This window comes from Mytilus edulis, chromosome 1, assembly GCF_963676685.1.
Source record: "Mytilus edulis chromosome 1, xbMytEdul2.2, whole genome shotgun sequence".
Taxonomy (NCBI): Eukaryota; Metazoa; Mollusca; class Bivalvia; order Mytilida; family Mytilidae; genus Mytilus; species Mytilus edulis.
The window spans coordinates 7,271,398-7,327,725 of NC_092344.1; the positions used below are offsets into that span (position 1 = coordinate 7,271,398).

At 32.0% G+C, this 56,328-nt stretch overlaps 1 protein-coding gene across 1 annotated transcript; it reads right to left on the bottom strand.

Moving 5' to 3' along the window:
• Positions 1 to 736: 736 nt before the first annotated feature.
• Positions 737 to 50,791, bottom strand: LOC139522907 (von Willebrand factor D and EGF domain-containing protein-like). Its single transcript, XM_071316538.1, has 22 exons — positions 50,663 to 50,791; positions 48,474 to 48,642; positions 44,113 to 44,340; positions 37,906 to 38,015; positions 30,802 to 31,053; positions 26,739 to 26,942; positions 21,879 to 22,040; positions 19,688 to 19,753; positions 17,893 to 18,173; positions 17,616 to 17,702; positions 16,606 to 16,989; positions 15,852 to 16,001; positions 15,192 to 15,404; positions 13,375 to 13,586; positions 11,297 to 11,693; positions 9,592 to 9,741; positions 8,574 to 8,760; positions 4,063 to 4,247; positions 2,947 to 3,198; positions 2,434 to 2,473; positions 1,853 to 1,961; positions 737 to 1,070 (listed from the first exon to the last, which is right to left on the bottom strand). The coding sequence occupies exons 1-22, from the start codon at positions 50,739 to 50,741 to the stop codon at positions 878 to 880; spliced, it is 4,110 nt and encodes a 1,369-aa protein (XP_071172639.1). The 5' UTR covers positions 50,742 to 50,791; the 3' UTR covers positions 737 to 877.
• Between the last annotated feature and the right edge of the window lie 5,537 nt (positions 50,792 to 56,328).

Genomic DNA, 56,328 nt, shown 5'->3' on the forward strand with positions numbered 1-56,328 from the left:
TTGTCGCCCAATTTTCAAATTAGGTAACAAAAGTCAAGTCTGTGTAACAAAAATGAATTTTGTCATGACAAAAGTGACTTTTGTCCACTGAAAGATCATTTTGTATGACAAAATTTTAAATTTGTATTATGCTACAAAAGTTGTTAAACTGAACTCATTTTTGTTGAACAAAAGTCACTTTTGTCCGTACAAAATTGTATTTCGAGTACAAAACCACAAGAGTCCCATTCGGCACCCTGTACTTTAAGCAAACATATATTTTACTAAAATGTATCTGAATAATCAAATGTATGTAGAAAATGCAGATTTTAGATGAAATATCCTAATTTCGACATAAAAATAAACATATATTTATGGTTTTAAAGGTTATAACAGTCAATTTTACTTTACTGTTTTTGCTATATAAGGAACCAATGGCTTCTATCAAATCTTCCGTTATGAACATTGTTATGAGACAAGTTCTAAAATATCATTAACGACAATAACAGTTTAACAGTTATGAATAGTATACATTAAATCGGTTTTATCTAAGTATGGACAGACAAAAAAAAAACCGAAAACAAAGACAAGTAAACAGTATCTGAAGAATGAAAAATCCATTAAAAGAAACAACAACACACACCCCAAATAAAATAATGAAATCGCAGGTACAAAGTCAAAGTCAGTTCGAGGCAACACTAGTTTTCTGGTGCTCAAAATTCTTTCAGCTCTTAATATTTCTTATTGACAATACATGTAAATTAAAACAACAACCTTCACTTTATTAAATGATATATTTTACATGTGTCATTTACAAATTGTTACTCTTTTTGTAGACACAAACTATAACAAAATTAAAGAAATCTTCACTGCAATATTCTTCCTAACATGATCTATTCTATATGTTGTGTTTGTAGTGACTCAGTGGCGGCAACTGTTTTTCAAACATCTCAAAAGGTGTTTCACCTCTACTGTCATCGAATTCAAGTTCCAGATCGCTGATAGATTTATCGGTTGACATCCAAATATGGCTTCCGGTGCTATGTTCAAGATGAAGGTTTCGTTCTTTTTGATCTGGAATGATTTTTGTTCTACAAGCAGACACAATATTAATACACGTTTGTTCCTTCATTTGGTTACATAAAAATGTATCTTTAGCATGTCGTCCTTCTTATGTTCCAGAAATGAGGAACACTTATGAACCATCACATTAACAAACGGTAACCACTAAATAAACTCAGGGGTCATCATAGAAACCAGGATTTAAATTTTGCACCTACGCCAGACGCGCGTTTCGTCTACAAAAAACTCATCTATGACGCTCGAATAAAAAAAAATGTTGAAGAGACCAAATAAAGTACGAAGAGCATTGATGACCAAAATTCATAAAAGTTTTGCGAAATACACCTAAGGTAATCTATTCCTGAGGTAGAAAAGCCTTAGTATTTAAAAAATAACATCAGGTACCTGACTGGTGCATGGGTCACAAGCGTTTCCGCCGTTACTCGTTTTTTTATATAGATTAGACCGTTGGTTTCCTGTTTGTAATGTTTTACAGTTATCATTGTGGGGCCCTTTAAAGCTTGTTGTTCGGTATGATGCTAGGCTCCGTGTTGAAGGCCGTACTTTGACCTAAAATTGTTTACTTGTTGTTCATTTTGACTTGTCTCATTGGCACTCATACCACATCTTCTTATGAATAGTACACATTTTTGTTTAAGAGGTCAGCTTAAACCTGCCTCCGTGTGCGGTACTTTCTCGTCGTGTTGAAGAACCTTTTGTTTTCAGCTCTTTGGTTGGATTGTTGTCTATTGACACATTCCCCATACCATTCCCAATTTTTACTATTAGTATCATTGTTGAAGTTACTAACCTTGTGTTGTTTGATTTGACTTTGTAATATATAAATCCAATGACCAGAATTATGACGAGAAAAAAACTTCCCAAAGCAGCAGCCATCACCACAAATGATTTCTTGTCATCTGAAATACACATGATAAATAAAATCAATAGTATTGTTGATTTTATACAGGACTGTAATTAATGACAATACAGGGGCAAGTCTGGGGACGAAATCAGTGTCAACAGGCATTTTACATAACCAATTTAACGTGATATTAACGTCATAATACCACAAGCGTGTACACAATTCTTTAACTAAACTTGTCTAACATTCCACCAAATAGCCGAAATCATTTGTGAACTTGCTGTTCGTTAGATATTAAAATTCATCGAAATCTTATGGGGTTTCAACCTCAGGTATAAATAGCTTTCATATAATTTGGCACAGACCTATGAAACTTTGTTTTTTAAGTGCTCTCCAACTTCATAATTAATTTGACCTTGTAACAGTTTTGATTCAAATGACACAGATAAATTAAACGTAGACGAAACCCATCTTTGTCATACCAAATTAATAAGTTTTATCAATATTGAATCTAGTATAAGTCTTACCATTCTCTGTTATAGGAACTACAGTTGGATTGCACGTATCCTGTAAGAGCAAAGTTAAGCATCTGATTGAATCATTAAGAAATAATAAACATAGGCTTTCTGTGAGAACGAGTGTGGACACATTTTGATTGTTATTGGTACAGTGTTTTTAAACAAGGATATACAACCAAGCGCGTGTACATTGTATATTCATACGGTATGCACAAAGAATTGTTATGTTTATTAAACTAACATTGGCTATGACTAGAAAAATAATACAGTTACTCGTTTAGAAAATACAGATTTAACGAATAAGCTCAACACAATAACATTAAGAATATCAATTAGAAAACTGCTATTGTATTGGGAATTTGAACTTCTACAAATACATAAATTCCAAAAATCAGCAAAAGAGGCTTACATTACGAAAAAGACAACGAACATTAGAAGAAACGATCAGATAACGAATAATCAAAATTGAGGGATAACTAGAACCAGCTTTTTGATTAACTTCAAATACAAATTTAAACATACCAGTTCAACACATTCGATAGATGTGGAATTACATGAATAACAAGTTTCTTCATAAATAATTATTCTGGTAGATTCTCCGAAACTTGTACCATCATATGAAAGACTGATTTCATATCCTTCCGCCATAAATGTTTCGGATGCTTCTCTCTTTCTCCTGGAGGACTCAAAATCTACTGATACCATGAACATATTCCTAAAATTTGCCTCGAAGACAGCGTCTTCCGATATATATGTAACGGAATCTGTGACAATCTGCAATCAGTTGAAAGTTAAAATGTGATATGTATTACAAACTGATTAAATATTTTAGAGTATAAAAAGTTGAAGATGCATAGAATGAATTTTTGATATAAGTTAGTTAATTAGTTTGCACCAAGCTGATCCTGACTACTTTTATGCTGAAGAACACCAGTCAACAAATACATAATCAAATAGAATTCAATGAAATATTTTAAAATTGAAAATGCACATGAAGCATATTTCTAAATTCGTTAACATGATTTCGTCCTCTCACACAATGAATTTGACACAAACATAGACTACCGAATTTATCCTTCACGAGCAACACGACGAATGCCACACGACGAGCAGGATTTGCGTACACTCTACACTCCAAAGCACAATAGATCGCCAAGTTTTTTTTTAATAGGTACGTATTGCTCACTCTTTAGTTTAATATGTTATGTTTTGTAAACTGCTTTTTTTCGTTTTTTTCGTGTTTTTTTACATGACTTTGTCGGCTGATCCTCGACTTCCTTGAGTTTAGTTATCAAATACTTATCTCCCATCTTTCTATAACTGTGTTCGAAACTCTCTTCCCAGACTTACCATTAAACTATAACAGTTAGATAAACTGATAATTTACAACTACAATGCATGTATCAAAATATTGTAGTCGGTGTTTTCTTGAAGCAAAATATCTGTGGGAGATTAACAGTCCAGTTCTTTAACCAATGATAATAATGAAGATAAAAAAAAATACAACATTCAAAAGCATTCAAATATTGACAATCTTTTAGGAAACCCTTGTTCTTAAATCTTAAATACCGCGGAAATATAAAACAAATGTTTGCAACAACAACACCGTTTTTTTTATATACAAAAACTTGATTTTACCTGAAAATATTTTAGTTTGTACCAGACAATCTTGGAGATAAAATTACCATACACATTTGTGCTCCTGCAGTTACGTGTTCCAAGTGTACAAAGCCCGTCAAAGGGAATACTGGTATTTGATGGTGGGATTGAAATTGACTGAGAGCAGTCATCTCCAACGTATTTTCCATTACACAGACAAACACCTAAATGAAAAATATAATTTTCTCTATAATTACATTTCAAGGAATTTATTGTTAAAGATAAGTAGTTTCCACTTTCAAAATGTTATCAAAAGTATGACAATTAAATCTTTCCATCTTGCATCATAGGACGAGTTGATAATTTGTGTAATTATAGTGTAGTAGGTTATTATCAAGTTATCAAACGTATATTCGTTTATTAACAACTTAAAACCTGACTTGTATGTTTTAGTAACGTATTTGTCGGTCTGTAAATTCAGTACATCTATTGATACTCGATTCGCAAAAGATTTTGTCTTTTTACCGTTCGGTTTACAACCTACTTCAAAGAATGACAGGATTTTCAAGAACTCGAAAGCATGATTTCTCTTTCAACAGGTTAAGAAACGACATGAGCTAGCATTCAGCAAAAGCTAGAAATCTATTATATTGTACTGTAAATATTGTTTTACTTTTACCCATGCGTTTGTCGTATTTAATACGCGAATAGTCTTCCCGAACTTTGATTTTCTTTTTGTTTCCAATGGGGTGTATTTGGTACTAAGAGATTGAATGTTCTATGCGAAAATCTAGAAACTCGTGTTTGCCTTTTTTAATCTTAGTCTTCGTGTTTATTATATATTTCCTTGTTTTTTAGGGTTGCTGTAAAAAAATTATAACAAAAATACAGAGCTCAAAGGTAAATTCAAAAAGGGCAAGTCCTTAACAACATACAAAATCGTTATCGATCAACGGAAGAAGTGAAAAAGTATACAGGCATTTTCTGAAGAAATGGATATATTGAAGTATCGATATGTCCGGCTATTCATGTTGTAAAATATTTGCTACCTCTTATGTACGTGTAAAATATGTGAAACAAGTGCGGACACACACTACATGTGCTGCCTACGAAGTTCCATCTCAGTTTGAGACCAATTGTTTATAAAAATATTCAATCAAATAAGCGATAGAAACAGTCTATCGAAGAAGCGATTCGATAAAAGCTTTTCTTATATCAACGAGCGATATTGTCTTATATCAACGAGTTGCATTGACGGAAATTTCAGACGAATGTTAGCATTTGTACGAAGAAAGGCATATTTCTCGGTATAAAGTAATGACTCTGTTCTTAAAACAGGGTGACATTTAATATGACATACGTCTGGTGTATAATTTTCATGAGTTATCTTATGTAATAACAAGCAAGGTGTATTTAAACGAGAAAATTGAATTATTGAATAAATGAAACATAAATGCACGATTTACCATTTGTAGATGTACACATTCTATAAATATCATGTAGCAAATTCAGTGGAATGCAATTGAGATGAATTCAATTGTTTGCTACGTCAAAATCACCTATAAGTCAACGATACTGCTATATTTTAAAATATCAATGCGATATTTGTCTTATAACATAGCGATGATTTTTTAATATCAAAAATTTATGAATGCGATACTTTTCTAATATAACTGCTATAGTTTTCTAATATAGAATTAATACGATGACACGTCACAATGCATGTCAAGAAAACTGCAAACATAATTCATTAGATCATGACCAGTTCAATGTTTTAGGATCAACATCACTAAAATTTCGTAACTGTAACACAATTAACGCTTACATGAACTTATCATTCCGAAAATGTTGCTTGACCCTATTAATAGTTGAAAGTGTTAACAAACTGTTCAGTCTATTGTTTTCAATCACATGGATTAACCAACTAACTAACATGTTTAACCCCGCCACATTATTTATGTATGTGCCTTTCCCAAGTCAGGAGCCTGTAATTCAGTGGTTGTCGTTTGGTTATGTGTTACATATTTGTTTTTCGTTCATTTTTCTTTTATATAATAAGGCCGTTATTTTCTCGTTTGAATTGTTTTACATTGTCTTATCGGGGCCTTTTATAGCTGACTATACGGTATGGGCTTCGCTCATTGTTGAAGGCCGTACGGCGACCTATAATTGTCAATGTCTGCGTTATTTTGGTCTCTTGTGGACAGTTGTCTCATTGGCAATCTTACCACATCTTCTTTTTTATAATTCTATTTGAAGTGATGATGCAATGGCGGAATTTAAAAGCGGTTGCAAATACGTCTACCGACCTATTAGATTCTAATTTACTGGTCACACTGCTATAGTCTACCCACCTTGGTAATATCGAAATAGACAAAAAATATCATTACTTAAAAGAAACATTCATTCAAACAATCCAATCCGATACAGCTCCAAAATACAATGAATATTCAAATGGTAAAATCAATAATCCAAACAAATTAAAATGTACAAATGCTGGTGTCCCGCTCTTTGAAGATACCAACTGAGTAGCCTCAGACTATAAATTGGACAACTTCAGATACAACGAAAATCAAAAATCTTGTCAAACAGAAAATATATTTATTATTAACATAGCAAAAGGTATTGAGAAGGAAGACAGTTCTTTTTGGATATCAAAGACTTTTCCCCTTTGGTAAATCGATATCTCTATGAACATAATCAGCTCGCCGCGTGGACGCTCTTTTACATCGCGATGACCGTGAGGGTATTCCAATGTATTGTTGCCACAGAGATTTGACTTTCGTTTTTGGCTAGTAACCGATCGTATAAATACGCGAACTTTTCTTAGTGCAAAATAACAATCCGTATCGCTTGTTATAAATTCATTTCTTCAATGAGTACTAAAAAAAATGTTTAGAACACAAATAAATAAGATGTAAATGTCTTTTCACGTTAGAAATGTGTATATTCGTTCATTCGTTCATTGTGTATTAATTTACGTTTTTTGATTGAGTTAAGTCTGCCAATTGATATTTTATCGTGTGTTTTTCTATGTTGTGATGTTATGCTATTGTTTCAGAAAAAGGGAAAAGCTTTCGATCCATTAAAACGTTTAATCTCGCTGCAAATGTTTGCACCTGTTCAAAGTCAGGAATCTGATGTACAGTAGTTGTCGTTTGTTTATGTAATATATACATGTTTCTCGATTCTCGTTTTTTTATATAGATTAGACCGTTGGTTTTCCCGTTTGAATGGTTTTACACTAGTAATTTTGGGGCCCTTTATAGCTTGTTGTTCGGTGTGAGCCAAGGCTCCGTGTTGAAGGCCGTACATTGACCTATAATCATGGTTTACTTTTTTTTTAAATTGTTATTTGGATGGATAGTTGTCTCATTGGCACTCACACCACATCTTCCTATATATATATTTCTTTTCTATATTCATAAATTTAGATTGTTCAGTTGGAGGACTGGAAAGCAGTTATTTATAAGGGGAAATTTTAAAGATTTATAGATATAAGAAGGTGGTCCATGAGTTCGAATGAGACAACTTTCCATCAAAGTAATAATTTGTTTAAAGTAAACCATTATAGATCAAAGTAGGTCCTTAAACACGGAGCCTTGGCTTACAGCGAACACCACGCTATATAGGAACAAAAACATTGCTAGTGTTAAACCATTCAAACAGGAAAACCAACGGTCTAATTTAAAAAAAAAAAGAAAAAAAAAAGGAGATTCAAAAATACAGGTCAATCATTTTGATACTTAGCTATTTGATTATTTGATTACGGCATTGTTTATTAAACTCTTATTTGATTAGATTTGCTTCCAAAACCAATCGAGAAATTTGTAACATGTATCAAAAACAATTTGAATTAAAGCAATGGTCTTAAAACTGCTTATTTACATACAATACTACTAAGAAGTAAAATTTAAAAAATACTGAACTCCGAGGAAAATTCAAATCAGAAAGTCCCTTATCAAATGGTATAATCAAATGATAAAACACACCAAACTAATGGATAACAACTGTCATATTTCTGACTCGGTACTGGCATTTTCAAATTTTGAAAATGGTGGATTGAACCTGGTTTTATAGCACTTCACCTCTCACGTGTATGACAGTCTCATCAAATTCTGTCATATTTACAACGATGCGTGAAAAAAAACAGACATACTAGGTAAAATTGTCAAAATATTGGTACAACAGTCTAATATTAATACTAATCGGTACTAAAATTGATATAACAAAAACACCGCTATGATATTTTAAAAGTATCGCATTGTTTATTTATGTATATAAGAAAAACACAGCACTTCAAATTTTACACTGACACAAACTTAAGCTTCTAACTAACTTCTGCATGTATATTTAGACTCAATTATTGTTTATATTTGAACAATAAGTTTTAAAATTAGTATTTTCTTAATTTTTCGTTGCCGAAAACAACATTTTCCGCCTGGAATGTCTGAATATTTACAATTGATATTAGACAATATCGCTATGTGATATAAGAAAAGTTCTTATCGATACGCTTCTTCCATAGACTGAGAAAGAACAAAAATTACCCATTGTACAGTTTCCATTATCACTACAGTTGTTAGGACACATCAAGCTGGTGAAATATTCTACTAAAGTCTGTGATCCGTCTGTTGTATTAAGTATGTACAAGGATTCATTCCTCAGCACTTCTGTCATGATGTAGGTCAGCATTGTACCAATAGTATCAGGGAGGAAAGTGGTATCTCCGACAAGCTATAAAAAATAAAATTAAATTCGTCCATTAAAGATATCCAACTATTTATAAGTTTGGTTGATCATATTTTGTGCTATATCAAAAGCCTCAGTTATGTATTTCCAAATACTAGTAGTCAAATGTCATATTAAACAACAAATACAAGTCCTGAACACATTCTGTTGTTAATGATGCTCCAAACATGTTATAATGGTGTTACATATTTGAAGAAGTTTACTTTAAGTTAAACCTTGTAAATAGAAGACAATAACAATTAAAACCAAGGAGTTAACAAAGACTCACAAAACCAAAGGACATTCACATCAACAAGTATAAATAATAAATAAGAAACACGAACTCCACTAAAAACTGGAGTGAAATCAGGTGCTCCGGAAGGGTAAACATTTAGAATGTTCAGCCAATTTGAAGTTTGTAAAAAAAAACAATTTTATAATTTGTTGCGTCCAATTTCACAATTAATTTGTGCTAGAGATTTCATCTATGAAATATGGTTTGGATCATGTCATCGGAAGTCATAGACTCTCAAAAGTTTGATGTTTTTGAGTTAATAATTAGCCTTTTTGAAGGAAAATTTCAAAAACATATAATAATACCAAAAGACCGACACAAAAATGTATTACATATTGATAAATGGTGAAGTTGAAAACACCCTCTTTAATAAATAAAGCGGTTTCGTCACTGGCTTATAATTAAAAAAGCTACATATCAAAGGAAATGGTATAGTTGAAATGCGTGGAGAAGAACTATAAGAACATTTTAAAATGGTCTATCAAATATCATGTCATATATAAGTACGTATTCATGACTCCGTTTTTATGAATCATGATTACCTTTATATCCAATACACATGATTCAACAAATTCCGTTACCGATACATCTACCAAATTGGTCAACTCTGTTGGAAGAGCATTGTTTATTTTTTCCATGCACGTCTGCAATGCTGTCTCCTCCGTCCAACCATTTTTAAATGTTTCAGGGACCTGCAAATTAAATGACAGAGATAAGTATTTGACATGCATATATTATTTTACTGTCTGTAAATACTACTTATATAGTTATCAAAGGTACCAGGATTATAATTAAATACGCCAGACGCGCGTTTCGTATAAATAAGACTCATCAGTGACGCTCGGATCAAAATAGTTATGAAGCCAAACAAGTACAAAGTTGAAGAGCGTTGAGGACCAAAATTCCAAATACGGCTAAGGTAATCTATTCCTGGGATTGGTAATCCTTAGTTTTTCGAAAAATTCAAAGTTTTGTAACAGGAAATTTATGTTATACTGATCTTTTAACATTTAGCTATCAATCAAATTTTAAAGACTTAAAAAGGAAAACATTATATAGAACCGTCGTTTCGTCGCAATATTCAACATTCCAGCAGCTCCTGCGTATTGAGTATAATTTTATACGCATAATATTTATATAAATGTGTTAGCTTTTTTATATCATGATTTCCTTAATGGAGGGTTAATGCTTACAATATAAAAAGAAGATGTGGTAAGATTGTCAATGAGATAACTCTTCTCAAGAGACAAAATGACAAAGAAATAAAAAAACAGCTATTAGTCACCGAACGACATTCAACAATGAGCAAAGCCCATGCTGCATAATCAGCTATGAGAGACCATAAAATCACAAATGTAAAACAATTCAAACGGGAAAACTAACAGCATAATTAATGTACAAAAAAAAAATGAACGAAAAATAAATATGTAACACAGCAACATACCAATTCATAGATAATGTGGCGGGCTTCATCATGAAAGCGGAACCCTAACCCTCCCCATACCTGGGACAGTGGTGTAACAGTACAACATAAGTACATAAGCTTTTGACGCAAGTGTTCCAAGAAATGAATTAAATGTCCCTCTATCGCAAAGTTAACAAACAGAAGTCATCATGTGTTGGTTGACCGTTATTGAATATCTTTGTCACAGATGATCGAATATATGTTCCAATTGCTGTAGCTACAATCCCGTGTTCTTTTTTTTTCGATTTTGACATCGCCGAATGATACTTGTCACAAGACGTGAACTTGCATAAGCAACACGACGGCTCCCACATATAGAGCAGGACAAACATACCCCCTTTGAGCACTGGAGTTCAACCCCTAGGTCTTGGTGGATTTTTATCGTTTTTTGTTTGTTTGTCTCTTTTGTATTTTGCCATGGCGTTATCGTTTATGTTCGAATTGTGAGCTTTGTTAATGTTTTAATGTCAAACATTTTCTTAAATAGATTCCTTGTAGTCAAATTCGTCTTAGGTAAACTTTGCCTGGGCAAAATGGAACCTCAGTATTATTAAGTTAGATTTTGATTTTTACTATAGGGGATTCAGAAAATACTTAGTGAGTATGTGAACACTGACTACTAATCAGATGATATCGTAACAAACATACAGCCAACAAGCAGTGATATCTACCCAGTGCCAGATAATTTAAAACACACTTATAATTTTGTGCGTCCGATATATAAGATATACTGTTTTCAATATACATTTTGATAGTGTCTTGTTCGACAAACGAAAACATACCGTAACTTCTGAACTGTATACACTCTCGTCGTATGTTAATGGAGGAGCATCAATTACGTCATCGTCAGCGTCATCACCTATGCTGCGGCGTATAATTTTGTCCGACGAGTTTACAGATCGCTTTTTTCTTTTCGATATTGAACATGAAGTATAAAAGGAAGAAACAGTGTCTTCTTCAGTTTTGAAGGATTCTGAACAAAATTCTGTACTTTCGGTTAAATTGCAGTGCACAGTATTAAAATCCTCTAGTTTGTCTGTGCTGCCAGCTTGTCGCTCACAAGTACAGTAATGTGAAGAATTTTCCTCTGTAACACTGTTGTCATTCTCGTCATCTGAGTAACTAAGAAAAGCTGGTTCATTGCTGAACAATTGCTCCTCCAGCATTGATGGAGTTATTCTACAAGAAAAGGAAACAACTGCATAATGTTGCACAATGTACAATAAACTATGAGGAAACAGATCTTCCACACCCAAGAATAATACTCATCGTCTTGTGTTTAAATTAAAATTGGTCAGTAAATTGATATTAAATTATTTGGACTAATCTGGCAGTTGAATGAAGCATCGCATTAAACTAGCATTTAATGAGATATAAAACCAGGTTTAATTCACTCTTTTCTACATAAGGAAAAGCCTGTACAAAGTAAAGAATATAACAGTTGTTTGTTTTCCATTACTTTGATGTGTTTGAGCTCTCGATTTTGCCATTTGATAAAAGACTTTCCGTTTTCAAAATTTCCTTGGAGCTCGTTTTTTTTTGCTATTTTTTCAATTTTTTTGAAAAGTCTTATAAAAAATTTGTTTTAAATTGTTTGATTCCGAACAATTTTGTGGAAATTATGTCATTATCGGCCTGATTATTGGTAATAATATTTGGTGTATAATGATAACAAAGAAATAGAATGTAATTGAACAAAAGCTTTGGCTTTTCCTGTGTAACATTTCAAATCTACCACAAAAGATATCCTTTCTGTAACGACAATTTTTTAATTGATTTCAGCTGAACATAAAATAGATTGAGGATGGAAATTGGGAATATGTCAAAGAGACAACAACCCGACCGAGAGCAGATAACAGCCGAAGGAAACCAATGTGTCTTCAACACATCGAGAAAATCCCGCACCAGGAAGTGGGCCTCACCTGGTCCCAGTTGACCCCTAAATAGGCCCGAGACCACAATTAATTCCTCTATCATTTCTTTATAACGTTTTGTCGCATTAAAAAAAATTTGCCTATTCTTTTTGTCTAATTTTTTGTGTGTGTAATGTACAGTACAAGTCCAAAAATATGTCCAAGTTTCAGAAAAATTGCACGTATAAAACTTACAAATTTAGCCAATACACATCCATACCCCTATGGACAAGTCAAGAGATGTTCCGAAAACTGTAAATATCACCTTTTTGCACCTGACCTAATCACTCTTTCCATATCAAAATCAGTTAAAATTAAACATCTAAAAATTTATTTCACCTCTCTTCTTTCATTTCCACCTTATAAAAGCTAAGAAATGTTTGAGAAAAGGAAAGAAAAAAATTTAAGAAGAAATACACTATAATTAAAGGGAACTATATTCGTGAACAACGAAAAGCGGGGTCATTAATTGTGGTCTTGGGCCAATAGGAATGTGTACTAGTTCAGAAAAAATGGCCGTCATACTAAACTCCAAAACATATAAATGAACTATTGAAACTCATTCAAGACTAACAAAAGCTTCCGACCTAGGACGATTTATTTTAAATTCTTCTATAGATTTGACCCACTGGTTGACATGTTTACGTTATTTACCAAATTGATGTAAATCGTAAAAGAAAAATATTAGGATTACTCAGATGTGGATTCAGAAAGTGGTATAGATATATATTCGGAAATATGAAATAACCGACTTTTGAAATAGCTTATTTTCTTAGCATTTTTTTTATTAGGGAACATCCCGTTCAAATTTCTGATTGCGGGATCGAATAAAGTTTGATGAACAATATATCTTAAAATATCGCATTATATTTTAAATAAAATAATAGAAGTTACTAAGAAAGCGGGGTGTTTACTCGTGTTTCTATGAATGCATAGCTGAATTGTACCTCCAGGAATCTGCAAAATCTTGGTCATTGTCGACAGGTCCATTTTGACGATGAGTAAAATCGTCCGACTGGTCCTTTGTTGTACTTGGAATACCACATAGACCTCTTGCCTCGTTAATATCAAATACAGATGGCTTTATTGCAATCATTGTAATAAACTTTGACCATCTTGATATCGTAAATTTAATTTCTGTTCCGATAGGTAATGTTATCTACAAAGTAGAAATAAATACAGTAATTTTAGCATTCGATCAGCAGTATTATAGAAAAAATAATTACAGGGTGTTATTCAAATACTTGATATGAAATTTTATACATTAATGTGCAAATCTTTTTCAAGCACTCTGCTTTTCAGTGAAATAAATGTTGCTGTCTAAAAGTTCATGTCATAGAAGTTTATTTGAAATTATTGGTTAAATATAGACTTGAGTATGGAAATATATATGTTCCAGACCATATGAGTATTTGGACCATACGCGTACGGTCGGACCGTATGAGTATACGCGTACGGTCCAGCTGATCATACATGTTTTGGCCGGGATCATATGGGTTAAATTTAAACAAATATTTATCAAAATCTTTATTTTTGATTATACAAATTGATATTATTACAATTAGATAGATAAAGTGAATAGGCGAACAATTGAAATTACTCTGGCCCAAGGTGACACTTGCTTCGACAAGGAAAGTCATCTTTTTTTACATTAAAACACGTTTTGTTCATGCATGTTCCTTTGCATATGCATTTTTTTGGTAAAGTTCCTAGATATTCTAAAACGATTGTCCTCCCACATTATGTTTACGTCCGACAACTTCAATTTCAATTAGTATACTGGGCAGCAATTATTATAATAAATTATACTGACATGCTAAATACAGGAGATTAACAGATTAAATAAGCATGCTTTTTTTAAATAGTTAAACTATTAAGTTTTTATTTCAATTACTTTTGAACTTTTTATATTAATTTGAGATACAGGTTATGTTGATCTGTTATATACATTTGTATCTAATAAACTTGACCTATTTCTTAATAATAGTCAGACCGTACGCGTACGGTCCGACCGTATGCGTATTCTGAAAAAGTACGCGTACGGCACAGACCGTACGCGTACGGTATAAATACTCATACGGTCTGGAACATATATACAAATGAACCGACACAACGACCACTTTATCGATAAGGTTTCGGTCAGCTTTGTAAGGTAAAAAGGGTGAAAGCTACTAAACCATTAATTTTTGATAGTATAACTAATCGCCGTATTTGAATATCAAAAATAAGACAACGCGTGACCGAACGACGCATGGATTAAACGAGTGCGCAGCACGAGTTTAATCCATAGCGGCGTTCGGTCACAAGTTGTCTTATTTTTTATATTGAAATACGGCGATTAGTTATTCTTTTTATTACATTGGCAAATGGCTTTTTTTTTATGAAATTAATGTAGAAAATGTAAGGAACTATATCTTTTTCCTACGCATTGACAATTTGTTTTGATCCGACGTTCTCGACGTCTTGACAACGCCTATTGTTGTATGACGTCAGAGAGTGAAATAACCACGCTTATTTCACATGTGAAATTATCGGTTAACTGGGAAATCAATGTAATTCATTGCAACCAATGTAATAATTGCATCCTTCAGGGGTTTTTTGAAAATTAGTATCGCCGTATATATATAGATTTTGGGATATTTCGATATATGGTTTTCGTAAGTGTTATCACGAATTTTGTGCTAACAGGTGAATGAATTGTTTTGTAATGTTTTATATGTGTACCTTTTAAATATATAAATATAATTTTAATGTTTTAACAAACCTTGTAATTATTTGTATCATGTTCTATAACTAAATCATTTTCATCACAACTTCTAAGTTGAGTAATAGGTTCTTGTAGTAAATGCTTCTCTGTTCTTGATATGGTCTGACATGTCCGTAAAACAAACAAGGAATTACGACTTCTTACAGCTATACCACAATGACAAGATGACCCAACCCAGCCAAACCCACAGTTGGTAAATAAAGCATGCACCTGGGAAAAAATAATAAAGAAAACATTATCAGTTTTACAAACTAAGGATTAACTTATCCCAGATATAAATTACCTTAGCCGTATTTGGCACAATTTTTTGGAATGTTGGATCCTCAATGCTCTTCAACTTTGTACTTGTTTGGATTGATAAATATTTTGATATGAGCGTCACTGATGAGTCTTATGGAGACGAAACGCGCGTCTGGCGTACTAGATTATAATCCTGGTACCTTTGATAACTAATTACAACTAAAAAAACCCAACCTTTTATACTAAGATAATAATATTAGTGTTTCTATAGTTTTTACTGAAAACTTATACTAGTATACATGTGATTCAAAATTCAATAGCACTAACTATGATTTCATAAGAACAACAAAGAAAAACAATGCCCCCATCTCATATTAATGGCTGATGCATATCCCACTTACATGTTTTCAGACTTACCGAATAAGGACCCTTATCATTTTTGTACATCACAAATTCGCCAACATCCATATAATGATACAATCTCCCGTCAAAAGTGGTTATATGTGGGTCGTTGTAGGATCGACATTGCCTGTTAATAAGTACAGCATCCTTGTCTATAACTGTGACCTGAAATAATAAACCATAAATCTAAGCAAGCATATAAATGGAATTTTGTAATGTTAAATAGTTATCAAAAGTACCAGGATTATAATTTAGTACGCCAGACGCGCGTTTCGTCTACATAAAACTCAATAGTGACGCTCAGATCAAAACATTTAAAAAGCCAATAAGTACAAAGTTGAAGAGCATTGAGGACCCAAAATTCCCAAAACGTTGTGCCAAATACGGCTATGGTAATCTATTCCTGTAATAAGAAAATCCTTATTTTTTTCGAAAAATTCAAAGTCTTGTAACCGGAAATTTACAAAAAATGACCATATAATTGATATTCATGTCAACACCGAAGTGCTGACTTTTGGGCTGGTGATACCATCGGGAACGAAACGTCCACCAGCATTGGCATCGATCCAGTGGTGTAAATTGTTATCAAAAGTACCAGGATTATAATTTAATACGCCAGACGCACGTTTCGTCTACATAAACTCTTTATTCACTCTTAATTTTTAATTTTGATTGCATAAGCATGTTTCTTGTTGTAAAGAAATATTACTGACAACAATTGTGTTATTTAACCAAAAAGGAAATGGCTGAAAAAGTTGGCAATATTTACCTTTATATCTGGAACTTGTATACCCTTCCAAATATCATTTAGTTCCGATACTGCTGACGTAGATATCTTGAGAATTGTTGATCTGTCTTGAAAGTTATACATTGAGTCACTAAACCCATACACACGCAGTTTGTTCTCATTATTCCAATGGAGACTTTTAATGTTGATACCACAAAATTGAGCTTGAAAAACTACATCTTTTTTAGCAATGTTGTTCCTACATGATACTGAAGTTTGGTCATTCTTCGGTTGGAAAATGTAGAAGTTCTGATCACAGTGTGTTCTGATGGCCTCATGTGATGAGATACATCCAACAGGTACAGTCGAAGTAAAGGTTATGTCGATTGATTCACCTTCAATTACAGTATATTCATATTTGTCTGGCTGTAAAGGAAACATATGAAAATAAGTCATTGTTATCAAATATGCAGAACAAGCAGAAATTATTAAGTCTCAGTTTAAGATGCTTGAATAATTTTTCAAAGACTCATCAGATATACCAGTCTTATTTCTTTGGAATGACATAAAGGAGTTTTGTCTAAGTTAGACTAATAAATGGTGCTCGAATACAAACAGATAGAAAGACAAATCGAATACAAATTCGAAGAAAAATGAAAACCCAATTTTCCAAAAGATTGCTCCGAATTCGTCTCCTACGAGTGAGCATAGAAAAACCTTCGTGTTTTGAATAATTCAACATTTAATTAAACAATAGATTACATTGGAAATTCAAAGACCGATCGAAAGAATAAATATAACTTTTATTTAACACAAATTGCCGACATAGATATACATATCTCGTTTCGAAATGTACAAATTATACTTTGTAAAAGAAATAACTCCGATTTAAACAGAATATTTTCATAACTGATAGCATCATGATGCTTGATTTGTTTTAGACAGTACATTTAGACGGAGTGTTTACAAAAATACATGTATGAATATTACTGATAGTATTTTAGTTAGTATTTGTATATAGTCAAAATGTGTACGAAATAGCTGTTACTTACATAAACTCCTGCTTGATAAGGTTGACTGTACAGATGCAATCCTGGTACTGAATTTGTTGTATATCTAATACGAATTGCACATTTCACCTAGATAAAAAGGATTGAACCCCGTTGTAAATTATTGTCCATCTATACAAACATTATCATTATCGTACAGATAAAAAATCATTGCAAGTAATGCTTTGAATTTTTGGCTTAAATGTTTTTACAAAATGAAAAGAAAGATAAACTTTAATTATTACTTTCACATATTTATATATCACTTTTAAGCAATTACCTCCATGTTCATCTTAAATTGATTGATCCAATCTGTATCTCTCAAGTCCGTAGTATTAATATTTGAAAACGGAACATTAAAATGGCTGATAACATGAACTCCATTTATGTACCAGAGAACGTCATAAACGTAGCTGCCTTCTGAAGCGTCAGTAAAGTTACATCGGAATACCGGTAATAAGCTAGGATAATACTGGTTACCGTGTATGGGTATAGAATAGCTCTGTCCTTCTATTAACACAGCGGCAACATTTACTGGTACAATCTCTTTCGGAAAGTTTGCTTTTGAAAAAAATAATTTGTGTTTTAAATTGATAGGAAAACAAAACCATTTGCTTGTTTGCATTTTATCTTAAATTCATCAGTGACATACTTAATTAAATCGTTATACAAATTTATATAAGAAGGTTGTAATATTAAAAAGCGACTTTACTATAATACAAATGCAGGCTGAATCTTTAAAAATGTTGGATTTTACATAACCTAGAAAAATCGTACGACTCCTATCAGTATGGTTTTTTTGTTATGAATACACATGTATATATACATCTTATTCTATGCTTTGACACTTTTTCAAGGCCACATACTGTTTTATATTTACCATCCTCCCTCATCTACCCTTGTATATTGTTTTAGAAAAAAATGACACCAGGTTAAGGGATATTTGTTGAGAATATACATTATCGGTGTCCTAATATATAGTATAGTTGTTGTCGTTATTCCTCGTCACTGTATTTTTTTTTTAATGTTCATGGACTTTTTAAAAATTAATCTCATTTTAATATTGGTATTCCGTTAGAGTAAAAACAACTTGCAAAATCGTATATTGTAATCAAAAGGTCAAACACATTAAACGAATGAATAACAACTGTCATATTCCTGACTTGGTACAGGAATTTTCTTATGTAGAAAATAGTGGATTGAACCTGGTTATATAACTAGCATTACCTCTCACTTGTATGACAGTCACATCCAATTCCATTATATTGAAAGCGACGCGTTAACAAAACAAACAGACACAATAGCTAAAAGTGTCAAAATTAAATGTACAACAGTCAACATTGTGTCATCTTCTTAGTTTCATTTGTTCTGCTGATTAATAGCGTTTGTCACTTTTTATGGACTTCCCTTTTTTGAATTTTATTTAAAGAGGGGAGAGAGATACCAGGAACAGTCAAACTCATTAATCGAAAATAAACCGAAATCGCCATGGCTAAAATTGAAAAAAAAACAACAGAAAAATAATAAAACACAAGAAAGAACACAGAAAACTGAAGACTGAGCAACACGAACCCCATCAAAAACTGGGGTTGATCTCAGGTATATACATGATCTTGATAGAAACTCGCTGTAAAATGTTTTCCTTAACCGAAATGCTATCTTTTAGACAAATACGATAAGTAGTATTAAGTTTTTAAATGTATGACAATTTATCCTGTCTTTTTTCTTTCTTCTTTCTTTTTCTGACCATGGCGTTGTCAGTTTATTTTCGATCTATGAGTTTGCATGTCCCTCTGATATCTGTCGTCTCTCTCTTAATGGAGCAGTTTTTACTCTGATATGCTTCTTGTTATAAGCCTTTAGGTGCAAATATAGATAGATATGTCCATGCGTTCTTTTCTTAAGAATGTACCAATCTTCCCTTACACACCAAATGCCTTTTTACTCAAGTAATCAAATACATAACATCAGTTATTTTTTAAGAAACATTCTTAAACGTGTTCAATGTATTTCATTTAATGTATATTTCAAATACATCTTAGGCAACAATCTATGTATGAGGACAACATACTTACATGTGCATCCTGGATAGTACCCTGTATCAGAGGACATTCCATCGGGACAAAAAACTGCGCCAGCACCTGGAATATATTAAAACTATATTTTGTAGGCTCTATACCCATTTTTAAAGTTCTTTGTCTTAATTGCGGTGAAGTGCCACTATTCTGGCAATATATAACGCGAATTCTTTATACTAATATTTGTTTGTATTGCTTTTGTATATCAAGGATAGATATCTCTATCTTTGAAAAATATTTCTGACAACATCCGTTTGAATAGAAATAAACCATGATCGGATGTAACCTTTTCATTATTTAGATGTCCTAACTCTTTGTTTATGTACTTTATTTTTTTTATTATTTTCTCTCAACAAGTTTGTATTAAAATGAATAATCTTTTTGTATAGTTTGTTCAACAGGATACATCTCTTATAAAGTCTACATACTGTAGTTGTCATAATTGAAAGCCAAAATATCATCAACATATCTAAAAGTGCTATTTTCTTTTTTATGGCAGATATAGGTTCGATGGGTTGTTGGTAATTTTAGACATCCATTGTGATGTAGGTCCGGAAGAACTGGAGTTAAAGTAGACAACTCTCTATCGAGCAAAAGCTTCTGTACCCTCTATCCAATTGATGTTTAATGATTGGTACATTAGTTTGGGAGAACATAATGTATTCCTTAGTTGTAATTGACTTTGAATTGGCTTTCGGTAATACAAGAACTCTTCATGTCAGTGCTCTTTGTTTATGTTTGTGTGTAAGTTATTTTGTGCCTCGTACCAAGTGCAACTAACATTTTATCAAATGTTTCAATGTAACACCACTGTCCCAGATTAGGGGGATATTTGAGCGCTCACAAACATGTATAATCCCGTCACACTTTTGATGGCCTGTCCATACTCCCTGTTCCAACGCAGGAACCTGTTTTTCAGTGGTTGTGTTTGGTTCATATCTGTCGTATTGGGTTCTCATAAATTGTATGTTATAAAATAGTCTTAATTTCCAGCAATTGAATGTTCATATTATTCATGTCGGAACCTTTTATAGCCGACTATACGGTATACATTTTTCTCATTGTTGAAGGATGTTTCGATGAGCATTGATGGATAGTTTTCTAATTGAAAATCTTAATATATCTCATAATTTTCATACATGTTTGTATACACAGCTTTTAAAATAATTTCTCTTATATTCTTCTTTTTTGTCAAAAACTTAATATGAAGAATTATCGTCAGCGTTGCTGTTCTATTGCCTATACTATGTCAGGAATACGGCAATATCTAAAGTTATCTTATCTAAAGTTGATATAATTGAGCGTTTGAACTTGTCAGATTTTATGGGTTTCCAATTCTTAATGTACATTTTTTTCCATACTTTTCTATTGTTATCTTTAATTGTCACACTAAAATGAAAATAATAGTTCTTTGTTTTGTTTTAAAAAATAACGATAAAAAATAAAATCTCAAATCAAGAAAAGCACGAAAACAAAAATGAAAAATAACTACGGAAAAAGAAAGAAGATACAAAATATATAAAAAATATAATTAGATAAAATGGTGAGTACATATGAATGAGACAGCGACCAAATTTGTATTTTTTTCCATTATTTACAGCTGTGGTGGTCGATGTTTATTGATTAGGATTGTCAGGTTTCCCACCAAACGTTTGGGGTCTGTTTGAGCACTCCCTACTCAAATAGACGTCGACTGCCACAAAGTAGCTAATAGTATACTTCACTCAAAGTGGTGTTTTATGTAAAAAAAATAAATAAAATGTTGAAATAAGCGTTGTTGGCTGTAATACCTAATTTTTTTTGTCAAGTTTTGCATTACAAACCAAGTACCAGCGTGGTTAATACACAAGAAAACCAATAGTTGATGACAATAATCATGATTGTTTTGTACCAATAAAACCTTAAAATCGATAAATTTGAAATTTGGTAGTTTTAAGACAAATTAACCAACGTTTTTCGTCGATTTGATGTGCACTCTATGCTGATGCTCACATATTTTGAAAGATTTCAATCAGTAATTAATCAGAGAATATTACAGAGATAATTATATTTTTTTGAAGTTAAGGCATAGTTTTACAATTCACAGTTGTATACAAACTTTACAAAAATCTGTGACTTAATCCATGCACTGTTCCTTTACCTTACATACCAACAACACAAATTATGAAAACGACAAATATTTACATACCAAAACAAAATGAAGAATTTGCTGGTGTATTATCTAGGTAATACAAAAAATATCCTCCACAGTTATTTATTTCTATAGTTATTGTATATTCACATATATCTGATGAGGACTGAACACATACTTGTCTCGAAACATTTCCTTCTTCAGACACAGGCAGTGTTCCTAGAATGAGAAGTTATACATATAATGGTTAGTGTGATACGAACTTATTCGTGTTGATGACCGATCACTATTTTATTCTACTTACAACCATATTATTAACTGGGATTTAACAACAAATGTGTATTATTACCTTAAAAGCTATAAAAAAAGTTATATTGTTGAAATTAAGAATAGCGCATACCTAAAACGTTTTATTTTCTAAACTTACTCATATTCATTATGTACAAATGATGTACCTTAAGGAGGTTCGCTACTCAGTTTCAAAATAACAAGCTTTTCATAACACTAGTATATATTGATAGGTAATTATCAAAGGAACCAAAAAAGCTAAAAAAAAAAATATATATATAGGTCAGTGTGCTTGTTTTTGAGATATTAGCCAATGAAATATTGACGGGAAAATGTTCCCTCTTGAATTTTCATACTTTATCATTGACAAGTTTAAGATCTCAAAAACTGTTAAAAATAATCGCACGGTTTTATAATACTATAACAGATAGCGTTTAATTATACATGTAAAAGATCTATAAAAAGAAAAATGGGGGTCAATGGGCAAAATATTGTAAGGCATTCAAATGGATAAAACCAGAGGATTCTGAAAATCTGACAAAAATTCTATAACATGACAAGCAAACATCCTTAACAATGAGTAAATTGATGAAATTGATATATATATGGTTGAGGCAGTAATCACACAGAAAAGACTTCAAGAGGATTACAAGCAGTTATCAACAATAGAAAGTGTCTGTACCTTATGCCACGCTGTAAATCATTTCGAATTTAAAAAATCCGTGAAAAATTTCAAAGACAATTCTAAATTAACTATCCACACCTAACCTTAATCTAAAATTATTGCCAAGATCCTGACCATGACAAAGTGTAATGGTTATAACGTAGAAGTAATATTACGGTTGTTTAATGTTCTTGCTTAAAGAGGGGTATCGAAAATGTTCTATAAGTGTTAGAGACTCAAAAGAATAATGAAAATACTAGTAACTTATTAATATAGTTAATTATTGCTGCCTTAGTGTGCTATTAATAAATATTGTAATGTGCATTGTTATTAAGTGCAATATCAGTATTTAGTTCAAATGTAATCTTGGGTCAGTCCTAGTTCTATCTTATTCATTCAAATGACGTCATTTTTCATTTTTTGATGATCTGTTTTACAAATTCTTATGACGTCATCATTTTTTGTCATTTTTTACAATTTCAAATATGACGTCACTTGACGTTGAGGTTTAAACATATTCGGATGTGTCTACATATTGTGTTGCAAATGTCTGGTTATGTAATGTATTTCAGTTGTTTCCTGTAATTAGTTAATATTTCAGTTCTATCATGTACAGCTTTTGTTTATTAATTTTATAAATTTACTGTTTGCAAAAGTATAAATTATTCTAAATGATAAGGATGTTCTGGTAACTAACAGAAAACCCTGGCCGTTTTTGGCACAACTTTTTTGATCTTTTGGTCCTCGATGCTGTTCGACTTTGTGCTTGTTTTGGCTTTCAAACTTTTGTATCTGGGCATCACTTGTAGATCTTGTGTGGATAAAATGCACTTCTGGCGTATTAAAATTTTCAACTTGTTGGCTGTTGTTCGTGTGTTTCTTTGTCAATTGTATTCTCCAAGTTATTTATATTGTAGTCCTGTAGTGTTGAGTTGTCATCTTAATGTTATATTTCACATGGCTATAAAAAGGGAGGTTTGGCATGCCACAAAACCAGGTTCAACCCGCTATTTTTTTCTTTAAAAATGTCCTGTACCAAGTCAGGAATATGGCCATTGTTATATTATAGTTCGTTTCTGTATGTGTTACATTTTAACGTTGCGTCGTTTGTTTTCTCTTATTTTTGAGTGTAAATTCACATTGCGATAAGACGTGTCACGGTACTTGTCTATCCCAAATTCATGTATTTGGTTTTGATGTTATATTTGTTATTCTCGTGGGATTTTGTCTGTCGCTTGGTCCGTTTCTATGTGTGTTACATTGTAGTGTTGTGTCGTTGTTCTCCTTATATATTTAATGCGTTCCCATCAGTTTTAGTTTGTTACCCCGATTTTGTTTTTTGTCCATGGATTTATGAGTTTGAACATCGGTATACTACTGTTGACTTTATTTACGCATCCCAAAATTTTCTTCCAAACCGATACACATATGACAATACGTTGTTGTCTTGAAAAAGTTAATATCTATACTTTTTCAGATGTTAAGTCTTACTTTTCGGAAAATTTGATAACCATTGCAACTATAAGAATATACATGTATATTCTTTTTAATTTTGAAAAAAATAAAAGGACTGTATCTGTGGTGTTCCTGAATGTTAGCCTGTACCAAGTCAAGAATATGACAGTTGTCCATCCGTTTGATTTGTTTTGTCATTCGATTTTGCCATGTGATAATGGACTTTCCGATTAAATTTTCTTCGGAGTTCAGCATTTTTGTGTTGTACTTTTTTTTTTAAGCATTGTCAAGTTCATAAAACAATTACCTTAAATGTGTGTTTTAAAGAATTGTGTATGGCCTGTGCTATTGATTCAGATATATAAAAGTGAATAGAATTATGTCGAAATTCAATCAAAGTTAGCGATAAAGATTTCATCAGGGACACTTTTTAAGTCAGCGAAGTGTACCAATCCAAATCAGTATTTAAAGTCAAACAATTGATATCGACAAATAAAAGAAATATAAAAAATGTAAATCAAAGGCTTATACTATCTATCTTCGTATTTCCGCACACAGTTACAACTTTTACTATTATGCTCCTTTGCATGCGAGGCTTGTGTACAATTTAAAAGAAATACATTTTTTAGTAATGTTATGCTTTATGAACAGAAATAATAAAATATATTACAGTTATTTATTTTTTATTAATTTTTTAGTGGCTTGTTATCCATAGTTTTTTTGGTAAAACAATGTACACGCTTTACAGTGTTTAACATTAAGTGAAAGAGCAGATATATAAATCTGTTCCTTGAAGCCGTCAACTGTTGTACAGAGGATTGCTGATGTTGAAAAAAATATCCATTGTGAGCGGAATAGAAAACAACTGCTATATACCTGACTTGGAACAGGCATTTCCTTATGTACAAATGGTGAATTCAACCTGGTTTACTAATATATATAATTTCCATTCTTTTGTAAATTAATTTTTAAGAATAATTGTCCAGTTAGATATACTGGATTTCAGTATAGATATGAGCCATTTTTTAACCCCCTTTCATTAGATAAATGATTATTGTTTCGTATCCTGGATATATGTGTATTGTGTTAACATTAGCTTAAATATGTAATCACTTCTTTTTTCTAAACTGAGTTCCCTATAATAAAGTGCATGAGCTCTTGATTTTTGACAATTGCTTATGAACTTTCCGTTTAGAATTTTCCACGGATTTCGTTGTTTTTGTTATTTTTACTTTTAATAGTTTATAATTATAAAGCCCTTTTACATGTAATTAACAAATAATTACACATTTTCTACGGGCGTCTTATGGTAGTACCTAACACTACAGGGAGATAACTCTGTAAAATCAGCTAAACATTTTAATTACGTTGCGTTGTGAAGGCAATATAAAGCTTCTCAATGATCAAAATTAGTTTTGTCAAACTGCTATATAACCAGTGTAATTTTTCTGATAAAACGCTTGGTTCAAATTTTTTGAATTTTTTATATTTTTGTTAAAGGGTCAAAGTATATACTAAGTATATGAAAATTAAACGAGCCAAATTAATTTTAGTGAAAGTGTTGGGTACCACCTTAATAATCTACAATCGACGCATACCAAAAAATGGTTGAGAATCAAACAATTTTATCTCTAATTGAAATTTAAAAAGGGACTTCACTTTTTATATTTTCCTCGAAGTTACCTTTTTTCTTCTTTTTAAAATGTCCTGTACCAAGTCAGGAAAATGACCAATGTTATATTATAGTTCGTTTCTGTATTTGTTACATCTTAATGTTGTGTTTCTGTTGTGTCGTAGTTCTCCTCTTATACTTGATGTGTTTCCCTCTGTTTAAGTTTGTAACCAGGATTTCTTTTCTTCTCAATCGATTTATGAATTTCGAACAGCGGTAGGCTACATGTTGCCTTATTTCAAGTATTTTTGTGCTTTTACTTTTTTTCACTATTTTCCAATCCGATTGTTAAAACATATTGTTCTACTCACTAGTGAATATCTGTTCTCGGCAAATGATTGCTCGAAATTAAGTGTTGATGATAATTTTCTGAATTTCCTATTGTGACGTATGACAAAAGGCGACAATGTCTGTTACATAAAAAAACACAAACCTTTCTGCCAATTTTTTAAACGGAAGGATAAAAAATCATTAGGGAAACAGATTTTACCAATATACGGATACATTTTAAGAGTTTAAAATACTTGGCAAGCTCGTACTTTTAATATTGAAACACTACTTTTCCGGTTAGAGAAAAGTCGCATCACGCTTGTAGCAGTGGTGGAATCTATAATATGTCTCGTATCCATAAAATTTACAGAGTATTCTATTTTATGCGATATTTATGCAAATGGCATAAAAATAAAGACAGTGTGTTCTGCCGAAATGGGAATTTACATATATCCGTTATGTATTTCAACTTGGGACATATTACTCCTACAGCTATCGCCGACATACACAATGTATGAACTAAATTTTCTTCCTGGATATTAATTAACTGTAATTAAAAATATTATACCATTCAGCCAGATAGGATGTATAGTTCCACAGTGCAATAATCCTGGTGGAGACGTTGGAATTTGGTCTCCATTATCATTGATCATTCTGTACCAGCCCATTTCTAAAGCATGATCACTTATTGGAACATCTAATGACAGATCAGTGATGTAATCTATGGATCTTTTGTTTGAAACCTGCAGGCTGTTATAACTACCACACATTCCTAAAATATGATTTAAATGAATCAATATGTTCATGCCATATAATAGGCATTTTTTTCGTTTATTTTTGCCACTGGAGCCTCAGATTTGCTAAATTTGTCTGATATTTCTTTGAATATGGAATTTGTAGTACATTTATATGATAGAAATCATTAATGTTAGTTTTATTGAGTTTTTTTTTTGTATTTCTAGCTTGAAGGCTATTGCCTCGACCACACAAAAAAAATAATTATCATTTTGTAAAACTAGAGGTTCTTAAAACATATTAAACAAAGGACACAGATAGATTCATGACAAAATTGTGTTTTGGTGATGGTGATATGTTTAATTTGTAGATCTTACTTTACTGAACATTCTTGATACTTACAATTTTCTCTATCTGTAATGAACTTGGCCCTTTAGTTACAGAGGAAAATATTTTGTAAAAACTTACCAAAATTTACCAAATTGATGAAAATTGTTAAAAATTGACTATAAAGGCAATAACTCATTAAGGGGTCAACTGACCATTTTGGTGATATTAACCTATTTGTTGATCTTACTTTGCTGAACATTATTGCTGTTTACAGTTTATCTCTATCTATAATAGTATTCAAGATAATAACCAAAAAGACAGAATTTCCTCAAACAACCAGTTGTTCAATTTATCTGAAAATTGCAGGGCAGATATATATTGACTTGATAAACAATTGAACCCCTTTTAAGATTTTCTGTAAATGCTTTGGTTTCAGAGTTATAAGTCAAAATCTACATTTTACCCCTATGTTTTATTTTTGGCCATGGCGGCCATCTTGGTTAGTTGGCTGGGTCACCGCACACATTTTAAACTAAATACCCTAATAATGATTGTGGCTAAATGTGGTTTAATTTGGCCCAGTAGTTTCAGAGGAGAAGATTTTTGTAAAAGATTATACAAATTTACAATAAATTCGTAAAAATTACTATAAAGGGCAATAACTCCTTAAGGGGTCATCTGAACATTTTGATCATGTTGACATGTTTGTAGATCTTACTTTGCTAAACATTATTGATGTTTATAGTTTAACTCTATCTATAATAATATTCAAGATAATAACCCAAAACGGCAAAATTTCCTTAAAATTACCAATTCAGGGGCAGCAACCCAACAACCGGTTGTCCGATTCATCTGAAAATTTCAGGGCAGATAGATCTTGACTTAACAAACAGTTTTACCCATTTCAGATTTGCTCTAAATGCTTTGGTTTCGGAGTTATCAGCCAAAATATACATTTTACCCCTTTTGATTTATTTTTAGCCATTGGGGACATGTTTGTTGGCTTGGCGGGTCACCGGACACAATTTTCAACTAGATACCCTAATGATGATTGTGGCCAAGTATGGTTAAATTTGGCCCAGTAGTTTCAGAGGAGTAGATTTTTGTTAAAGTTAACGACGACGGACGACGGAACGACGGACGGCAAGTGATGACAAAAGCTCACTTGGCCCCCTGGGTTATCGACAGGACAAAAACACCCAAGCAAAAAATATAAATCTATAGGTTTCTATGACTGAGCGCGAACAGAAACAATAAGAACTTCTAAACAATTTAAATTACCAATATGCATATAAATAAAGGCAACAGTAGTATACCGCTGTTCAGAATTCATAAATCGATTCAAAAAAACAAATCCGGGTTCCAGACTAAAACTGAGGGAAACACATCAAATATAAGAAGAGAACTACGACACAACTGAAACACAACATTAAAATGTAAGAAACACAGAAACGAACTATAATATTACAATGGCCATTTTCCTGACTTGGTACGGGACATTTAAAAAAATATATGATGGGTTGACCTGGTTTACTGGCATGACAAATCTCCCGATTTTATGGCAATGTTAAATATAACATTAAAATGACAACATTATATGATAGGACTATAATACAAATGAATTGGAAAACATATAGGACAGAGAAACAAACGAATAATAGCCATTAAAAGGTACCAGGTTTAAAATTCAATACGCCAGACGCACGTTTCGTCCACACAAGACTAACCAGTGACGCTCTGATGAAAAAAGTTCGAAAGCTAAAACAAGTACAAAGTTGAAGAGCATTGAGGACCAAAAGCTCCAAAAACGTTCTGCCCAATGCAGCTAGGGTTTTCTGTCCGGGATAGGAACAACCTTATTATTTAGAATAACTTTTGTAAACAGTAAATCAGTATAAAATTACTATGTAATAGATATAAATGATAAAACTGGTGATTAACTAAAGAATAAAAACGGATAGATAAAACAACCTAAACCAGCACATAAAAATTCACAGCCGCGTTAGACAAATCGATAAACGCACAAAGTGACGTCACATTTGAATTTCAAAAATTTTCCCAAAGATAGGATAAAATTAGGATAGAATTCAAAATTAGGTTTGTAATGCTGATATAACATTTATTAATAACAATGGAAATTACAATTCTAATTAATATCTATTATCTAGCTATGTGGGTGTTTCTTCTAAATCAAAGTTAACTTGAAACCATATACATCGTATAAATTTAGTTGAACCAAACTGAAATATAATAAATGAACTGGATGATTAGTTATCTTGATCATAACACACGAATTCGACAGAAAAAAATAAGATTTACAACTACAGACGACAAAATCCGATGAGAATAACAAATAAAACATCAAAACTAAATACATGAATTACGGATAGAAAAGTACCGTGACACGTCTTAGCAAATTCACACTCAGCAAAACAGTCACAATTGGTAATCATTCACGTTTGGTAATTAAAAGATCAGACGACGTAAAGACAAACCACAAACTAACACGCGAGGTAAAAATGTCCTTAGTTAGTTTAGACAAAGACACATCGTATGAATCAACCAATTGGTGATGGTGTCCGTAAAATTTACGGAGTTTCATTTTTAATCTGTCCTCCTCATAACTTTGTTGGAGCAGTTTCTGTGTTAGGAGCACACCCCTGTATTTGAAGTCCGTATAGTGTGAACATACACGCGCATATCGTATTAATTGAGATATGTTTACACCATACGAAGGTGTAGAGGGTACTGCTGAGAAATGGGAAATTGATAATTGGGAAGTTAAAATCGTCCCGTTTATCACAGATTTTCGTGTGAAGTCGTCCATCTGTGCACATATTGAGGAAAAGATCAAGGTATGAAGCAGTATTACGAATCTATTTTGCATTCAGGACTTTAAGAAAACACTGCGTACTGTAAACTGTGAATTTATACTAAATCATCATATTTAAGGCCCTGGAATTTAGTCAATCTACACGAAGACAATAACAATCAAAACCAAGGAGTAAACAAAGACTCATAACACCAAAAGACATTTACATCAACAGTTACAAATAATAAATAAGAAACAACACGAACTCCACTAAAAACCGGGAGTGAAATAAGGTGATCCGGACGGGTAAGCAAAGAAATATTTATAAAACCTTATATTTGAGTTATTTTCAATAAACTGAAGGGTAAGCAAAGAAATATTTATAAAACCTTATTATTTTATATAAAAAAGATTTGGTGAAATTCTACATGTTTTCTTTCCCCCCCAATATAGGTTGCACTTCTGTAATTATAGACGATGTAAATTCCCATGTTATGCACTCCCTCTACATCTAAAGCATTGCTACTTTTACTATGAAGTTTCGTAAAAAATTGTATCATTGAAAGCAAAGTTGATATGCACTACTTTTTTCTGTATTTACAAAGTTCAATTTTCAACCAACCCTAATTGTCAATTTCTAGATGTAAGTCAAGTTCAATATATGTGACCATTTAGCAAGTATGTTTTTTTTAACTATATGCAATTTAACTTTAAACTCATAGAAAAAAAGAAGATTACACCAATTGCTACTCACCGTCCTGCAAAATAACTATGTCTCGTACATAAGAAGCAGACGTATATAGAAGAAGTTTATTAGTTCCATCTTTGTTTATTTTATATATTTCTTTATCTTTCCATTGAGAGTAATAAATAAAATCATTATAAATATCTATTCCAAGTGGAGACTGAGCATCAACTATAGTTTTGATATTATTTCCATCGAAGGTGGCAGATTTTATTTGATGTAATCCAATATCTGTCCAAAATAACGTTTCCGTTTTAACATCTGCAACGAAAATATAAATATGACAGTATTATTGTTACGTATATTAGAGAAGTCATGCCAAACATGTACAATAACGTTAATTCAACCGATGAACCCCGATCCCCATCATCCTCATCATGGATGGCGGTTTTTAATAAGTTTATTAGACATTGAATAGATTAAACGTAAAAAAGGGGACAAGGTTCACTTTAGGCCAAATATGGCCTTGAATTTTAACTTTATCATAAAATTTCACATTTGCTTTAATTCGGTTGGCAGCCAAAGTGAATTATAGGGAAAACTGTTAACAACTGTTAAAAATTTGAACAAAACTGACTTTAGTATGACGTCCATTATCACTGAACTAGATAACATATTTGTTAAGGGGCCAGCTGATGGACGCATCCGGGTGCGGGAGTTGTTTGCTTCATTGAAGACCCGTTGGTGGACTTCGGTTGTTGTATGCTTTATGGTCGGGTTTTTGTCTCCTTGACACATTGCACATTTCCATTCTCAATTTTATTAACAACACAAATATTGCACACTTAAAGAGTCAATACTTTATCATTTTTAATGTGACGTACCGAAATGAAGTTTTTTTTGTGATAACAGTAATATCGCAACTATCTTTATTCTGTATTTTTAGGGTCAAATAAAAAATTTAGGGCCACTTTTAAGGCTGCGTGAATCCTCTCCTTTATCCATTATTAGTGCAAATAATCATGTGTGAAAATCGTATTTGAATTTGTATCTGCACCTTAATGGGTTTATAGACCCAACGGATTAAGCCGATTTCCCATGGTTTTTATCTCATAAGTTATAAAAAACTTATATATTATTACATACAAATAGAAATATGTTTCATTAAGAATTATTTCTAAACACGGAACAGTAGCAGTTATGTACAGAGTTACTATTTGTTTATAATGTAATCGTTTAATCTTTCTCGCATCATTTAGATTTCGACCCTAGAACAATTCTGACAGTTGTACATAAGAAAAGTTTCAAAGCAAATTATTCTGGTAGATCTTATGAGAGTTGAGAACGGTTCTCTACATATTCATTTCTTTACAAATGATTTGCGCAATAATACACCTGAAGATTGTATACAACTTTGTTCAGATTTAATTGATGTGATAAAGTCTCATTGTACCTTTGCTAAAATAACAATCTCCTTGCCATTTGCTTGTCTCAAAGATCAAACTCTTAATGATAAGATTATGAAATGTAATGTACTTTTACAGTATACATATCTAAACAGTTTAGATATCTTAATTTGTGACAATCCTAATTTAGGTAGTAGAGGAACTCCTGTTAAAAAGTTCCTAGCCAATGATGGCCTTCACTTGAATAAACAAGGTATGAATGTATTTGGATCAAACATAAAATATCAAGTAAGAAAGCAAATGGGCTTGGAAAAAGTCCAACCTCACAATCAACAAAAAAGGGGAAATAACTACCAAAAAGGAACAAACACCAAATAGGTACACAAGGTACTGATTTTGAAAACCAGAATTCCTGGCATGGTACAGGTTATATGAAATTTAACTCTAACAAAACAGAACAACATTCCCCATAACCCCCTTTTATGTATCCTATGTACACAGGTTTCAATTCTAGTATGTTTGGCTATATGCCAAGTGTGTCACAACAAACTGGTAGAAGATAAAAAACAACAACAAAAAAAAACCAAACTTATTACTCAGTGGTAACTACATGTAATATGTACTTATAAACCAACTTTATTTTTTCAAAGCTATTATTGCAAGTATTATTTGCTTATGATAATTATAAATAATATTTTTTTTTAGGTACATGTATGTGGCACAAGAATATTTTAATCCTCTATTATACATGTATACATATATTCTTATTTAAGTCAAGAGTCAATATTTGTGTTTGTTTAGCTTTTATTGGCCAAAGAGGCCTTCATTTATACATGTACAATATTATTATTATTATTTTTTTTTTTTTTTGAAATTATAATGTTTTATTTGAATTTTACATTTGTTAGAGATACACGAAGTACCGGTACCTTATCCCGGCCTCGTTAACGTTTGTATATAGCATTTCATTGATAAGTTAGTACTTGTTAGTGCACAATATATATATATAGTAATAATGACATGTATGTAACGGAATAGAAATATGATAATGTATTATGATGATATATACAATGATTTATTATAAATTCTAATTTATGAAATTAATTTAATTTTTGCTGCAACCAGATTATGGAATTTTTCATATTTGCCTTCTTTATTTATCAATATTTCGTGATATTGAAGAAATTCTTTTTTGAAAATTTCAAACATATTAATTTGTTTTGTTTTTTGTTCGGATATATAGTATCCTTTGTATACAGTAAAAAGAATAATTGTAATTAAATCATTAATACTGTAATAACTTGTATCGTTTATTTTGTATCCGTTCAAAAATGATTTAATTGATATGATATGATGTCCTATTTTAAGTTTATCAAGTAATAGTTTTATTTGATCCCAAAATGATTTCAGAAATTTGCATGTTAAAAAGTAGTGCTCATAATCTTCGATGACATCACAAATATTACATAGCGGAGTTTTAGTTATTTTCCAAGAGAAAAGTAATTGTTTGGTAGGTAAAATGTAGTGCAGAAATTTCCATGTTAACATTTTGAATTTATTATCTTGTATATAATAAAAGATATAATTTAGCATTTGTTGTCTTTTGTTTGTGTTGTTTTTTAAGATAAATATGTTGTCCCATGTACAATAATTATAAACTTTGCATACATGTATATTATAAACATGCATATATTGATCCTTTTGTACAATTTACAATAGACCAAATTTTTTGTATTTTTGTATACACATTTTGTAAACATGGTGAAACAGTACAGTATGTAACAAATGCAATCATACAAAATGTCTCAATAATTTAAAAAGCTTTCAGAAATTAATTTTCTGTTCCTGTATGAATGCTAATACTATAAAATCATTGGAGTCATTGAGTTATCTCTCCTTGATCATATTAATGTCATCTAATAACTTTTTTTACACTATTTACTGTACAATTTGTTACATTACTGTACAATAAATTTATATCTATGGGTATCTCAGTTTTTTCGTCTTTTTTTATGTCTGAATATTTTTTCCTTCTGTATAATGGTTATCAAAAACAGTTCACATATAAGCTGTTGGAATATTAATGGTTTTAAACTAAAAGGATACAACAAGTACAGTGATTCAGATTTTATTAGTGAATTCAACAAAAATGATATTTTTTGTTTACTTGAAACCTATTGCTCTCTTGAAGATGCATTGGAAATACCAGATTTTAAAGCTGTGCATCTTATTCGGCCCATGTCTGCACGCACAAGAAAACGCAAAACAAATGACTACATTCGGCTTAAACTTTGTAAGCAATTTTTTGGCTTACCTGAAGATTTATATCTATGTTTTTTATATAACCCCCCTGCAAATTCGACATATTCTCAATCTCTAACCTATGATATTCTGGAATATGTGGAAAATGATATAGTAAGTTATTCCAAACTGAGAAAGATTTTAATTGCTGGTGATGTAAATGCTAGAACAGGGTCCAAACAATTAGACTTTATTCAAAACGATATTTTAGATACTCATGTCCCATCTTTATTTGAAGAATATAACCCTGATTTTGATATACCAGTCCGTCATAGCCAAGATAGCATTTTATCCACAAGGGGCAAGACACTTAACGACTTGTGTGTGCAGACAGGGATCCGTATCTTAATTGGTAGAACCCCTGGTGATTATATAGGTCAGCTTACTTGCCACACCCCTATGGGTAGTAGTGTGGTAGACTATTTTTTATCCTCCGAAAGTCTTTTAAGTAATATACTATTTGTTAAGGTTCATGATTTTAAAGCCGACCTCTCTGATCACTGCCAGGTATCCACTATGTTAAAAATTAACTATATATTAAATGTAGTGCAAAAAGATGTTTACTCTATACCAAACCAATATATATGGGAAGAAAATTCTGCAGAGAAATTCCAAAATGCTCTAGTATCACCATTGATTCAAGAAAAAATTAAAACATTTAATAATACAAATTATACTGGTGACTCAAATATTATGATTCAAGATCTGAATAATATCCTTTATGAGGCATCTAATATTTCTATTTAGAAAAAGATTATAAAAAAGGTAAATAGTACTGCTAAAGTGAAGAATAGTCAACAGTCAAAATGGTTTGACCTACCCCTCATAAATATGAAAAAACAGTTATGCGATAAAGAAAAGCTTTTTAAAAAATGTAACAAAGATCCTTATATTAGATCCTCATTCTTTGCTTTACTGAAAAAATACAGAAAAGCAAGAAAAACTAAATATAGAGAATTCCGTGCTGATCTTATAGATCAACTTGATAATTTGCGTGAGAAAAACCCCAAAAGTTATTGGACTTTATTAGAATCCCTTAAAAATTTAGACAAAAAAACAGAAAAATCATCAAATATAACAAGCACGGAGTGGGCTGAATACTTTAAAGATCTTAACAAAAAACCAGTAACTCCTTCTCCTAATATAATAGAATTTTTACGTAATTTAGAAAATGCTAAAGTTTTTACTGAATTAGACATCCTTATCACAGATAAAGAAATTTCTGATGCAATTCATACTTTAAAGAATAAAAAATCATGTGGCCCAGACATTATTTCAAATGAAATGATAAAAAACAGTCAAAGTTTTCTAATTAAAAGTTTAAATCATGTTTTTAATAGAATACTTTCAACTGGAAACTATCTTCAGATATGGGCTAATGGTTTTATAACTGCCTTATTTAAAAATGGTTCAAAGGATGATCCATCAAATTATCGTGGACTAACTGTGACTACTTGTCTCAGTAAAGTTTTTACAAAAATTCTTACTAAAAGATTAGAAAAATTTTGTATTAAAAGAAATATCATTTGTCCTGAGCAAATTGGTTTCTGCAAAGGCAAGCGTACTTCAGATCATATGTTTGTCATGAAATGTCTTATTGATAAATATACTCAAACAGGTTTAAAACATTTGTATACCTGCTTTATTGATTTCAAAAAAGCCTTTGATAAAGTTTGGCATGAAGGCTTATTTTATAAATTAAGAAAACTTGGTGTTAGTGATCTATTTTATAATGTTGTTAAAGATATATATAGTAAAACTTATTGTCAGTGAAAATTGACCCTAATCATGTAACTGTATACAACATTTTTGTTAATGATATTCCAGAAATATTTGATGAGGATTGCTTTCCAGTTAAACTAAATAATACAAAACTTAATTGTCTGATGTATGCAGATGATCTAATTTTGCTTTCTGAAACTCCTAGGGGCTACAAGAATGTCTTGATAAACTACAGATCTATTGCAATAATTGGGGACTGGAAGTTAATATTACTAAAATCAGAATCATGATTTTTAGCAATTCTGGTAGACTTCTTTCTACTCAATTTCATTTAAATAATACCCCCCTAACGAACACAAAAAATTGTACCTACTTGGGTGTCAAATTTATTTAGTATAAATGGCAAATTTACAGATGCCCAACATGAAATGTATAATAAAGGGTTAAAGGCCTTATTTAAACTAAAAAAATGTTTCTCAGGTCATAAACCAAAAATAAAAACTCTCATTCATGTTTTTGACCATACAGTTAAATCCGTCTTAATGTATGGCAGTGAAATATGGAATGACATTAACTTTCACAAACTAAACACTCAAGGGGATAACTATTTCAAAAAAATATGTAGAGACCTGGCAGTAGAGAAGGCTCATTTAAGCTTTTGTAAATTTATACTTGGAGTAAGAAAAAAGCTACAAATATTGCAGTTATGGGTGAACTGGGCAGATATCCTCTATTTTTGGAGGTTTTGTTAAATATGTTTAAATATTATATACGTTAAAAAAAATCTGATGACTTATTATTAAAAGAGGCTTTCAACCTCTCAAAATCTCTACATGATGAGCAGAAAAAGAGCTGGTATACCAGTATTCAAACTTCATTTAAATACTTTAGCATCAATGAAAATTATGCACTTAATTTAAAGACGAAGTTAAAAAACTATTTATGCAAAAAGATGCAATCAAAATATTATTTAATATGGCAAACTGAGCTTAATAATGATTTCAGAGGCAATAAACTATATGGTAACAAGCTCAGAACTTATAGACTTTTTAAAAGCAGATTTGCTTAGAAAATTACCTTTTGCAGGAAAATTTTAGATATAGACATTATTTAACAAAATTCCGTATCAGCGCTCACGATTTAGAGATTGAGAGGGGAAGGTACAAAAATCTGACAGTGTCAGAACGTATCTGTAAATTGTGCGGTACTGAGGTTGAGGATGAAATTCATTTTTTTCTTCAGTGCCACAAACTTTCAAATATTCGTTTCAACTTTTTAAATGGAAGAAAACAACGGTTTAAAAATTTTAGTGGTTTAGATATTAAATCACAATTTATTTGGCTAATGTCCTCTGAAGATACTTTCATACTCCAGAAACCCGGAGAATTGTTGGAAAATTTATCCTCATATAGGAAAGTTTCCTTAAATGATATATAGATATAGAAATGCCCATTGACCCCCCTTATATTATTAAACACTGTGCTTGTTGTATTCTTTTAGTTGTCTTAATAAATATTTTTTTTTGTATAACATTGTGTCTTAATCATATTGAATCACTTGTAATTATTTGTATGTAATTAATGTTGATTGTTCTGCTCCTTGTGGGCGCTTTGATTAGCAATAAAATATAATTGAAATTGAATTTTTCTATACAAAGGAAATTGTTTTTAAATTTGTCATCAGGGCCTGTGACTAACTACTTTCTTAAAACACTATACCATTATTAGTCTTAATACTACAATACCTAGGGCTATATTGAGCGGATAATCAGCTGATGTTATAATAAGCTGCCTCATACTGCCATCTAACTTGCATTTTTCAATGTTTCCGGGTTCATTTGTGAAAAATATCCAACTGAAATGATAATCAATCGAATGCAAGATATATCATGTTTTATATCGAAACTTAAGTATTTGTAAAAAAGTCAGATTTACAGATTAGTCTCAATGAATCTACCCATTTAAAAAAAACACACAATCAAGGTTCTTTTCTTATTTCATGATACATAATAGACGCTCGTTAAAGCAATTTGGGAAATATTAAATGGTCTTTATACTTCTAATTAAAAAGTGAAACTACCTAATTTAGCGTAGTCTGTATAAGATTTGTGATAGATTAAAAAACCCCGATATCTTCTAGTATTGACTGTTTTAATAACTGAATATTAAAGTTCAGGAGATCAAGTATGATTGTCAACGAAATACGTATCTACCTTAATCCAAAAGACTTGGAGGCAAGCAACCATGTGTAACACTATGGGCTTCAACAATGAAGATAATAACAAAAACTTCACACAATATAAAAACAATTCAAAAGAGAAAAATAAGTTTATTGAAATTCGAATTTCATAGACCTTTGAAAAGTTACAACTACAAACTACAAAAACGAAACTTGGGTGAATTGCATAAACTCTAAAAGGAGCGAGACCCTGGTTGTTGTTGGAGTAAGCGTGACCTGCTATACACGCATTACCCAGAATCAGTCAGTCAATAGACAAAATAATAACTAACAAACTCCAAGGACAGTTCAAAACGGAAGTCCTTTATAAAATGGCTAAATGAAAAGCTCAAACACATAAAAAAAATAAAAACAAAAATGTAGGAAGTAGGTTCCATTGTACTATTGTATGTGGATAAAATGAGAACTTGTAAGAACCTTTATTTGTTTGAATTTGTTTAAAGTGGTTGGTATGTTTATGTCTTGTTCTACTGTCTGACTTAACGAGAAGATTTTTAGGGTAGATTGCTATGCGTTGATGATCTTATAGAATACCACTAGTCTAGTTTGTATACGTATCATCTCTAATGTAGGCCACTGTAAGTGATCAAGCATATTTGAGACCAAGCTGGTATTGTGATATATATTACATGTATATCGAGCAGCTCTTCGTTGGATCATCTCAATTTGGGTGATTTGGTTTTTGTTGTGAGGATCCCAGACGCAAGAGCTGTACTCAAGCTTATGTCTAACTAATGCTTGATTTCATGATTGAGAACAAATTTGTTTCGTTCGGAGGACGTGTTTTTCAACAGACTGTCGGCATTTGAATGGGAACAAACTGTGCCCCTCTACTTGCCGACTTGTTTCTTTATTATTATGAGGCTGACTTCATGCAGGAACTTCTTAGGAAGAAAGATAAGAAGTTAGATATGTCCTTTAACTCTACTTTCCGCTATATAGATGATGTTCTTTCACTAAATAATTCAAATATTGGTGACTATGTGGAACGCATCTATCCCATCGAGCTAGAGATAAACGATACTACAGGTATAGTTAAGTCGGCCTCTATCTTGACTTACATCTAGATATTGACAACGAGGGTCGGTTGAAAACAAAACTTTACGACAAAAGAGATGATTTCAGCTTTCTAATTGTGAACTTTTCATTTCTAAGTAGCAACATTCCAGCAGCACCTGCATACGGGGTATATATCTCCCAATTGACACGATATTCCTGTGCTTGCATTTCCTATCATGATTTTCTTGATAGAGAGTTGCTGCTCACAAGGGAGCTATTAAACCAAGAGTTCCAAATGGTGAAGTTGAAATCATCCCTTCGTAAATTTTACGGACGCCATCACGAGTTGGTTGACCGTTATGGAATAACCGTTTCACAAATGATATCGGATATGTTCCTTACGTCGTAATTATAATCCTCTTCCCTTTCATGAATGTGACCTACCGAATCAGACTATTTACCGGATTAGTTATCGCATAAGCAACACGACGGGTGCCATATGTGGAGCAGGATCTGCTTACCCTTCCGGAGCACCTGAGATCACCCCTAGATTTTTGGTGGGGTTCGTGTTGTTTATTCTTTAGTGTTCTATGTTGTGTCATGTGTACTATTGTTTGTTTGTTTGTCTTTTTCATTTTTAGCCATGGCGTTGTCAGTTTGTTTAAGATTTATGAGTTTGACTGTCCCTTTGGTATCTTGCGTCCCTCTTTTAATGACATGTATGCCCTTTCTTTAATTTGTTTGGATGAAACTTTAAGGTTACGTTTTAGACAATTAAGTTGTCGATTTGCATTAGCTGTTATATTATTTATGTGTTTATTCCAGTTGAGATCAGATTGGATGGTTATGGCTAAATATTTTGTAGCTGTTTCAGTTTGGAGAATGTGACCATGAAGGATGTAGTCATGATTGACTGGTTCATTTTTTTGTTGGTGTAATTCTAAGTATGGAGCATTTGTCTGGGTGAAATGACATTAACTAGTCTTTTTCCCATCGTGCTGCTGAATTTCAATACTGTTGTGGTTTGGATGCATCATCTATGTTTTTGATGTTTCTATAGATGATGCTGTCATCAGCAAATAACATTAAGGTCCTGTGTTGTAAATATTCTGGAAAATCATTTATGATACGTTTCCCTCAGTTTTAGTTTGTAACCCGGATTTGTTTTTCTCTATTGATTTATGATTTTGAACAGCGGTATACTACTGTTGCCTTTATTTATGTAAATGAGGAATAAGATTTTTTTAATTGGTTTAAAAAAATCATCAATCCATTCCAAGGTATTATTGTCTATGCCTTAGTATTTTAACTTGTAAAGTAACCTTTTGTGAGGCATTTTGTCAAAAGCTTTGGCAAAGTCCATTACAGCGACTTCAGTTTGTATGTTGTTATTGTTGTCTTTTGCAAGGTCCTGTATGAAAGATAGTTATTGTGTCTCACAAGAGCGTTTTGATCGAAAACCATGTTGTAAATCACATAAAATATTGTTTTTTCGAGATGTTCCATTTCTTGACTAGCTATAATATGCTCCATAATTATGCAAAGTATACAAGTTAGTGAAATTTGCCTGTAATTTAAGGCATTGTTTTTGTCACCTATTTTGAATGCAGGGCAGAAATTTGCATGTTTTCAGTCTGTAGGTATTTTATGAGTGTTAATTGACTTTTGAAAGATAAGTATGTTGATAGGACTAGGATGTTCTTTCATTTCCTTTAATACCTTTCCACATAGTTCATCAGGGCCTGTGGCTTTATTCGGATTGCTGTTATGAAGTAGTATATTGACGCCCTTTTCTGATATTTTAATTTCATTCATTTGTGGATGTGATGATAAGTTTGTGTTACTGGTATTGGAACTGCAGATGATTCAGTAGTGAAAGCTTTTTGAAATTGCTGGTTCAGGATGTTCGCCTTATCTTTGGTGTTTGTAATGAGCAACCCATCCTTTTTTAGTGCAGCTACAGCTGTATTATCATTTAGCATTCCCAATACGTGGCATTAATTCCAGTTTATTTTTTATGTTTGGTGCATTTGTTAAGATTAGATCGAGTTTTCTTTCACCTCTTGTTGGTTTGTCTACTATTTTCTAAAGAGAGTGGTCATTTATTATGTCAATAAAAATTTGGTGTTGTTTGTAATCTGGCTTTCCAGGAGGTACTGATGGTATTTGCCAGTCTATATGAACAATGTTGAAATCCCTTCTAAGATTATAGTAGCTTTTGTGTTCCCATTTGTACGGCTTAGTGATGTATTAAGTTCTTCAAGTGAAGAACCTGTGTCTGAAGGTGGTCTGTAGTAGCAACCAAGAATTAATTTTCTGGAGTTAGCAATATTCACTTCAGCCCATATATTCTCACAGTTTGTTTGTAGTTCTGAGATTTCATCATGATGTCTTTTGATATGGCAGTAAGGACACCACCATGACTTTGATTTTTTCATTTGGTCGACGATCTTTCCTGTATACATTGTAGTCTGATATTGGAAAGTAATCATAGGAGGGTGTTTCTTTATCTATCCAAGTTTCAGTTCGAAATATTATATTTGGTTTAACAGAGTTTCAGAACTCTTCTAGCTCGGGTTTTTCGATTTTTATTGATTGAAAATTTATGTTAGGTTCTCTAAGTGGTGTATGTTTGGGTGCTTTTCTACCTGGTTTATAACTTCTCTTTTTCGGAGATGAAGTTGCTTTTGGTTCTCCAGGGCTTACACATGAAAGTTCACTAAACTTGAGAATCGATTACTTGTTTCTATTGATGACATATTAAATAGAGGTGATGAGAAATTGGGCATTCCACATTGGATGAAATCCAAAGAAATGTTTGATGAGTCCATACAAGAGTACATGTCAGATTTGATTCCTTGACAATCTATATGATACCATACTTCACATGTATCACAACAAAGTGCGTTGTGTTTCCACGTGGCAGCTTTGTTACATGACCCGCAAGGCCATCTTTGTGAACGTGGACCTGGATTTAACTTTATTCGTTCATACTAAAACACATCAAAACCATTGCATATCAAATTTTCCTTTAAATGTTACACCAAAACACAGACTTTATCCATCAACAAAAAGACCCATCATTTATCATTTGATTTTGCCATTTGGTTAGGAATTTTCCATTTTTAATTTTCCTGGGAGTTCAGTATTTTGTGATTTCACTTTAAATATGTGATTCCGGTACTATTGATTATTAAATATTGATTATTGATATTTAAAATCACAACAATGTGTGAGCGAAACAAACAGACATTATAGGAAAAAAATCTCAAATATTGGGGAATAGCAGTCAACTGTGTAAAAATCTTAATTACTATAAAAACAAACAACTATGACTACAAAGAAAAAAACTCATTTAGACACTATATAGACAAAGTAAATCGTCAAATTAAAAGACAAGAATACAAAAAAAGACTATAGCAAAATACATCAAGGCGGAATGTATAAAAACCTAAAACACGCTTATAAGGAATATAACAAAAGAAAAAGGCTACCAACTGTGAGCAATAAATAACCATATTCAGTTATCAAATACATGTCCGCGATATTGATGATAACCCCGGAAGTTGATAAAATCCAGCTTGCCTCCTTATCTTATTTTGTCGAGAATGGTTCAAAAAAGGTTTCCATCAAATTTCAGGCATTTAACACAAAGTGCACACTTATTCACCTATCTTCTGAAATATGTCGATATCTATATTTGGCATTACACAAGGTCATTTTTATGTTTTGTTCATGACGTCTTAACACTAAATCCATTGCACGTCGGATGTGTACTGACAGATTAGTTTATTAATGTTTATTGAATAAGGACTGTCTGTCAGTCACTGTTATTACTCTCAGATCTGTACTAAGTGTATTTTTGTTGTTAATAATAGGCACGTATATCCTACCACATCCTTTCTGTGTTTTTGTTTTTCTTCGTATCGTTCTGATGAGTTTTTTATTCGATTTTTTATAGTTTGCTCTTATGATGTGCTGTTACACCACTGTTTAACCCCTGCATATTCTTTATGTGACTGTCAATAGTCTGTTGTTCAGTGGTTGTCGTTTGTCCTGTCTGTCATGTATGGTTTTTGTGACTTTTTGCGTTTGTTTTCTAAAATGAATTGTTTCATATTTGTCATGTCGGGTTCTTTAATACCAACTATATGGTATGGGTGTTTCACATTGTTGAAGGCCGTATGGTTGATTATGATTGCTTAAATTTACTTACTTTGAACTTTGGTTGAAATTTGTTTCATAACCAATCATACCACATCTAATTATTTTTATAGTGACACTGTTATAATTTTATCACATACCCAAAGGCATTTTGATTAAAACAAGGTTGATAATGAAATAACAGTCGAGCTAGAAATGGTGATACTTCCTGAGAACCTAAGTTAAATCCGTTTTCGGTTTGCAAGTGTCCTTTATCTTCGTATCTGTGGCCAGACTGCTGTTTGTTGATTGCCTGTATTTGTTTATATTTGACTATTTGTTTATGATCTACCCCTTAGGGATCATCCGTCGACTTTATAGAGTCACACAGCAGGAAAAAATGGGTTTAATATGGAAAGGTCCAGGTAATTAGGCAGACAAAAAGTCGGTATCTTCAGAAGTAATCTTTTACCAATTGTAAAGCTCTATATTAGTGATGAAATATAACATTGTTACCGTGCATTCCAAATCAAAATTATTAAAATAATTAAGTATATAATTACTGACAAACCTGTTAACTGTATCTAAGGAAATACCTCCAAGACTTCCAAAATTTTCATCTTTTAATAGAACTTCTAGATTTGAACCATTAAGTTCTGATCTTGATAGAGATTTGTCTACTGAATCAGACCAATATATTTTACTGTTTAAATTGTCAACAGCAATTCCAAAAGGATGCTTTGCAGAATTTATTACAGTTTCAACAGTGGAGTTGGTATGTTTTTCTTGGTAATTTATTCTGAAAGGAATATAATCATAACTAGTGATAGTCGACAGTGACAAATTGTATATCAAGAGAGCAGAAAATGAACACGTTCATATTTGTGTATACTGGCTTTTGATTTACCATAACATATTAACAGGATATTGCACTTCTAAATAAACATTAAAATACACAAGCAAATCATGTAAATAAAATAAGAAGATAAAACAAAAAAAAGGATGTTTTACTTTTTCAGTTGCGATATAAAATACGAAAAAGTATTTATGTTTCTTTTAAAAAAAAGTCATATTTTTTTCAGTTTTGGATTTAAGATTTGATTTATTCATTTGTTTAAAACCAAAATTTGTAAGTTTTTATGAAGGAGTGAAAGGTATCGTTTGTAGTATGATTACATTCTACAATGTAAAGCAGAGAAACTATTTGTAGTTGGTTTTAAATTTGCCAAAGTGCTGAGAAGAGTTAGCTTTTCACATCTCTTGGAGTTTGACGTCTTTCGTCCGTTTGTTTTTGCAAATATCTTCTCTGAATCTAAAGGACCAAGTTAAATTAAACTTTTCAACAACAATCATTGGGGTGTCTATTGTAAAGGTATTACAGATGACCCCGCTTGCCAACAAACATGGCATACATGGTTGAAAATTAATCATAGAGATAAAATTTTAACTATTTTCAAACCTTTTTTTAATTTTTGCTTAACTGACAGTTTTTAAATTTTTATTTATTTAATTATTCTAGATAATGGGCAAATAATTCTTTTCTTAAAGGTGTTAACTGAATATTTTGGCAATATTTGACGCATTTGTAGGTATGTTTTAGCTGAACATTCTGCTATTTACATTTTTAGCTCACCTGGCCCGAAGGGCCGAGTGAGCTTTTCTTATCACTTGGCGTCCGTCGTCCGTCGTCTTCGTTAACATTTTACATTTTGCACTTCTTCTAGAGAACCAATGAATGGAATGAAACCAAACATGACATGAATGTTCCTTATGAGGTGCTAATCAAGTGTTACTTTCTCGCCGATCCATCATCAAAGATGGCCGCCAGCGGGGAACTTAGTGTAACATTGGACCCTACGGGAAATGCATACAAATGACTTCTTTTAGATAATCACTAAATGGAATGAAACCAAACATGGCATGAATGTTCCTTATGAGGTGCTGACCAAGTGTTGTTACTTTGTAGCCGATCCATCATCCAAGATGACCGCCAGCAGGAGACCTAGTTTAACATAGGACCCTATGTAAAAATGGTACAAATGACTTCTTTTAGAGAACTATTGAATGGAATGAAACCAAACATGGCATGAATGTTCCTTATGAGGCGCTGACCAAGTGTTGTTACTTTGTAGCCGATCCATCATCCAAGATGGCCGCCAGCGGGGGACTTAATTTAACATAGAATCCTACAGGAAATGCATACAAATGACTTCTTTTAGAAAACCAATGAATGGAATGAAACTAAACATGACATGAATGTTCTTTATGAGGTGCTGACTAAGTTTTGTTACTTTGTATCCGATCCATCATCCAAGATGGCCGCCAGCGGGGGACTTAGTTTAACATTGGACACTATGGGAAATGCATACAAATGACTTCTTTTAGAGAACCAATGAATGGAATGAAACCAAACATGGCATGAATATTCCTTATGAGGTGCTGACCAAGTGTTGTTACTTTGTAGCCGATCCATCATCCAAGATGACCGTCAGCGGGGGACTTAGTTTAACATATGACCCTTTGTTAAATGCATACAAATGACTTTTTTTAGAAAACCAATGAAAGGAATGAAACCAAACATAGAATGATTATTCTTTATGAGGTGCTGACCAAGTGTTGTTACTTTGTAGCCGATCCATCATCCATGACTTAGTTTAACATAGGACACTATGGGAAATGCATACAAATGACTTCTTTTAGAGAACCAATGAAAGAAATGAAACCAAACATGGAATGATTATTCCTTATGAGGTGCTAACCAAGTGTTGTTACTTTGTAGCCGATCCATCATCCAAGATGGCCGCCAGCGGGGGACTTAATTTAACATAGAATCTTACGGGAAATGCATAGAAATGACTTCTTTTAGAAAACCAATGAATGGAATGAAACCAAACATGGCATGAATATTTCATATGAGGTGCTGATCAAGTGTTGTTACTTTGTAGCCAATCCATCATCCAAGATGACCGTCAGCGGGGGACTTAGTTTAACATAGGACCCTTTGTTAAATGCATACAAATAACTTCTATTAGAGAACCAATGAAAGGAATGAAACCAAACATGACATGAATGTTACTTATGAGGCGCTGACCAAGTGTTATTACTTTGTAGCCGATCCATCATCCAGGATGGCCGCCAGCGGGGGACTGAATTTAACATAGAATCCTACGGGAAATGCATACAAATGACTTCTTTTAGAAAACCAACGAATGGAATGAAACTAAACATGGCATGAATGTTCCTTATGAGGTGCTGACCAAGTTTTGCTACTTTCTATCCGATCCATCATCCAAGATGACCGTCAGCGGGGGACTTAGTTTAACATAGGGCACTATGGGAAATGCATTCAAATGACTTCTTTTAGAGAACCAATGAATGGAATGAAACCAAACATGGCATGAATATTCGTTATGAGGTGTTGACCAAGTGTTGTTACTTTGAATCCGATCCATCATCCAAGATGGCCGTCAGCGGGGGACTTAGTTTAACATAGGACACTATGGGAAATGCATACAAATGACTTCTTTTAGAGAACCAATGAATGGAATGAAACTAAACATGGCATGAATATTCCTTATGAGGTGCTGACCAAGTGTTGTTACTTTGTAGCCGATCCTTCATCTAAGATGGCCGTCAGCGGGGGACTTAGTTTAACATAGGACCCTTTGTTAAATGCATACAAATGACTTCTTTTAGAGAACCAATGAAAGGAATGAAACCAAACATGGAATGATTATTCCTTATGAGGTGCTGACCAAGTGTTGTTACTTTGTAGCCGATCCATCATCCAAGATGGGCGTCAGCGGGGGACTTAGTTTAACATAGGACCCTTTGGGAAAGGCATACAAATGACTTCTTTTAGAGAACTACTGAATCGAATGAAACCAAACATGGCATGAATATTCCTGATGAGGTGCTGACCAAGTGTTGTTACTTTGTAGCCGATCCATCATCCAAGATGGCCGCCAGTAGGGGACTTAGTTTAACATAGGACCCTATTGGAAATACATTCAAATTTCTTCTTTAAGAGAACAACTGAATGGAATGAAACCCTGTATAGCATAAATGTTCCTTATGAGGTGCTGACCAATTTTTGTAATTTTGTAGCCAAAATTTATCTCTTTTTTTATTTGATTTCAAAAACCCAAGTAGAGTCAGGTGAGCGATACAGGCTCTTGAGAGCCTCTAGTTCTCTATCTTATTTGTGGATTCTTATAAATTCTATAGAACTTTTGGACTATTTTAAATCTCGGTCTATTTCTGAAATTAATTCTTACATACTTTTGATTTTTTTATCCTGTTTGCTAACATTGCCCATGTGAAAAGTGTTGGTATAAACATTGACCGACAAAAATATGTTACGTATAAAATTTTCTGACGTCAGACACGCGAAGCAATGAATGTGTTTGTAGATAGATGTTTTGTGTTGTGTAAAATTGTTCCTTTTAAAATTGTTACACGATGATGACTGCTGTATCCATATTTTTCACTATTTTATTTATAATGTCATTTTAGTTCACGCATCATTGTAAATATAACGAAAGTTGATGAGACTGTCAATAAAGTGAGAGGTTTAGCGCTATAAAACCAGGTTTAATCCACAATTTTCTATATTAATCAGGAATGTGACAGTTCTTGTTTATTCGTTTTTGATGTGTTTTGTCATTTGATTTTGCCATGTGATTAGGGACTTTCCGATTGGATTTTCCTCTGAATACAGTATTTTTGTAATTTTACTTTTTATATCGTATGCAGAAAATTATTTATCACTTACATTCAATTACATTAACTCTTGTCGAAAATGGAATAGAGCAATTGTTCACAAATGACTCGTTTACGCATACTAAACTTCTGAACTATTTCTTAACATTGTGTTTGTCTATGTTCATAGATGTGTTCTAACATTTGTGTTTTCATCGGTTATATACCTACCTTGAGATAGTATTGGCTGTAGTATCAGTCCAATAAATGAAGCCGCTTGCTTTATGGTAATCGATCATATAGGCCCATGGCAAGTTATCAGCAAGCATGATAATGTCATCTTCGTTGTTCAAATCAACAATATGAACTTCTTTAACTTTGGCAACAGCCATTATAGGTTCTACAAGTAATGATATTTGTTACAAATTTGAAGCACGCAGAAGAAAAAAACTAGATTAATCCATTTTATTTTCCTCTACACCTAATGCAAAAGTATGATAAAGTGTGATAAATAAAGGTGATAAAAAAGGTCAATATAGGTGATTTTAATATAATGTGATTCCTCCTAAATATGAAGGTAAATCCTGAAATTTCTGGATGGAACTTACACGTTGTATCGGGTGAATTTCGAGATATATTTCAATTTTAAATCATAGACAGATATTACACCGACAGATAAAAGATTGATCGTTTTTAATGTGCATGCCTGGCCCCCTTCCCGGGCGATAGTTTGAAAAATCTAGAAAAATGGGCAATAATTTCTTCAAAAAGAGAAGTTGAGTGTACCTTTTTACATTTGATGGTGCTATGTGAATAAATTTATCACATATTAAGAGCAAAATTGGCAGGTCGCAATCCATACAATGGCTATCATTTTTACGATTGCTAAAAAATAACTGGCGTAATGGGAAGATTATTTTGATGAAGTAAAATTCTGACTGTGTTGCACAAATCTATTCACATAAGACATTTTTTCCATTGCTGTAATATACCGAAATAGACATAATACACCAGGATGTTGTGATGTCTCCAATTATTTTAAAGTATAGGTAGAAATATTTCAAGTACGGTAAAATTCAAGATCATTTAAAAAACTATATACATATTATAATATACATAATGGTGATTTTGTCATAATTATATATTCATGTATTACCTAACATTAAATTTATTTATGATAAAATAAAATACAAAAAAGGGGAATATGTGGTATTTTTTTTCAAAAGCATCATATATTAAACTTCATGTAAAGTCGAAGGTGAAGTTGCATTCATACTTTATTTATTGTCATAATTTACAATAAATAAAGGTAATAGTAGTGTATTTAATAGAAACAATACGGGTCACAAACCAAAACTGAGGGAAACACATCAAATATATGAAGAAAGAACTGAACAACATACATTCTGAATTGCTACAAAAAACAAACACCGAAATACGTAGAAACGGAAGTTAGGTTAGTCATAAAACCAGGTTCAACCCCCCCCCCCCTTTTCATAACATGTCCTGCCCCAAGTGTAGAATATAGCAGTTGTTGTATAGGTTACCAAACTTCCCGCTTATATGGCAATGTTAAAAGTACCATTTATTGACAGCATTACGTGACAGGAATATCGTTCAAATTAATGCAAGAACACTGAGGACAGAGAAATGCATAACCAATAGTATAATAGTACATTTCAACCCATAGAATAACAACGAACACCTAAAGATAAAATTGAGAATGGAAATAGAGAATGTGTCAAAAAGACAACAACCCGATCAAGGAGCAGAAAGCAGCCGAAGTCTTTCAATGGGTCTTCAATACATGCACTAGAGCCGAGCTTTAAGTAAGCCCCTGAACAAAATGTGTACTAGTTCAATAAAAATGGACGTGACGCTTAACTCCAAAACATATGAATGTACGAAATTAAAAAAAAAAACACATACAAGGCTAACAAACACCAGTTGCTTGTGACTTTTGAAAAGCCCCAAAATGCGGCGGGGTTTAATGTGTTTTGTGAGATCTCAACCCTCCTCATAACCTCTAGCCAATGTAAAGATAAACTAACACACACACCAATACGCACAGTAGAACTCTATTCCAATAGAAACCCTGCGTCACACGAATGTATTAATGCCACAAAAAGTGATGGAAATGTATAAAACAAAATTGAATTAAGTTTGTAATGGTGTTTTTTGATATATTTTCTAACCCTTACAATAATATTATATAGAATTGTGTTAGAAATTGTGTAAATATATGTATTATATATCTTTATCGATTTTTCATCTAAATTAAACTGTTTAAAATCATAAAATCTTAGTTTTTTCAAACATTTTCCTATTGACCGTCTGTTTGAACATGATTTTAAATATGGTATTTTAGCTGTAGGTTCAAAAATAATTATTTCAATTACAAAAAGAAAACTTTTTCCTACCGTTTGAAAACACAGTTGTTAAACGAAATAGCAAAATGATCGTAGGATAAAGCCAATTGACACAACCAACATTTTCCATCTCTACACCATGTCAAAATGGGTAACAAGGAAGTTCTATTGTAACTAGACACTTTTAAATGAAAATTTGGAAATTTTCAGTACGATGACAATTAAAGTACCAATATAGATCAAAAGAATTTAATGAATTGTATACATACATGTTATTAACATAAACTTGTGTCTTAAACCTATACATTTTTTAAATAAATATATTCAACATCTACAAACACAATAATGCAATATGTGTTCTTAGAACAATTAACAATTGATTACAGATTAAATAATCAGTAATAAAAATCATTCCATTTAACTTCTTTACAATTAGAAACAACAACAAAATGACTTGCAAAATTATGCTGTAAAATTATCAAATTAAAAAAAATAAATAGACAAAATTAAAACACAAAAGAATGCGTTATACTGCCAAATACTGGTGTTCCAAATATGAACTTTATATAAAAATAATCCACATATACCAACAGTATTTAGAATGATTAATTTAGAAAACAAATAAATGTAGTGAAAATATATAATCGCTAAAAGTTTCAGACACGATGCATTATCATTACAAAATATGCCAGGATAGTACCTGGAATGAAAATACAACGAATATAAACAAAATGATTTATTCCATGAAATCTTAAAATCATATTTAAAAACATTGGAAACATAAATATTCAACTTTTAGGAATTTTGGTACACAATGCTCTTCAACTTCGTATTTTATTTGGCCTTTTTAACTTTTTTTGGATTCGAGCGTCACTGATGAGTCTTTTGTGCTGACATGAATTATCATTGATATTGTTATATTTATAAATTAACTGTTTACAAAATTTTGAATTTTTGAAATACTAAGGTTTTTCTACCTCAAGCTTTGATTACCTTAGCTGTATTTGGCAAAACTTTTAGGAATTTTGGTACTCAATGCTCTTCAACTTTGTATTTTATTTGGCCTTTTTAACTTTTTTGGATTCGAGCGTCACTGATGAGTCTTTTGTAGACGAAACGCGCGTCTGGCGTACATATAAAATTTAGTCCTGGTATCTATGATAAGTTTATTCAAATGATCAGCACAATACCCTAATACAAATAATTTTATTTTACAACCTAAATTCTTTTTATTATTTCCCAAAGTAGGATTTAATAAAAATTAGTACAATGATATTCAATTCACATGTCAAAATTAATAAAATATTTTTTGGTAGATAAAAAATACTGCATACAAAACTAATTTGATACGCAGTTATGCAAATATATGCAAAAATACATATTTCGTAAATACTGATATGTGTATTATAAATCACACTTCAATGGGATCATATTTTCAATAGCAGTATTTTTCGAGTTTTACGTTTTACAAATGATATTAAAACCATTATTTTTTACGATATGAACACCCAATCGTTAAACGTGTTAGTAAGAGAATTGCAGGACAAAGCAATTCGATATATACAATGTTTAACATGGCTTCAACATGGCGAGAACAAACAAGGAAGTTCTGCTTTAACTTATTTATAATTATAAATATAAATATATAAATGGGGACATTCCATTACGATTATAATCAAGGTGGTTTACAATATACTATTCAAATTTACAGTTGACATGATGAGATTTAATTTAAAGGACTAATTAACATATCAATACCTATACATTGATTTTTTCAATGTCGTCAAAAGTACAGTACGCCATAATGGACGTCATACTAAACTACGAATTATACACAAGAAACTAAAATTAAAAATCATACATGACTAACAAAGGCCAGAGGCTCCTGACTAGGGATAGGCGCAAAAATGGTTAAACATGTTTTGGAGATCTCAACCCTCCCCTATACCTCTAGCTAATGTAGAAAAATAAACACACAGCAATACACACAACAAAAACAAAAACACAACAATACACACAGTTAAACTCAGTTTTACCCTACCTTAATAACATAGACTGTAGCAAAAAAAGATTCTAAAAATGATGAAAATATATAGATATGAAGGTGTGGTATTATTGCCAATTTCAAACAGCAATCAAGCAGATAAAACAGAGTATGAGTCTCTGTTTTGTACTTTGTATCTTGATTCCTCGTATGATAATTTATATTTTTAAAGTAGAAGTTAAACTAGAATTAAAAGTTTGCAACATTTAAAATGGAGGTTTCACCAGTAAGCCAGATATATGTCTTGAGTATACACGAGAAAGAGCAATACGAACAAACTAAATACCCTATTCATGAAAATGACACATAAAAAAAAATCCCCAATTCAACAATCTTTCATAAGCACAATGGCATAAATTTTACTCGTGTGCTATTTTACTTTCATGGCTTCGTTTCCAAATATGAAATTAGAAAATCTTAAAAGAAATCATCTACATAAAAACTATAGCATTGGCTATACATTTATTGCTTTCTAAAGCCATATGGCATGATTTCTTCAAAGTAAACACAAAGGTAAAACATGCTACACTGAGGAACAAGTGATGAGTTTTTTTTATTGAAAACATATTTATTGAATTTGGAGGTTACCTTTTACAACAAATTGTCAACATTCCTATTGGAACGAACTCGACGTCTCTTCTTTTGATCTCTTACTATTTCCATATGTATCGGAGTTCCTTTAGACACTTGTCAACATACAAAAAGGTCAAAGTAGCAAGATCATTTAAATTTACATTCTGACATATTGATGATGTTCTTTCCATGAAAAATACAAACATTTTTTATTTTTTTTTATTAGCTTACATAATATATCCTCCAGGACTAGAAAATAATCAAACATCAGACATGGCTTCCTCAACCTCAGTTTTAGACCTAAACCTCGAATTTGACATACGCGAGCATCTCAGTACCAGAATCTCTGACAAAAGAAACGATTTTAATATCAAAATTATATATTCTTCACACCTTAGCATCTATATACAGGTATCAACACCACTGGGTATACGATATACACGTCAAAACTAATTCGGATCTCTTTTAGTACAGTCTATGTTATTAAGGTAGGGTAAAATTAAGCTTAACTGTGCGTATTTTTGTGTTTTTAGGACACCTGGCCCATAGGGCCAAGTGAGCTTTTCTCATCACTTGGCGTCCGTCGTCCGTCGTCGTTAACTTATACAAAAATCTTCTCCTCTGAAACTACTAGGCCAAATTTAACCAAACTTGGCCACAATTATCATTGGGGTATCTAGTTTAAAAAATGTGTCCAGTGACCTGGCCAACCAACATGGCCGCCATGGCTAAAAATTGAACAAAGGGGTAAAATGCAGTTTTTGGCTTATAACTAAAAAACTAAAGCATTTAGAGCAAATCTGACATGGTGTACAACTATTTATTTGCCCTGAAATTTTCAGATGAATCGGACAACCCGTTGTTAGGTTGCTGCCCCTGAATTGGTAATTTTAAGGAAATTTGCTGGTTTTGGTTATTATCTTGAATATTATTATAGATAGAGACAAACTGTAAACAGCAATAATGTTCAGCAAAGTAAGATTTACAAAAAAGTCAACATGATAAAAATGGTCAGTTGACCCCTTTAGTAGTTATTGCCCTTTATAGTCAATTTTTAACCATTTTTCCTAAATCGTAGTAATCTTTTAGAAAAATCTTCTCCTCTGAAACTACTGGGCCAAATTTAACCAAACTTGGCCACAATCATCATTGCGGTATCTTGTTTAAATAATGTGTCCGGTAACTTGACCAACCAACCAAAAATAGAACAAAGGGGTAAAATGCAGTTGATGGCCACCATGGCTAAACATAGAACATAGGGGTAAAATGCAGTTGTTGGCTTATAACTCAAAAACCAAAGCATTGAGAGCAAATCTGACAGGAAGTGAAATTGTTGATCAGGTGAAGATTTATCTGCTCTGGAATTGTCAGATGAATCAGATAACCGGTTGTTAGGTTGTTGCCCCTGAATTGGTAATTTTAAGGAAATTTTGTTGTTATTATCTTGAATATTATTATAGATAGAGATAAACTGTAAACAGCAATAATGTACAGCAAAGTAAGACCTAAAAATAAGTCAACATGACCAAAATGGTCAATTGACCCCCCAAAGGAGTTATTGCCCTTCATACTCAATTTTTAACAATTTTCATAAAATTTGAATATTTTAGATTACCTTAACTGTATTTGGCAAAACTTTTAGGAAATTTGGTCCTTAATGCTCTTCCACTTCGTACTTTATTTTGCCTTTTTAACTTTTTTGGATTCTAGCATCACTGATGAGGCTTTTGTAGACGAAACGCGCGTCTGGCGTATATACTAAATTTAGTCCTGGTATCTATCTTGAGTTTATTCACTAACATTTTCCACTGAAACTACTGGGCCAAGTTCATTATAGATAGAGATAGAGGTTTGACGTGAGTTTTTACTTATGCAGCCCGTTATTGTTTTATTGATCTATATTTTTTGTATAATCTTTCATTTTCGCTTATATGCTTTGTCCTTGTGACTTTTTGTGATTTTTTTAAAACACGTGTTTCTGTTTAGGGTCTTTCCGTATTGAATCTTCCTCGGAGTTCAGTATTTTTGTGATTTTACTTTTTTCTGTACTTAAACATCCCGCCAATGTGTTTTTGTTTTATGATGATTTTTGTAATCTTATCTTTCATATTTGCTAATACTTTGTCTATATGCCCTTTTAGTGTTTCTTTCTCTCTTTATTAGAAGAAATTTACAATTAGCATATAGAAAAGCGGCAAGATTAATAAAGGAAACTTTTAATTTACATTTTGCACAAGAAATGACTAAAAAAGATATAGACTATATTCTTTTCATACTTTTTCAAGGATTTGGTACCAGTACTACACAATTTTCAATCCTTTTTGGGTGGATTTTACATACATTGATATAAAAAAATTAAAAAAGCAAAACAAGTCAGGGTTAACATACATAATTGGTCAAAACAGAACTTTTCAATTTCCATTCTAACGTGTCATCAAATTCTCTATATATTTTTTTTGCTAAATTTTCCGTGCCTTCTTTATAAGTGCATGTTAACCAAATGTCATCATTTTATAATTTGTTTTGTTAATAAAGGCAACAGTAGTATACTCCTGTTCGAGACTGATAAATCGATAGAAAAAAAACCCAAATCCGGGTTGCAAACTAAAACTGAGGGAAACGCATCAAATATAAGAGGGGAGCAACAACACACCATTAAAATGTAACACACACATAAACGAACTATCCATTAGACAAAATCCGATGAGAATAACAAATAGAGTGTTACAATATATGGATATTTGCTGCATCTATAATTTTAGTAAAGTTCCTCTGCAGTAATCACTTAAATTCTTTTATTTAGTTTTGTTTTCTGTCTTCAGTAAGAGTTATAATCATATTTTCTAAATCAATAATTTTACCCAAGAAAACAATTTGTTTTGATGGATGAATGATTAATCTCATTTGTACATCAATTCAAATGTGTCATTTATATTGTTATTGCATTCTTCTAATGTCTCTTCTAATAACAGACTTTCGTCTTTGCAACCAATATTTACATGACCTAAAACTCTTAGACAAGATTATATTGGTTTAAAACAATTTAGTTTGAACTTTCTAGGTGCGGAGGAAATCCCATTAGAAAGTAAAAACACGAAAA

Coding starts and splice junctions, on each gene's coding strand:
- LOC139522907 (XM_071316538.1), bottom strand. CDS start 50,741: ATGGAAAATGTTGGTTGTGTCAATTGGCTTTATCCTACGATCATTTTG. Junction 26,943..30,801: donor CATAGTTATTTTGCAGGACG/GTGAGTAGCAAT, acceptor ATCATATTTTAG/GAATGTGTGGTAGTTATAAC. Junction 3,199..4,062: donor ACAAACTAAAATATTTTCAG/GTAAAATCAAGT, acceptor AACTGATTGCAG/ATTGTCACAGATTCCGTTAC.